At 43.9% G+C, this 70,854-nt stretch overlaps 4 protein-coding genes across 5 annotated transcripts; 3 read left to right on the top strand and 1 right to left on the bottom strand.

Annotated features, from left to right (window-relative positions):
- Positions 1–3,305: 3,305 nt before the first annotated feature.
- On the top strand, positions 3,306–3,740 carry LOC116914232 (uncharacterized protein C14orf119 homolog). The gene has a single exon (XM_032918426.1). It carries the CDS (start codon positions 3,312–3,314, stop codon positions 3,738–3,740), a length of 429 nt encoding a protein of 142 aa, XP_032774317.1. The 5' UTR covers positions 3,306–3,311.
- Positions 3,741–37,120: 33,380 nt separating this feature from the next.
- Positions 37,121–48,336, top strand: Ghitm (growth hormone inducible transmembrane protein). 2 transcript variants are annotated; one of them, XM_032918603.1, is made up of 9 exons: positions 37,121–37,321; positions 38,686–38,856; positions 39,174–39,273; positions 40,566–40,677; positions 41,405–41,546; positions 44,447–44,555; positions 46,205–46,393; positions 46,748–46,919; positions 48,056–48,336. In XM_032918603.1, the coding sequence occupies exons 2-9, from the start codon at positions 38,725–38,727 to the stop codon at positions 48,138–48,140; spliced, it is 1,041 nt and encodes a 346-aa protein (XP_032774494.1). In that variant the 5' UTR covers positions 37,121–37,321; positions 38,686–38,724; the 3' UTR covers positions 48,141–48,336. The 2 variants fall into 2 exon arrangements, with proteins under 2 accessions (XP_032774494.1, XP_032774496.1); XM_032918605.1 differs by having other exon boundaries at positions 37,203–37,552; positions 48,056–48,333.
- An 8,588-nt stretch (positions 48,337–56,924) lies between these two features.
- On the bottom strand, positions 56,925–57,373 carry LOC116914595 (cytochrome c, somatic-like). The gene has a single exon (XM_032918956.1). The coding sequence runs from the start codon at positions 57,265–57,267 to the stop codon at positions 56,950–56,952; it is 318 nt and encodes a 105-aa protein (XP_032774847.1). The 5' UTR covers positions 57,268–57,373; the 3' UTR covers positions 56,925–56,949.
- A 2,544-nt stretch (positions 57,374–59,917) lies between these two features.
- C13H10orf99 (chromosome 13 C10orf99 homolog) lies at positions 59,918–67,481 on the top strand. Its single transcript, XM_032919198.1, has 3 exons — positions 59,918–60,062; positions 62,483–62,563; positions 66,938–67,481. The coding sequence occupies exons 1-3, from the start codon at positions 59,993–59,995 to the stop codon at positions 67,018–67,020; spliced, it is 234 nt and encodes a 77-aa protein (XP_032775089.1). The 5' UTR covers positions 59,918–59,992; the 3' UTR covers positions 67,021–67,481.
- The last annotated feature ends 3,373 nt before the right edge of the window (positions 67,482–70,854 follow it).

Below are 70,854 nucleotides of genomic sequence, written 5' to 3'. Positions count from 1 at the left end.
AAAGAAGTAAGAGAGAGCAGTATAGTTGAAGTTGTAACTTCAGCTCAGGAGTTCGTGCTGCAGCCTCGGGAAGAGTTTCCTATGAAAGCTTTCCAGCCTGAGGCTGTGAATCGCTGGCCTCCTCCCTCTTCTGTAGAAGGCCGTTTGCTGCGAGCCTCTGGGTGCAGATGAAGTGTCATCATGGTACACTGTTCCCTGGAAACAGGGCAGGCTGAGTCCACCTGCAATTCCACATGGGCCGGACCTGGTTCCAGACACTCCCCAAAGTGTGGTTTATCTCTCCCTGTTACCAGCTTATGTTTTCCCTTCCCAAGGAGTGGAAGACACTATGCTATGTTCTGAATGTGTTCAAAGCAGTAAGAAAACCACGAGAAACTTCACAGGAGAGAGAAGCTGTGCAGGTAACTACAATAGACTATTCCCATACATTCCGTCTTAGCGAATGTCAAGGTTTCATTCTGATCTGAAGGGGATGGAAAGAAGCAAAGGGAAATTTTCTCTGTGTCCCCTATAACTGGACATGCAGCTGGAAAGGTGGCTCAGCGGTTAAGAGCACTGACTGCTCTCCCAGAGGTACTGAGTTCAACCGCCAGCAACCACACAGTGGCTCACAACCATCTGTAATGGGATAGGATGCCCACTTCTGGCCCACATGTATAAAGCACACATGCAGATAGAGTACTCATGTACATAAAGTAAATAAATCTTAAAAAAAATAACTGGACATCAATCTTCAGATTGTCCCTGCCAAGACATAGGAGCGTCTACACACAAATCAGCATCCGTCAATCTAACAATGCCCTGTTGGATCCTAACATCTTTGGCATCTCCTGATGGCCTTGTGCTGGACTTGTTAAATAATTAGCTACCTATAAAATGATTTTGTTTTAATGCGTTTGTTTTGTTTTTCATGGATTTTTGTGGGGTAGGGGCAGGATCAGTTTCAAAACAGTGAAGCAGAAAGTATGCTTTTTTCTTTTTATATTTATTGTTTTATTTTTTTAGTAAGGCTTTACCACATAGCAACTGTAGCTGATCTGGAATTTAATTGCTTCTGCTACACATCCTGCTGGTTTTCACAGTGTCTAGACTACCATATATTTGAAATAAAGGAGCATGTTACCTTTTAGATTGGCTTTTACCTAGCAATATGTATGTAAGAAATGAAGAAGAAGAGGAAGAGGAGGATAAAGAGGAAGAGGAAGATGCCCTACTCTAATGTAGAGCACATACAGTCAAACCCCATGGCTTTGGGTTTCATGTCCATAGCATCAACCAGCTGTAGACCACATATTACTAGGTGAATTAAGGTTGCCTCTGTACTGACCACATGCAGATGTTCTCCTTCATATTATTCACCGAACAATGCAATTAACAACTATTTCCACAGCACTTACATTGTGCTGGGTGTTATAAGTAATCTAAAGACCGTTGAGGTACAGGAAGAATATGCATGAGCTGCATACAAATACTATTGCTATGTTATGTTACGGGCTTGAGCACTAGCACACTTTGGATTTGTGTGGAATAGGAGGTTAGACATGGATATAACCAATCTGAACTTATGCTCAAACAACACAGTGCCCTCTACATGTGACCCGGACACCTGAAAGCAAAGCAGGCCCGCTTTTTTTCTCTCTAGTCTCTTATGATACAGCTGTCACCTTAATTGCTTGGTTTTTATTAATTAACTAATATATTCAACAGTTATAACCACATGCTAATAATCACTAGTAAGTGTCATTTTTATTACTGAAAACAGCTCTCCTTACTCCATGGAGAATAAAAGAGATGCTAACTTAAAAACCGAATGGAGAATGACAAAAAGAGACCAAAAGGATTTGCATAAAGATAAATAAAATTATTTCACTGCAAGAGAATGAGTGAGACTACAGATCACCATGTTGAGTAAAATAAACCAGATTTAAAACAGTCAATACCTCATGTTTTCTCTTACCTACAGAGTTTAAATATACATGTAAATAAGCAAAATACTAATACACAGGTGTGAAAGTGTTACAATAAAACTCATTGTTCAGCACCATGAATACACACTAATTCGCAGAAAGAACTATGCTGTCTGCTGAGGGAGAACAAACATCATGGGTCTCATCAGCACCAGACTTTGCATGCTTCGATCAATACCAACCTGTTTGGTGAGAGGTGCACATTGGAGAAATAGTGGCCTGACAGTGATTGGGATAAGCCTGCTTCCCAGGAGGAATCACATGCCTGGTATTGCAAACCTGGTCAGAATTCCATGACTGAGGAAATAACAGGCCTTCGTGGGGGAAACTATTGATCTTGTTGTCGTATGGTACACTATAGTAGACCAGGACTGCCTTAACCTCAGAGATCTGCCTCCTGACCACCAAAATTAAAGATGTGAGCTACGGACACTCCGCTTTGAGAAGGTGTTTATTGTAGATTATGGGTACAGCCAAAGGCATCTGGAAAAGCCAGAACAGGAGAGATAGTAATAGAGTAAATAAGGGCAGCAGACGAAACTGGGCCATGAGAAGAGAGAGAAATGGAGAGGGAAAGAAGAAGAGAAGAAAAAGAGAGACAAAAGTGACTGAGAGAAAGGACCCAGAGGAGGGGCAAAGGAGAAAGAAAAGCACGAGCTAAAAGAGAGCATAGCCAAAATGTCAGGGTGAAATAAGGATAAACCAAGGGAAAAGGAGCCTAAGGGCTGGAGACGTTTAGGAGGCAGGTGAGAAGAGCTGGGAGCCAGGGTGCCAGCACAGACACTAACAGAATTTGCCATGCTGACGAGCCTGGAAGCCAGCAGACACTTTGGTATGCTAATAGGCACCATAGTTAGACACTTGGTCTGAGCTTCTTTTGGACCCGACCTTGTCAAACTGCCTTCCATATACTTCCATTCGTGCCCATAGCTTAGTGTTGCTCCCAATTTTGGACAGGGAAACTTCTTTCTGCTATGGTTAAAGATTGATGTAGAGACTCATGACTGGTTGCAATGTAAAATATAAGAAAATATAGGGGGTTGGGGATTTAGCTCAGTGGTAGAGCGCTTACCTAGCAAGCGCAAGGCCCTGGGTTCGGTCCTCAGCTCCGGAAAAAAAAAAAAAGAATGAAAAAGAAAATATAGGTGTTCATCTGTGAATGAATCATCTATATTAACCTCACCCACCCAAAACTAGGGGCCAACACGCAACAGTGGGCAAAAGAATATAAGGACTGGGGCTGGGCTTAGGGATCTCAGGAAACATGGAAGAGACTCGGGGAGTTGGAGCAGGAACTGAAGGACTCTTGTGATCTCTGGGCGTCCTGCTAGTGGAAAGGGGAGGATGACACTGGAATTGTCTTCCACATCAGTGCCACTCTGCTTCCCTTCTGTGTTACCCTCAGTGCCTGATGACATTGCCAACTCTTCCCCTCCTCCAATGTCTTACATCACTTCCCAGGAGATGAAGTGTGTTCTTCAATGGTTTGCCAGTTGGTCAGGTCTCCAGTGGGAACGTTTTCTACAAGACCTGGTAGCTAAGGCAGTGCCCGGAAAGATGCAGCCACTGCTGGATGGTCTGGAGCAGCTCAGTGTATCTGTGACAAGTCAACCACCATGTATCTTTGAGTGTCAGCTACGTCTTTGGGATCAGTGGTTTCGAGGTTGGGCTGAGCAGGAGTGCAATGAATGTGTCAGACAGCTGGAGGTCAGGGAGTCAGATTTTGGGGTGAAGTTTTACCAAGCAGTGGCTGTTTCTGCTGGTAAGAACTGAAAGGCATTCAGATCAAGAAGGAAATGACATGTGATCATGCCAAGGCGATGACTGTAGTGATGATTCCCCTCAACTGTGTCACTTAAAGAGTCACCTGAACTGCCAGAGTAGTGGTCCGCCTTTTATTCCAGCACTCAGGAGGTAGCCTGGTCTACATAGCAAGTTCCAGGGTAGCCAGCACTACAAAGTGAGATCCTGACTTTAAAAGGATCTAAAGGGAGGTTGGGGATCTAGCTCAGTGGTAGAGTGCTTGCCTAGCATATGCAAGGCCCTGGGTTTGGTCCCCAGCTCCGGGAAAAAAAAGGATCTAAAGGATGAGGACTAAAGGATGTGGAGGAGAGCTGTGTAATCCTGAGATCACTGGGCTCTTTGCACTTAACTAACAATAGAAGCTCAAGACAGTGGACATTCTACTCCCTCACTCCTACTGCATCAAGGACCTGCCCTTGCTGCGGGATGCATTGATAGTTGATGGCTGCTAAAGCAGAAAGATCCACTCCCCTTTAGTGACATAACTTCTGGAAGGTAGCCCATTCTCCGGTGGACGGTCTCACATCCATGAAATACAGGCAGCAGTAATTGCCTGTATTTATCAGCATTTATCAATAGCAAAATAGAGGGCATGAAGTGGGTGGGAGACAGGACAGGGTGGGAGGCTCTAGGAGGAGTTGGAGGGATAAATGGGTATGATCAAAATACATTGTGTAATATATGGAATTGACAAAGGATTAGTACAATATGATTTTGTTTTTAAAAAGTTGGCCTGGAGCATAATTCAGTGGTGGAGATCTTGCTTAGTACCCAGCACAAAAGAAAAAGAAAAGAAAAGAAAAGAAAAGAAAAGAAAGGAAAAGAAAAGAAAAGAAAAACTACTTTGTGTTACTTGCACTTACTCCTTCACCAACACTCTTCCTAGCTTTATGTAGATCCATGCATTTTGGTTTTCTGGTTTTACCTATATCATTTTCCTTCTGTTTTAACACTTCTTTACTATTTCTTACAAAAAAAATCCCTCCAGTTTATTGGCCACAGGAAATATTTCTACTTGTCTGGAGAAAGTATTTTGCTATCTGTAGAAGTCTAGACGGGTGTGGGCTCTGGCCAGTGCTTCAAACATTATGTTCTGCTCTCTTCTTGCTTGCATGCTCTCTTAGCAATGTGCATTCTCTGCAGTCTGAACACAATACAGGCAGTGACGGTTTCTTGGGTCCTTTGACCTGTTTGGTACTCACACTTTCTGGATCTGTACTTCACCATCTCTCATTTTTGAAAAGCGGGTTTTCACCATGGAAGCTCCAACACCTCTTTTGCTGTCTGTCTTTCCTGATATTCCAGTTACACACACAGTATACCCTATTAAACTGTCCCCAGTCCTCTTATTTGTTTCAATTTTTAAATGTTTTTCTCATTGGTGGTGGTGGCACACACATTTAATCCCAGCACTAGGAGGTAGAAGCAGATAGCTCTCTAAGTTCAAGGCCAGACTGGTCTACAGAGAGAGTTCCAGTACAGCCAGGGATACGTGGAGAAACCCTATTTCAAAAAATAAAATAATTACACACACACACATACACACATACACACATATATGAATATATTTATAATGTATATGAACATATTTATACATATTTCATATGTATTTATACACATATACTACATATTTATACATATATATTGTTTTATATATTTATGTAATTATATTTACATGAAGTAAAAGTCTTTTCAATGTTAACCCAAACATAAAAGTTGCATTGAAAAGCCCTTGATGAAATGAAAAATAGCCGGGTATAGTGGCACACACCCCTAAATCCCAGAACTTGTAAGACTGAGACAGTAGGACAATGAGTACAAAGCCAGAACAATTAAATTCTCACTGCATTTCAGAACCAAAGACTGTGTAAGCCACAGAAGCACACAAAATCCAGAGGCATCCTCAGCCATCCTTCCTGCAGAAGGGCCTGATTTTATCCCCAGCTCACACTTCGCCTTCCTTACTAAGTGTTCTCTACTGTTGTGAGGAAACACCACAACCAGTAAGCAAGTTATGGAGAAAAGAGTGTGAGTTACATATCCACACTATGCGTCATCCAAGGAAGTCAGAGTCAGAACTCAAACAGGACTGGAACCTGGAGCCACAAGCTAGGGCAGAGGCTGAAATGGGAGTTTCTGGATATGTCACGTGATACGGACTCACATGGTGTTTTGCTAAGATAGACTCACATGGTGTTTTGCTGAGGCAAGGCACGTGGGAGATCACATGATGAATAACTAGGACTCATGGACAGTGACTACAGGCTTCCTTCCATAGCTAACTTGGTAATGCTCCTCTGTTGGTTTTAAGTCTCTGTCTTCACTGATCTTCGCTTTGTTGAGAGGAACAGCAAAGAACTTCTCCTGGTGTCCCAAGTTGGTCCCAATTGCTCCTGTTGACTTGTGCAGATTAAGTGGGAGGCCTAGCAATTTCTGCTAAACAATGCTACCACGGCTGCTGTTTCCTGTTTGCTATGCTGACACTACTGGACTGGACTGCTGGTATCCTGACAGAGATTGGAATCGCCCCAAGGAACTACTTCTAAACAGGTCCACATCTCCTTGTCCTATTTACCACCTTTTCTCCCCTACCTTTGGACTGTGGGCTACAAAGGGAGTCAAGGCATTTGAAGACCCTTATTAAAAGTAGATTTTAAAAAAAATCTAAGCCTTCAGGAGGCCATGGAGGAGTGCTGCTAACAGGGTTGGCCATCATGTCTTGCTCAGCTTGCTTTTTGATAGAACCCAGAACCACCACCCAGGGGTGGTACCACCCACGGTGGGCTGAACTCAGCCCCATCAATCCCTTATTAAGAAAATGCCTTACAGGAGTTCTCTGTGTAGTGCTGGTTATTCTGGAACTCAATCAGGAGACCAGGCTGGCCTTGAACTCAGAAATCCACCTGCTTCTGTCTCCCGAGTACTGGCATCAAAGGCATGTGCCACCACTGCTTGGACGAGACAATATTTTTTATAATGATTATATTTGAAGAAAATTGATTCCATGAGCAAAATGGTAGACACACTGAAATAGTAAGCCATATTATGCTTATTTATTATTTAAAACAGAATATTTACAACAAATAGGTAGTCATAACCTAAGAAGTGTGTTAGGCAAAATATTTTTAAATTCAAAAATTGAAAGTTGGATGGTGGTGCCACTTGGCTTTAATCCCAGCAGGTAGGAGGCAGAGGCATGTGGATCTCTGAGTTTGAGGCCATTCTGATTTACAGAGTGAGTTCCAGAAGAGGAACCTTGTTTAGAAAAAGGGAATGAAGACTGAGTTCTTATCTCAGTTTTACAGCTATCACTTAGCATACACAAGACCCTGTGTTGTATCCCAAGCATCAGATAAAAGATAAAAATGGATACTTCCATTCAGTAATATGTACATTTTCAGAAATGTAAATGAAGTTATCATTAATGTTCCAATATTTAAAGTCTCTCCCAAAGGCTGAAGAGATGGCTCAATGGTTAAGTGTACTAACTGCTCTCCCAGAGGTCCTGAGTTCAATTCCCAGCAACCACATGGTGACTCACAACCCTCTGTAATGGAATCAGATGCCCTCTTCTGGTGTGTCTGAAGACAGCTACAGTGTTCTCATAAACATAAAAGTAAATAAGAGTTTCCTATTTTAAAAAAGTGTCATATTCAAGAATCAAAGGAACACTAGGAAGCAAAGAGATATAAATTAAATCAAGAATGAGGCATACTTTTCTCCTCGTTCCATTCACAAAATGAGAATGCTGCGGAAAAGCAGGGACAGGAACCAGTGGGACACTCCAGTGTGAGAATACTTGGCCTTGGAGCTCAGATTCAGAGCTGAGCACAGTGATGACTCCTGGGAAAGTCACTTGACCAATTGTCTCTAAGCCTTGGTGGTCTTTGCTGAAAATGGGAAAAACAATAGCACCTCCTAATGATTGGATGCAAGAAATCCCTGAGAAGCTGACGCAAGTGGCCTACGTATAGTAGAAAGCACAGGCATTTCAGTGAGTGTCTCGCCCAGTGTCCATGTCAGAAACACCTGACGTCGCGTCTACCTGAGTGTATCCTGTAGGTAATAGGCACTGCTAAACCAGTGACTAAAGCTCACACTCCCTGTACTTCAGACCCTGCTTCGTTTCTCGGCCTCCAGTGCTTCTTTACTCTTCTAAGTGTCGACCTGGCTTTGAGCCTTTTCTTTCTAATTTCTACTTCCGCTTGTGCTTCTGCTCAATAGTCACCTGAGGCTTGGGTTTTGGAGCAGTTTGCGTTTCACACTGAACTGAGAACAGGACCCCCCGTTGAAAGAATCAGAGAAAGGACTGAAATAGCTAAAGGGGCTCGAGACCCCATATGAACAACAATGACAACCAACCAGAGCTTCCAGGGACTAAGCCACTACCCAAAGACTATACACGGACTGACCCTGGGCTCCAACCTCATAGGTAGCAATGAATAGCCTAGTAAGAGCACCAGTGGAAGGGGAAGCCCTTGGTCCTGCCAAGACTGATCCCCCAGTGAACAGGATTGTTGGGGAGGCGGTAATTGGAGAGGGGAACACCTATATAGAAGGGGAGAGGGAGGGGTTAGGGGGATGTTGGCCCGGAAACCGGGAAAGGGGACTAACAATTGAAATGTAAATAAGAAATACCCAAGTTAATAAAAATGGAGAAAAAAATTACAAAATAAATAAATAAATAAATAAAAGTATTACTATAAAAAAAAAGTTTTGTCAGCAGATGCCTGTACAACACTTTGCTTCCCGTCTGATTCTTCCCATGTGGAAAGATCCATCCCACTCCATCCTGCTCAGACACCTAAGATTTGACATTATAATCAATAAATTCTTTTAAAAGTCAATTGATAAGTGTGTATAACACCTGGGAGGAAAGGAATTGGAGGGGGGAAACATAATTTAGACCTTCAATCTTACATTAGATAATTTCATATAGTGGTGACAAAATATTTAACAGAAGTAACTTAAGGGAGGAAGGGCATACTTGGCTCATCATTTCAGGGGGTTCAGTCCTTGGTCATGTAGCTCTGTCAGTTCTGGGTCCATGGTAAGGCAGTGGCCATACATAGAACAGAACTATTCACTTCGCAGCATTCAGAAAGCAGAGATAGAAAACCAGTGACACAATACACAAAGATCTGCCACAGCGATGTACTTCCTCAGTGTGAGAACCACCTCCTAAACTTGCCACCTACTAAAAGTGTCGCCTGCTGTGACAAAGCATTGCACCTTAGCTTGGGGAGAACTCTAATATTCCAAGAAATACAATTCCCAGTGAGTCCGTGTTAATAAGTCTGGCCAGGCGATGTGTGTCTGTTATCCCAGCACTCTGGAGGGAGAGGACAACAAATTGGATGCCAGTGGGAAAAACTGAGCAAGTCCCAGGCAAGCCTGTGCTTCAAAGCAGGCCCTGTCTCAGAAAAAAAAGAAAATTACCGAGACAAAAAAGGGGAAAGAGATGGGGACAGGGGTGGAGGGCGTGGTGTGTGTGGGGAGAGAGAGAGAGAGAGAGAGAGAAAGAGAGAGAGAGAGAGAGAGAGAGAGAGAGAGAGAGAGATTTTCAAAGTATAAGGGTATGGATACAGCATGTAATGTTTTCCCAATACAACACTACAACACTATTATAGTGATAAACCAGAAGCAAACTAAATGTCCTATAATATAAAAATGTTTAATTGATGTACTGCATATCCATGTCATTGAATATTATTCAGTCATTTAAAAGAATAATTAAAAACGCAACATCACAATTCAAAAGATTGCTTATGAGCCAAATGAAAAGCCCAAGAATGAGGCAATATATTCCACATGATTGTAATTATGTAAAAATATAGATGCATAAATAAATACATGGGAGAACATTCAAAAAGGATAGTATCTACGTTAATAGCATTAGAGGTAGTTTTGTTGTCTAATTTCTGCAAAATCATCCACACTGCTTTATAAAGAAAAGAAACCCTTCATAAATTAGGGTTACAAGTCCACACTCTTCTGTCAGAGCATCCTGTGCTTCTAGCTCAAATGGTTCAGAATCCAGGTTCAGTTTCTCACACTCAGATGATATTCTAGAAGCAAATATTTTTCTCTAGGTAGAATAAAGGAAGCAATTTTGTTTCTGAAGGAAAAACTTGACCTCCACGTCAAGAAACGTTCTACATTGGCAATATCCTTGCTCCTTGGCGAGCAGGGCATGTGTGCTGAATTGCTTTTCCCCTCGTGGGGATAGATTTGAGCTGAGCTATCCTCTCTCCTTTCACCCTGCCCTCCATTCAGCTGACGATGAAGTATTTGTGAGTCTGGGTGCTAAGCTTCCTGCTTCTCCTGGTCGCATGAAATGAACCAACCTGTTCACTGTACACACGGAACAAATGTTCCGTGCCTTGGCCAAATGTTCCATCCAAAGAAGCTAAATTGAACTATAACACTGAAATGAAATGCTTGGAAGTGTTCTGGACCAGACAAGCAAACAGGCACTGGTGGTGGCATGAGGAGCAATATAGAGAATTAGTTCCGCTAATGTCTGAAGTATAAATACGACACCTACAGCCACAGCCTATGTGTATGAATTGAGAGAGGATGAGTTGAGAGACCATTATTTTATCCTAGCCCCCCATCCTTTTCCCATCTTCTTCAGATGCATTAAAAGGACTGTCTGTGCTCACAGTCTCTCTTCTTATCCCCACAGGAGAGCACTGCAGGACAGTCTGCAGCTCACAGACAGAACTAGTCACAAAATTACCAGAGCAGAAAGATTCACAGAAACTACCCACAGCCTGATGATTGAGTGTCCTCTCAAAATTGTTCATAATTTAAAAGCAACATGCTTGAGGGTTCAAACTTCTTGGAAGGGGGAAACAGCTAACCTTAACAGTACAGGGAGCTCACAGCTGCCATACTGCCCATCTTGGCCTCTCCTGTGTGGACTTTGATGAAACTCTGGGATCCGATGTGTATCCCATCCTCCATGAGATGCTTCCTACATTTTTTGGCCTCTAGTCCTTCACTGTGTGACTTGTTCTCTCCTTATCTAAATGTTGGCTTCCAGTCCCTTGCTAGAGCTTCTCTCATTTCCATGATTCTAACTCCCACCTAGGCATCCATAAGTTAACGATCTGTAACTCCATAGCATGCCTCTCTACTAGACCTCTCAATTGGTCAGTTTCTCAGGCAATCCCTCCTGGATACCTCCATGGTTGCCTCAAACTTGCATGTCTGCAAGTAAATTTATTTGACCTTCAAAAAGCCTTCATTCCAGCACTCCTTGTCCTCAAGACAGAAATCTAGATACCATCTTAGATCTCTCCCTCTCTTGAAGTGATCACCAAATTCTCGAGTCTATCCCTTAACTACTTCTCATATTGAACTCATGTCTTTGTTGTTCCAACAATTCCAAGCCCTGTAGTACCAAGGAAGAGTTCATGAACCCCAAAAGACCAACCAGGAGCCGATCTGATGCAGTCACACCTGGGTCTTTATTTACAAGCTCAAGGTCAGGCTTAACTCACCACCGACCCCCCAACAGTCATCAGGACAAGGTTTTATAGAAAATGGCAATGGAGGGGGTGAGTGATTTTAGCCTGGCAAGCATTTAATTGAGGGGAGGGGGCAGCTACTGTGGCCTTTAACATAAGAGGTTGGTGCTGGGAGCCAAACCACAAACTTAACTTCTGCTTTCCTCCTGATCGGTGGTTGTTAGGAAGCGAAGTGCCAGGGGTAGGCACTGATGGTGTTAGGAGGTGAAGTGCTAGGGGTGGGCCTGTAACCTGGAGGTGCAGATTTGTAGGGGAATAACCTGGAAACTGGTGCTAGACACTGGGTTTGTTAGGGGAATGACCTGGAGACACAGGTCTTGTTGAGGGATAGCCTGAAAACTGGAGCTAGGTACCGGTCAGTTAGTTTACTTGGGTTTAAACTTAGATCGGGTTCTCTAAGATGGAAACTGAACCCCAAAACTTGGAACCCTCAGCCAGTGAAATTTCCACTTCTGAAGTCTTTCTGCCACTTGCTTCCTTCCTTTCACTACTCATCCATATTAGCATCAGAATGACCCTATGAGTCCTCAAAATGATGGAGTGACTCTTCCTTACAAGAAAAATCACTAGGTAAGTGTAGTATACATGTCTTGAGCCTAGTATTTAGAAAGCTGAAGCAGAAGGATCATGCCTTAGCCTGGACTACATACTATATTGCTCCCGGGTGATGGTGATGGTGATGGTGATGGTGATGGTGATGGTGATGGTGATGGTGATGGTGATGGTGATGGTGATGGTGATGGTGATGGTGGTGCTGGTGCTAGTACTGGTGGTGGTGGTGGTGGTTGTGGTGGTGGTAATGTTTTGATTTGTTTGTTTATTTTTCTTATTTATTTGTAGGGAGTGAGTCATGGTCCATGTGTGTAGATCAGAGGACAACTTGTGGGAGTCAGGTCTCTCCTTCCACCAAGTGTATTCTAAGATGAAACTCGGGTCATTAGCATTCAGTCAAGTTCCTGGACCCCTGTAATCATTCTACTACTCTCATTATTCCATATTAAGACATGCTCCTTCCCCTACACCACACACACACACACACACACACACACACACACACACACACACACAGAGTGTGTCTACCAGATCAATTTCCTAATTTTGTCATTAAAAATCCAAGCCTTGTGATTTCCAAATCCAATGGGTTCACGTGTTACGATGTATGACTTTCAACATATGACATATCATAGACAATTCAAAGTACTCTACTCATTTTACCAAGAGCTTAATCAAACCTTCTGACTGGGCATGATAGTTCATACCTCTAATCTCAGCACTTTAAATGCAGAGGCTGACAGATTTCTGTGACCTCAAGGTCATCCTGGTCTACAAAGTGAGCTCCAAGCTAGCCGTAGCTACATAGCTAGATGCTGTCAAAACCTAAACAAAACAAAAACAAAGAATAAATAAGTAAAATAAATATAGTAAGTAAATAAATAAATAAACAAATATTTGGCAGGTTGCAACATCCTATAATGGTATATATACAAAACAGAATCTGGGGCTCTGAACACCCTCATCTCCAATTCTCACAATGGGTACCTTTCTGCATGCTCACAATGTACATAGTTCTGTTCTTCCTTGTCTCATTGAAATTCTGTTTGAATTCTGACGTACACAAAAATGTACATCGCAGTAAGAAAATTGCAAATGCATACATGAGATAGCCTTACCCAAATCCTTCAGCTATTCCCAGAGATCTGGCTTTTCTTTCCTCTGGGTTACCAGTGCCCATCCCGTTTTTCGTAAGATACTTGCTCCCTTGACTTATTCCCTCGCTCCTTATTAGCAGTTAGAAAAAGGGTGCATTAATATTCAGTAGTTAAAATGTGTCACCCTACATTTTACATAATTTCTAGTGTGGGAATACATTTTCTTGAAAATATTCCCAGAAGGTGAATGACTTTAATAACATGGTATCTTTGAGATGGCAAATAAAATGGCTTATACAATTCTGCCTTGACAAACAGTTGAAGCCGCTTTTCTCTACAGACAAATGTTAACCCTGCTCATTTGAGTTGACTGAGACTGGTTCATTTCTCTTTGTCTAAGTATTGACAATTCTTTGAGTCCTATTGACTTTGGGCTCCCATGTCCTCTCTTGAAAGCTTTATTAACTGATACTTTAGTAAAGAGCAAGATGAATACAGACAGATGAGCGTGACCAAAGGTTCTCAAGTAAAAGAAATGTGGAAGGGCTGCAGAGATGACTCACTGGTTCAAAGCACTGGCTGGCTATTCTTGCACAGGACCTGGATTTGGGTTTGAGTGTCCATGTGACCACTTACAACCATCTTTAACTCAAGTTCTGGGGTTTCTGACACCGTCACCTGCCCTCTGCAAACACTCATGTGCATGATGTACACATACACATACAGGCAAGCATTCATGCGTGCAAAACTAAGCCTTTAAAAAAGGAAATGAGGAGGCAGTAGTGTCGGTGCAGACCTTTATTCCCAACATTCTGGACACAGAGGCAGATGGAACTCTGAGTTCAGAGCCAGCCTGGTCTACAGAGTAAGTTCTAGGGCAGCCACGGCTACACAGAGAAACCATGTCTCAAAAAAAAAAAAAAGAATGAAAGAAAGAAAGAAAGGCGGAGTTTAAGGGAATCTATTTTGCTTTCTTTCTCTCTTTCTTACAGAGGCAGAGGTAAAGTTGGCTTCTTTATTTGTTTATTTTTAATAGCAACTTGAAGTATCAGAAGAGAAAACTTTCTCAAGCGAGAAAAAGAGCTACTAGAAGCCAGAGGAGCAGACAGCAATTATAGGCCCAGGAAGGACTGTAATCCAATAGAAAGCTTTTCTTCCCAGGGTGCTGGAGAGCACAGTGGAATACCCTGCAATTCAAAGCCAGGACCAGACACAAAATTGCTATGATAAAGTCCGACCAGTCACACACAAGGTTCATGATTGACTCTCCCCTAGAAACTGTTCACAATCAAGGACATAATTCTCTTCCTTAAAAGCACTATGTTGGAGGATTTGAGCCTCTCAAAATGGGAGCTACTTCCCAATGTAGAGAGGTAGAACATAAATACTTCTACACAAATAGATTGGAATCTAAATCTCGTTTTGTGGGATTCCATCACATTAAGTTTTTGGACATGGTCTCAGAATCCTTACTGAGCCAAGCCGGTGATGATATGGGTGTTGTCTCTCGGAGCTCCTGTTAAAATGTGTTTCATAAATTGTAAAACAAAGATATCTCATTAAATTAATGATAGTATTAAATGATTGAAACTATTGAGTACCTGGAACCCTGTACAGTACACCAGAAAACATACCCAGGATACACAGCGGGGGACAAAACCATCACAGGTTCAGATAGTTTTCCTCAGATCTAATTTTAAAGGCTTGAAGGTAAGCTCACTCCAAGGAGATATGTAATGAGCACAGGCTCGTGCATTTTTTTTTTTTTTGCTGATAAGCACAGACATGTGAACAGCTGGTAGCATCCTTTCTGTGTGTCCAGGATGCCAGCGATATAGCTGTAAGTTTCAGCTCCAAATTTCAACACCCGCCCTGGTTTCTCATGCGATGCTAGGTCATTGTCCTTGCACCTGGATAAATACCCTAGGTGATGTAATTCCATCTTTACTTATTGTCTTACTTAGAAGGACTCGAAGGAACTATATTATGCCTTCCAGAAAATGCATTCCGTATGACGGTCCCTCAAGAAATGAATACAGGGCGAAGTAATAAGACTATTGCTGGAATCGTGTCAGAAATATTTAATTGAAACAGTCTTCAGCCTGAGCATGCTGAGTGTGCACGCTGAAATTTGGTGAGCAAAGCTAGCAGTGCATTTTTTGTTGCCTTCTACTGAGACCCTGTGAGCCACTGGCAGTGACCCTGTGCGAGGGCCATTCTCGGGAAGTTTTTATTAAATCCCCATTTTTATCCAATCTCAAAACCCCAGAGACAGTCACAGAGAGAATGGCTTCTATTCAATTCTTGAATCTGACATTGCCACTTGTTTGTAAACTCAGTAAGTCCCCAAACGGAACCAGACACATCTTTTGTAAAGCCAGGTACAAAAAGAAAAATACTAAATTATCAAGAACTGCAAGACAGCAAAAATAGAATACTTCCCACGCACAGAATTGTAAGCAAGGGGTTCCTAGTTCCATGAACACTTTCCCTGCTCACACATATGTTACTCAGGTTCCCAATAAATCAGTGTCATATGTCATTTACTGGTTATAATATATTCGACATGATTCCCTGATCACTTCTTTCATGTAGACAATGCACATACATGAATGTATGCAAGCAAGTATGTGTCTCAAGAATTCTGGGGAATGGGTATACTTTTTTTCACTGCATTTTTATTTTTTTCAATTAGTTTATTTGTTTATTCACTTTACACCCTGATTGCAGCCCCATGGGCTAAGGTTAGTTGATTTCGTAGGTCTCCTTCTGCTGTCCTTGACCCTGCTGGCTCCTCCAATCCTTCCCCCAACTCTCTCACCAGTCTCCATCAGCTCCCCCTAAAGTTTGGCTGTGGTCTCTGCATCTGTTTCCATCAGCTGCTGGATGAAGCCTCTCAGAGGACAGTTATGCTCCTGTCAGCAAGCACAGCAGAGTATCAGTAATAGTGTCAGGAGCTGACTCTCTCGCATGGGATGGCTTTTAAGTTGGACCAGTCATTGGTGGTCCGTTCTCTCAATCTTTGTTCTATCTTTATCCCTGGGCATCTTGGAGGGAAGACAAAATGTGGGTTCATGGTTTTGTGCACGGGTTGATGTTCCCTTCCCTCTATTGGGAGCTCCACCCAGCTACATGGGGTGTTCACTAAAGTCCTCATATCACCATCTGATAAGAGTTTTAGGCTTACCCCCATAGACTCCTAGGTCTCTGATTTCTATTCTCTCCCATCCCCTCTCTCCTCTCCACCCAACCCCACACCTGATCCCTATCTCCATTCTGCTCCCTATGCCCTCAACCACACTCAGTTCCCTCCATCCCTCCACTTCCAATGTCTATATTATTTCTGCTTCTGGGTAAGATTCCAGCATTCCCCCTTCTTACTTAGCTTCCTTAGATCTGTTTAAGCATAGTTCTCCTGTACTTTATGGCTAATATCCACTCATAAGTGGATACATACCATGTGTATCTTTCTGCATCTGAGTTACCTCACTCAGAAGGATCTTCTCAAGTTTCATTCATTTGCCTGCAGATTTTATGATGTCCTTCTTTATAATATCTGAGTTGTATTTCACTGTATAACTGTACCACATCTTTTTTTTATCCATTCTTAGGTTGAGGGGCACTCATGTTTTCTCCAGTTTTTATTAAAAGGGAATAGAGAATAGTGACTTATTTGCTCTGTCTCATTGCGCTTGCTTATTTATTTATGTAGTGTGTGTGTGTGTGTGTGTGTGTGTGTGTGTGTGTGTGTGTTTGGGTATGTGCGATGTTGGAGTACCACTTCAGGTGTCAATACTGACACACCTACCCTATTTTTCCTTTGAGAGGATTTTCGACACCCTGAAACTATGCCATGTAGGCCAGGCTAGTAAACTCATTGACCTTCCAGGGATCCTCTGGTCTCCATTTTGCTATTAGTATAAGGATGTACCATCATGCCTGGCTGTTTTCATTTTTTAAAGATCTTTTACCCGTGTGTGTGTGTGTGTGTGTGTGTGTGTGTGTGTGTGTGTGTGTGTGTGTGTGTGTGTGTGTGTGTGTGTGTATGGAACATTGGGTCTCTTAGGGGGTTTCAAACTGCTGACTTGGGTGCTGGAAATGGAACTCAGGTTCTCTGATGGAGCAGCAAGAACTGAGCCATCTATTCCCCCCAGCCCATAGCCCTGACGTTTTGTTTGGGTTCTAGCCATCCAAACTCCAGGGCTCACAACTGTGAGGCAAGCACTTCACTGGCTACACCGTTTCCCTATCTCTCAGTGCTAATTTTGTTTAGGCCAGAACTCAAGATCCTTACCATCAATCCTTCTAGAAACTATTTGCTGAACATATAATACCGCCCAAAGCATAATAATGCCAAAAAACGTACACTAGAAATATAAAAATCATACGGAAAATATAAATGATACAATGCCAGCTATAATGACAGACAAGAAAATTAAAATACAAAATACTAAAATAGACATAGCTTCATATATTAATAATTAGCAATCTGTGATTATCACATGTGATTGGCACATTACTTCTTTCAACTGATCCTACAGCACAATAGATGCAGAATCACTATAAACAATATGAGGGTTTTATTTAACATTTGATTATCTTTAAAGAGGAATTACCAAAACCGCTGGAGATAGAATCCTGTTGGCAAGCTTGACTTTATTCTTGGGGTTGATTGGTTGATTGGATTTGTTAATGGTTTTGGTGTTGATTTGGTTTTTCAAGACAGGATTTCTCTGTGTACAGTATTTCTAGAACATTGATTGGAGATGTTCTCTATGGGAAAATAAACACAGTGAAGAAAAAGGCTTGAGAGAAGGAATGTGAAGCAAATGGACATTCACTTTTTTCCAGACAAGGTTAATATTCAGTCCACTGTGGTTTTAACACGCTCAGCTGCTGCCACCTATAGGAAGAAGAAGCAGAGCTTCTGCCTGTCACAAACAGCCTTCCGCTGCAACCGAGCGGGATCAAATGTCAGCAAAGAAATGAGTCAGCATTTTGGTGGGAAATTCTGGTCTTTGTTCAGTAAACAAAGGGACGAGAGCCTAATGAGCCTCGGCAATAAGCTGCAAGAGAATTACTGAAAGTGGAAAACATGATTTATTATCAAAGCCACTTCTGAGTCTTAGCCCATTACAAGAGAAAAACAAGAGAAGAAAGCTTGCCAGAGAGGGGTTGTCAGCAAGTCTTCTGTTGTTTTTGAGTTTTGTCATTAGCTGGTTTGTTTACATTTGTAAGTATTCGAAGAATAGCAGACATACAAGTACTTTAAAGGAAAATACTCCTTCCTCCAGAAGCAATAGAATACAGTGTTGGAGTTGTTACAGCGCCAAGTGGGCCTAAAGAGGCTTCTGAATGTATTGTCATAATGGCTAAAGGTTTTTGTAGGTGCAAATTGCACCCAATTTGACGCATCATGTATTTTAGTCCAGGAACAACTGGTGGGTACTTAGGGAGTCACAAGCAGATGAATTTAAGGACTTAAGGGCAGCACCTGTGCAAACCAGATCAAAGAAGGCGACTGTCAGCTCCCCACCCCACCCCCATCTCCACTATCTGTAAACCTCAGTTCTCTTTCTTGCTGTACTGTCACTTACCATCGTCTATAAATGTTGCCCAGCCATAAAACAGCAGAAGTGACTCAATATTCATCTGCCTGGAGTCCTGTCTGACTTGGGAACCATTCCTTGCTAATTAAACTCTTGAATTTAAGGTCAGTGGTTTTACTTTTAACAATAGTATGAAATTTGGGAGAGATTCTTGTGGCACTGGAAGAGACTGTGCTGTGAAGAGGCGGTCAGAGGTTATGTCCAGTGTGGCACATCAGAAGAAGCTACCCAGAGAAGTCACCTGGGAGCTTGACTTTGAAGGAGTCTGGCTCTGATAGTTGGTGACAAAATGGGAAAAATCGACAGTTTGTAAAGAAAAGCAAACCGTTCGAACTGCAGGTAAGGACAGATGTACTTGGGGAGTTGTCCCGAAGTCAGATTATAAAGAATCTTGGACGGCAGAGTGATACAAAAACACCCAACAGTGTTCCCTAAACACTGACCTATGTAGTTCCCGTAGTCTAACTCCTGACATGCTCAGAACAGCAATTAGAGAATCACACCGAGACTTACTGCTTCTGTTTTGTGGCTAAGAAACAGAAACACAGCAAAGTTTCATCTTTTCTCCAACATTTCATCGCATAGGTTTGAAGCTTGCTTCTACCCACTACTCTCTATTGCCTCCTGTTAGTATAAAGAGTTTGGATTTAAAGTATCTCCTCCATGAGAAAAAAAATTAAAACCCTCTCAAAAGGGGGGAGGGAGCAACATAGTGAAAATATAGGTGAGCTTCCCAGATACCAGCATGGCCAGGGTTATTGCAGTATGTTCTGAAATCTCTCGGTGTTTAAAGTAACACACATAGAGGCTGCAGCAGAGTGAACCGGAAACAAGCTACCCCAGCCCTGATCCCCACCCTTCCCTGCCCCTGGCATCCTCTTTCAGAAGTTCCAACCACAGTCTTATCTTCTCAACACACTCTGGCTGCACACTTTGCCCCAGGAGTCTGCAAACCATAGCGTTGTTTTGAACTCTACTCCTCCTTCCTCAGTAATTTTGAAAAACCCAATAAACTCCATCAAGGTTCCTGGGTTCGCTTGTTCTGTTTGCGAAGTGAGGAATGTTCACCCTGGCCCTTCCTTCCACTCTCTCCACCCTCTCCGTAACTTCAATTTCCTTCTACAGCACTGAGGCTGGTGAAAACAATCTCTGTGGCAACCGAAAGCGAGACTTCTTCTCTTCATACTCGGTTGATCTTAAAAGCTGAACTCCGATAAACAACATTTATGTTAACATGACACTAATTTTCACCATGAGGCTAAGTACAAAACAAGGATTATGTTTCCCTTTTTACCATTTGAGTGTCAGTTCCTGAACCATGAAGAGGAGGGCAATCCTTCCCTCTGAGTGAAATGGGTTCTGGTACACTCCAACAATTGGGTTTAAACGTCATGACATATTTTCTTTTCTTCAAATTTAAATCACAATGACCTTCCACGGCTTTCACTTTGGAAATGAGTTTTAATTGCCTTTTAGAGATGTCTGGACTGATGTTCTAAGACGGAATGTGTATGCCTCTGACCTGTCAGATGCCCTTTATCCTAGATGCTATTTGCACCACCTCTGTGAATTGACTCCCCCACCCCACCCCCTTGCATTTTGAGGCTAGGTGTGCCCTTTCCTCCCAAAACCTTTTTGTATATATCTATACTCGAGAAATCTAAAATCTAGAGTTTATTTCTACAGGTGATGCTAAATCCCCAATCTGAACCAAATCGCTTAGAAGAAATAGAACAATAGAAAAGACATCGGGACCTTCAGATCCCACTAAAGGCACAGGAGTGACTCTCCATTCCTCCAGCGTCCCCACTGCTTGAACCAAAGCCGCAGCCTGAACTGGAGCCTGTGAAACGCAATCTGTAGGGCCAGTTTTCTGTCATACAAAGGAAGGCACAGAATCCTTCCTAGAACTGGGCTATGACATGGAACATACATACACACACACACACACACACACTCCTTGACTTAAGGACAACCATTTCCAGACAATCTGGGATGGGTATGCAATGACTTCTCACATGATCGCATGGATGAGGGAAGGTAATACTTGCAGACTCTTGTGGGGCAGTGGACCGTGCCAGGAAACTTGGTAAGGTTGAGTGGATTGGAAATCCCAGAACCTCTGAGAGGACAATAGGAGCTTCACCTGCCTCTATCACATGATCACACACCCTACATAGGAATGTGACCTATGGTCACATAGATCTGAACAGAGTTCTCTGAGTTAATGAGGTATCTAGAAGCTCTGAGGGTTTAGGCAATAAGCTTCTCTTCTTGGTCATTACTTCCTGCAAAGGGTATTTAATCTCTGGTCCACCCTGAGGAGGTGGTATGCACCCATTTTCCATAATGAACAATCAATAAACAGTTTGGAAGCGAGGACTGTCATTTTCATCAAGAACAGCCATGGGGAGCATGGAGAAAGACTTTGTCTACAGAGCAACCCAGCCTAAGTCTCCTACAGAAGATCCCTCCGAGGTCCTGGACAAGATGCTAAGGAAAGAATAATCGCCTGTAAGACCCCCGGCCCTCGGTCAGTGGTACTTACTTCAAGACACCCACAAGTGAGACACCGAGATGCAGATCAACGCAAAAGCAAGAGGTTTATTTTCCCATGTGTCGGGGTAGAACTTCAATAAGTCCCTCAAGGCGAGTGACTAGAAGGCAACCCTGAATGGCTATTGTAAGCAGTTTTTATACTTTTTAGGGGCACAGATTATATCAGCAAGGTTACAGTTCAAACTTGTTTGTTGGCTAAGCATATTGACCTTTAAATCTATTGGCTAACAAGCATCAGCCAGTACATTCTGAAAATTTTCTACCCAAAAATGTTCCTGTGGGTGGAAAATGGAACTTGGCCTAGCCTTGCCCCAAGGCAGGTAGGTATAAGGCTGGCAAGACCGTAGGGTTCTTCATCCCCCTCCCCTTTTTCTTGTAAAAGCTCCAATCCTGGAGCTACACTCAGGGGTCGTTGGTGACTAACTCATATTCTTCAAGTCCTGTCCTCAGGGTCTCATATTGTTGGTGCAGGACCATCAGCTATATTGCACCTATTTTCTCTTTTATAAAGGCTATAAGCTTGTTCAATATGCAGGGCCCAAAGGTCACCAGTAGCAGGAGAACAATTAGGGGTCCTAACAAGTTGAAAATGAGGGTGGTTGACCAAGGGGAGGAGTTAAGCCAAGACTTGAACCAGCCCTGATTCTGTTCTCTTTCTCTCTTCCATTTGGGTAGCCCTTCTTTCACTTTAGCCATCATCACACCCCAATTTGTACAACCTGAGTCCCCAAGTTTTTCCCTTTAGCCATCCCATTGCTTCTTTGCCTTTCTCAGTGAATCTGATTATTATTGGATTACAGGTGGTGTTTGTGCAGGGGGTGTCCCAATACCCTTGGTCCCTCTGGTAGGGTCCCCGGACATGTAATTTCTTTTTCCCTTGATCAAGTCCCAAGAGGAGGAGGGGTTCCAGTAGGTGTCTCCTATAGTCTCCTATCCGCAGACTGTGCAACAAAACTGGTCTGGTCACCCCTCCCATCCCTTGCATGGGTGAACTTCTGCTAGGTTCCTTCCATCTCCAGGGCAAATGTAAGTGGGGGTCTCCCACAGGTGATTCCTCTGTGCAGAGAATACAAATCCTATCCACCCCAGAGCCCAGAGCCCTCTTTCTCAAATATGGGCAGTTTGCTTCTGCCAGCGCTCCCATCATGGGTGGGTGTCGGACCCTACTGGGTTCCCTCAGTGTTTACCCCCTGCTGAGCCTTACTGGTGCCAGTGAAAGCCTTTGTTCTTTAGAAGGTACTTCCTGGCCTTGCTGTTTGGTGGGGAAGTAACACCTGGGTGGCAACATCTTTGATGTCAGTTCTTTCCGTTTCTGTTTTCCTGCTGAGAAGGTAAACTCGTTTTTTTTTTTTTTTCATTGTGCTACCTGGAATTTTCTACTCAGTGGACTTGGGGTATATATTCTGTGAACCTCAGTAAAGCTTTGGCATTCTGGTAATACGAATGACCCGAGTATGTGTTTGTTCTTAAATCTCATAGGCCTATGCCCAGTTCTCGGTACTGTGGCAGCCCAGGACAAAATGTGTCCTTTTCCTGGGCAGTATTATCTGCAGATCAAATGGGCAATTTCTGCCCAGTGGCTACCTTTCCACTCGACTGGCGATAAAGATGCTCAGTATCTTCTTTGAACCAAAAAGTAGGAGCTGTCCAGAACAGGTATGTCTCACTGTCAAATGATTAAATAACATTAAATGCCACATCCTATGGATTTCTGACATTTTTGAAGAATATATATATATATATATATATATGAATATTTAAACCTTGACTACTCTCAGCTATTTCTAATAGAAATATCTCAAAACACCCTTTAACTCAGAGCCATGAGTTTGCTATCTGACCCATAGCAGTCACAGAATGACTGGGTCTAAGCTTTATATTCTTGAAAGAGTTGCATAGGCACAATGCCTATCTAAAAGTAACAATATTCATCCCAAATTTTGTATTAATGAAAGAAATTCATACCAATGAAAACCTTAAATCTCTATCAAAACAAATTCTGTACCAATATAAAATATAACTTCAACTTTGAATCAATGATAAAGATTTCTACCAATTAAAATTATGGCTATACAATCAATTCCACCTATTCCCTCCCTGTTCAAATTTAGAACCATTCCCAAATTCCCTTGAATGACAACTTTCCTATAATTTGTAAACTAACCATGACCAGACCCCCAAACCCAGGGAATTGGGTTGAAGACTCTCCTTAACTTCTTCTGGCTGGACAGGGGCAACGAAAAAAATTTTAAAGGAAAGGGGTAGGAAAATCAATTTGGTTAGACTTAGAAAGCTGACTTCAGCAACTATTATCCGGTCCCTGTACACTGAAGGCCAGTCTCAGGCAAGGCTCATGGTTGACTACAGTTCTGACTGAATCCCTCTGAAGGGTTGAATGAGGCTGGACAACCCGGAATCCATGACACAGGGAGTCCAAGCAGGTCAGTTCAGCATCCTTAAGTATGGATCTCACCAACGCTGTACACTCTGCAATAGACAAACCTCAAAACAGATTTAAGTACCCTCAAGATATCTGCATGGATTGTGCAGGGTGCCCAGACTAATTAAGGACGAGATCTGCTCTTTGTTTGAGGGCGTGAAAGACAGCTGTCTTTTTTTTTTTCCCTTTTTTTGAGTTAATTTTGATAATAACCAATCATGTCTTCATTCGTGTCATGTGAAGGACACACAAGGAATCTTTACCGGTCCTGTTTGATTCTCTTGAATCTTTCTAGTTTCCCAGAGGTCTCCCTCTGTCATGTCTGATCCATACCCTCTGGAAGCAGTCCAGAGCCTATTCTCCTCTCCTGTTAACACAAACGCAGAGCTTTTCTCCCAAAATAGCATGTCCTTGAGCCAGTAACTGGAAAAACCTTTAGCTTGACCTCTCTCCTAGAATAGTAATACTATAACCACAAAACTCAAAATCACACCCATTTTGGTAATTAAAACTATTCGAAGCAAAAACAGCAAACTAAGCAATTGTTGTGCAAACCTATTTCCAGGCTCTCTCTGTATTTAATTTTCAAGGCCTCTATTCTACTGTCTGGGATAAGCTCCACACCCTATCCCCTGCTTTCTGTCTAATTTTTTAAAGATCGAATGCCTCAGTATTTTAATATCTATAATTAAATTCCCTTCTGCTTACTGTATAAACCTATTTTCAGGCTTCTTCTAATCTGTCATGCCAGGAATATTTAACCCAGAATTCCCATGGAGCCCACATTCAAAGAATTTGAGTAATCCTGCAAGACTTTTTTAAATCTTCCCCAAAGTATATCTTCATTCAGTCTGGCCTATATCTGCTTGTTAGAGGCAGCAGTCGTCTCTCCGCCTTCCTCAAGTTCACAGCAGGGGTTCCAGCATCCCTGCTGAGGCTCCCCTGAGTTACTTTAAGGATCCAGGGCTGCAGCCACCATGTGGCTCACTCCTTTTACTGAGAAATCAAATTTCTCCTCTTCCTAGACTACTGTTTCACTGTGTGTGTGATCAATCCGAGAAAACCTAACTTAATAGCGAATTTTCGACTACCACGTGGACGCCATCTGTTGCATGTAGTTTTAGAAAAATGCTACCACCTTTCCTGGAGTTAGAAAGATTTTTATTTTATCTTATTTTTTTTGTGAGAAGTAAATAAACAGAGAGGAGGCATTGTACTAGCAGGTACGTTACAAAACTGGCTGAGTTTTTTTTAATCCCCAAGCAAAGGTGGGCAGAGGGAGAAGCCGGGTTGGGGATGGTTGCAATAGATCCTGGAGCTCAGCGGGATGGTGCAAAAAGGAGCTGGGAGGGGCTGGTGGTGCAGCAGCTCCCGGGAAAGGTGGTAGCAGGTTTCTAAAACTACATGCTACAGGTGTGGCCTTGTGGGAGAAAGTGTGTCACTATGGGTGCAAGTTTTGAGGTCATTTGTTGTAGAAATTACTTAAATCCCAGCCCGAGGTTTCTACCCCACCTTTGGTTATTGAGTTCCCGAATAAACACACACACACACACACACACACACACACACACACACACACACACACACACACAGCCTTTGTATTTTTAATAAGCCTTAATCAGCATAAGAGCTGGGCAGATACCCAGCCTTCATGTTATTAGGATCTAGTTTCCTATAGATAACCCCAATTATTACTACATACTATGTTTCATCTGGGCTGCTCTTTAACTCCAATTTGCCAGCCCACAGACATTTTTTTTTATATATGACTCAGTTAACCATGGCACTTTCCTTTTTCTCTCATGCGTCTTCTTCCTCCTCCTCCTCCTCCTTCCCCTTCCCCTCCCCCCCATCCCCCCTTCCCCTCCTCCCCATCCCCATCCCCCCCTCCTCCTCCTCCTCCCATCCCCCTCCTCCTCCTCTTGCCCCCTTCCCCTCCCCCCCCTTCCCCTTCCCATCCCCATCCCCTCCCTCCTCCTCCTCTCCTCCACAAGCCTGGGAAACCTAAACCCCACCTGTTGGTATTCTGTCTAAGCTCCGCCCCACAGCTATCTGGCCACAGCCAGGTATGCTTTGCCCCACAGTTGTCTTGCTACAGCCAGCTGTGCCTGACTATAAAGGGGGCTGCTTGCCCCCTCCTCTCCCTCTTGCTCTCTCTTGCTCTCTCCTCTGCTCTCTTGCCCTCTTCCCTGCCCCTTCTCTCCCCCTTCCCTCCACTTGCCCATGATTGGCCTCCTTTACTTCTCCTCGCTTCTGCTCTTCTCTCATTAAACATTTCCACTTTTCCTGCTACCAGACTGAAGCAACAATTTCCCCACAAACACCGGCAGATTGGTAGGTCTATTCCAGTTGGCAAGGAAGACCCGGATTTCCCAGATAAGGCCTGGCAAGCTTTTCTGAGATTATGGGGATCCCACTAGCTAATATATGTGATAGAACCTCGAGCATTGGGTGGAGTTTCCCTCGAAAACGGTTCCTTGCTCCCCTCCCACTCCCAGCTGCACAAAATCCCAGGCCTGGTAGGAACGCGTTCTGGCAGGTTCAGGACCTGTCGTTTATGGCCTCCGCGAGTCTAAGTGATGACTCAGACACCTGGCCTGGCAGAGTGCTACTGTTACCATTAATTCCTCCTGGTACACCGGTGAGAATTCTCCCAATAAGTAATTCGAGGTCTTTGAACGTACCCCCAAATTCACCATTAAGATGTCTTTTGGAGAATTTCAAAACTCTAAAACTAATGCCTCACCTGAGGACATCAAACTGATACATACACCCGTGCAATAATGTCTGGACCCAGTATTCATTAAGTAATGGTTCAAAATGGCCGCATAACAGCACGCGATTCCTCAACTTTATGGGATTTTCATACATACTGCCAGCAGTCTGGTAAATGGGGGAGGGGGGAAGTTCTTTATGCCCAAACATCCATAAACCTTTGGTCTAAACCCTTTCTGTGTTTTGCTTCCCGTGGCATCCCGCTGAGGTACACCGCCACCCGCAGGACATTGCCTTTGCTGCACACGCCAGGGCCTCGGTTGCTCATGCCTGCACACACGTGCTTGCACCTCTCCCTTGCTCTGCAGATTTTTCATTCCTACCCTGTCTTGACATATGATCCTTACTAATAATTTACTTCCTGGGAAATGCTGGCGAATTTGGGAGCAGGCGAGAATACACGCAGACGAACATACCCAATTGAATCTGAGGCGGTATCTGGCCAAGATCCCTGAGGGAATTATAATTCCACGTGTGGTAGTTTAGCCAGAGATAGATTTATAGCCTGTCTCCTGGCCGGTCTTTACAGGACAACCTTAAAACCAGCGAATTAAAAAAAAAAAATTGCAAGAGGTCATTTGGGAAAAACAGGAAAACACATCCCAACTTTTAGAATAACTTACAGAGGCTTTATTGCAATACACTTATCTAGACTCTAAAAACCCAGAAGGTAAGCAACTTCTGATGACCTATTTCTTTTCCCAGAGCTACCCTGACCTAAAAGACAAACTTAAAAAAACTAGAGAAGGGACCCAGAACTCCACAGGCAGAAGTTTTGCCACTGGCCTTTAAAGTGTACCATGGGAGAGATGAGAAGGTTCGCAGACTAAAGTACCATATGCTGACAATGGCTGTCTGACCAGCCTCAGCCACTGCCCGGAACTCCTGGCCTTCTAAGCCTAAGAGACCACCAAGCTCCTGCTACAGATGTGGTCAATAAGGTCATTGGATAAGGGCTTTTCCTAACTTCCACAAGCCAAGGGGCCTTGTTCTAGGTGCCATCAAGAGGGACACTGAGTTGTCCATTGCCCTCATGTTGTGCAGGACAGGGCGACATCACATCCAGTGGATCCACTAGGTTTGGCTATGGACATCTGAAGGGGCCTGAGCTCCCTGGACCTGACCACTGCCATCTCCAATAGGGAGCCCTAGGTAACCATCATGGTATGTGGGCAGCACACCTCCTTCCTCTTGGACACTTGTTACCCAGTCCTACCAGAGTTTTGGGGACCCACTTCTCTCTCCCAGTTCCCCATTTTCAGGGTAGGGAATAACCTTACCCTGACACCAAACCCCACTATTTAGCTGCATTTTAGCGGTGTTCCTCTCACCCATTCTTTTTTTTTTTTTTTTTTTTTTGATTTTTCTACGATGATTTTATTTTTTTTTCTTTATTACCTTGAGTATTTCTGTTTACATTTCGATTGTTACTCCCCTTCCCGGTTCCGGGCCAATACCCCTAATCCCTCCCCCTCCCCCTCTGGGTGTTCCCCTCCCCATCCTCCCCCCATTACCGCCCTCCCCCCAACAATCACGTTCACTGGGGGTTCAGTCTTGGCAGGACCCAGGGCATCCCCTTCCACTGGTGCTCTTCTTACTAGGCTATTCATTGCTACCTATGAGGTTGGAGCCCAGGGTCAGTCCATATATAGTCTTTGGGTAGTGGCTTAGTCCCTGGAAGCTCTGGTTGGTTGGCATTGTTGTTCATATGGGGTCTCCAGCCCCTTCAAGCTCTTCCAGTCCTTTCTCTGATTCCTTCAATGGGGGTCCTATTCTCAGTTCAGTGGTTTGCTGCTGGCATTTGCCTCTGTATTTGCTGTATTCTGGCTGTGTCTCTCAGGAGAGATCTACATCCGGCTCCTGTCTGCCTGCACTTCTTTGCTTCATCCATCTTGTCTAATTGGGTGGCTGTATATGTATGGGCCACATGTTCACCCATTCTTTCTTGCAGTGCCAACATGCCCTGTCTCCTTATTGGGAAAGCTAAGTTGGCAGCCTCTATTTTGCTCCACCCATTTGCCTAAACTCAAGTTCGCCTGCAGCTCTTCTGCTCCTTCTAGCCAGCCAACCCACCAACACAGACATGTTGCTTCCTTTACCAGCTTCTCAGGTAGACAACCCCCTCCCCCAAGTCCTGCAGGTCTCCCTCTATTGCTAAACAAACAGTCTTTTCTAAATAGGGTCTGGAAACTGTTTTCTCTATCTTTTTGTCATGGCAAACTGTTTTAAGACATCCAGGACACGTGCTGTAGGACAAAATCGTCCTTCTGCTCCACAAAAAGCTTATCTTAAAGAGTGCTCACGTTGTTAACTCATGTTGTTATCTCTTTTGTAAACTTATAAGCTACAGGAAACCCACTCAGACCTACCTCTCATGGACCAAATAGACTCCACCCAGATAAGTACATCTGCCTAAAGTTCCCACTTACTACCTATTCCAAAGGGTGGAGTTCCTCTGGGTTTCAAATGTACATCTAAGAAAAAAATTTTTTCTTTTCTCCCAAATGTGCTTAATCTTATTCTCTGCCTATAATAAATACATATGTGTGTGTTCCAGCATCTTGTCAAGTCCAGGCGTTTACTATACCCAGGACAGCTCCAGAAAAGCAACCTCCAGATGTTCAATCTCCTCTCACAGACACAGATGCTTCTATGGGACCTGTTTCTTCTGACCTATCCTCAGGTGTTCCACAGACCCTGAATAACAAGGAAACAGCCAACATCCCATACCCAGTTTTCTAGGGGTGCCCCAAACAATCAGGAAGTAGTCAAGATCATGACGACCCTATTCTTGCTCCACCACTGCCTCTAATTTTTTCTTTTTTTAATTAAACCAAAATGGGGGAATGTTGGTATTCTGTCTAAGCTCTAGCCCCACAGTTGCCTGGCAACAGCCAGCTGTGCCTGATACTATAAAATGGGCTGCTTGTCCCCTCCTCATTCTTTTTATTCTTCTCTTCTCTGCTTTCATGCCTTCTTTGTCCCTGTCCCTTCTCTCCCCATACCCTCTTTTTCCCCCCACGTGCCCATGGCCGGCCTTTGTTCTTCCCCTCTTCTACTCTTCTTCTTTCATTAAACCTCTCCATGTGGAACCATGGCTTGGTGTGCTCTGTCTAGGAAGCAAGCCGAGATTTAAACCACAACACCACCTATGTCTCTTCTGCCCAACTATTGTTGGCATCTTTATTTACCAATCAGAAAGAACTTGGGATGGGGTCACAGAGGCTGATATGTGGGCCAGGACAACGATTCTGGATGGCTGTATTTTACAACTCTAAGCATTCCCATGATTCAATAAAGCCAGCTAAAAGCTAAAACATTTTTATTATTTTTATCAAGATTGAGTGTTTGATGCTTGAAAATTAGATTTTAAAAAATGGTATGAAATGCGTGGTTTCTGATCCTAAGCATTTATGCTCCAAAAGAAAAGCAAAGCAACATGTAAACATGGACCCCAAATGAATATGATGTTGGGTCTCCTGCTTGACATTCTGAACTTCATCAGGGATGGATATAAAGTAATTAATTCACTCTGGGGGGGCAGGGAGGAACAATATAATCCATATTTATGGTGTAATGAGCTCAGAACCACCTGCTGTAAACCAGTAAAGGAGGCCCTATAAACCGCTAAAATGAGACACTAATCAATATGGTACGCCAGGAGTGGGGAGAGAGAAAATATAACATAAGCAGATTACAGAGAGGATGTGCAAAGGAAGGTGTCCTAAGCAACATGGCATTCGTGATGCATGAGGCCTGTTTGGTTCACCTCAAGAAAAGTGATTGAAGCTGAAAAAAATGAGGATCTAAAACTCCTAAAGATACTATTTATTAGTACTACTAACCAAATGGCAAGAGTTGCCAATCAGATCACTATACATTATTGTTTATAAACTGCACACAATATTTTAACCTTCGTGGGAACTCCATGAGATGTTCATTGCGACCATCCCTGTAGAAATAATGTATTCGTTTGCTTGGGATGGTATAACAGAATACAACAGTCTCGGTGCCTTAAACGACATAAATAGATCCTTGTTTATCTCTAGTTGGAACTCCAAAATCTTGTGTTGCAGGGAAGGTTGGGGGTCTGGGGCAGCTCTCTTCCTTACAGGTAACATCTTACTGTTCCCTGACCAGGAGAGAGAAAGCTCCCAGGTGTTTCCTCTTAAAAGGACAGCAGGGCCTTGTCAGAGCCAAAGAAATGTTCACTCCCCCAAATTCTGGCACCCTCCCTCCTACCAAAGGAGACATTTCCTTATCACTGTTGGAAGGGACAAACAGCTATCTGTTGTAGCACTAGACAGCACAGGTGGCCTCCAGGTGGCCTTAATATCACTGCTACGGGGGGCTCTTCTCACCCCACCTCCAACTTCTCACGGGCTTCCTTCCCCCAGCTTCTCATTCCCTTGTAACCTTGCCATTCCGGGCAGGTGTTCTTTTAACCCTCTCTTTTGTCTCCCTTTTTGGTATCCTTGGCTCTCTCTCTCTCTCTCTCTCTCTCTCTCTCTCTCTCTCTCTCTCTCTCTCTCCCCTATTGCTCTCCTGTACTCTCTCTTTTCTCATGGCCTAGTCCACTCTGCCAGCCTTTTCAGTGTACTATTTTCTCTCCCTGCTTTGGATGTTTCCAGATGCTTTTGGCTGCTCTCTCTCTCTCTCTCTCTCTCTCTCTCTCTCTCTCTCTCTCTCTCTCTCTCTCTCTCTCTCTCTCTCTCTCTCTCTCTCTCTCTCTCTCTCTCTCTCTCTCTCTCTCTCTCTCTCATACCTACAATAAAAACCTCCTTAACCATACCTTGGCACTGTCATTTCCTCACTTTATAAAACCATCAGCTGTAACCCTATTTCCAGCAGACACAAGTCCCTCCTCTGGTCTCCATTAGCACCGTGTATGCACACAGTGCACATATATACATGAAGGCAAAGCCCTCATATACATAAAATTTAAAAAAAAAGTTTAAGAACAGCCATGGTGTGTGCTTCAGATGTAACTGGGTTGATGGAATGTTTGCCTAGCCTGCAGGAGCAAATAGACTGGGTGTGGTGATGCAAAACTATAACCTCTGCACTGGAGAGCTGAAAGCTAGAAAATCAGGAGTTCAAAGTCATCCTCAGCCATGTCAGATCTTTTTTCAACAGAAAAAGAAAAAGAACAAAAGAAAGTAAGGAAGGAGGAAGAAAGGGAAAGAAAGGAAGGAGGAGGGGAGGGGAGAGAGGAAGGAGAGAGAGGAGAGGAGAGAGAGAGAGAGAGAGAGAGAGAGAGAGACTCACAGTCCTAGTGGTGGTGGAGGTGAGGGCAAACAATACGGCCTTTAACTGAGTACAAAGCTAAAGCCAATAGTAATCGGATGTGGCATTTATTTCTTCCTCAGTTGGCCTAGGAAGAAGAGCAGCACAGCTGTCATACCCAAGTCCACATCATAATGAGCCAAGATTCTATGCTCACCTCAACAAAAGCCACAATGGTCAAAGAGTCAAGCCACCTCTCCTTCTCTTCCCCTTCACACAAGGTGTACTGTCCTCCCCATAAAAGCTCTCTTTAGGGGAGAGGTCCCCAACTTTAAGCTCGAGAACCTAGAGTTTTCAAGTTCTTTAAAAACACACGCAATTAGCATTTCAAAGGGACAAACAGGCAGCTGTGTGTTCACAGGCTTCTGCTGTGTTTCTCCAACCACTAAGGAGTCCAGGCCCCCAGTCAGAACGGCTATCATTAAGGATTCTAAGGCAACATACCACAAGACACCACTGTGTCTATGTTTTCTGCAGCACTGTTCACAATGGCAAATTATGGAATCAGCTTACTTGTCTATCTACAGAGGAATGGTTAATGACTATGTGCTGCACACACAATGGAGTCGTATTCCACCCTAAAGAACCGAGTAGTAGCCTATAATAAAAATTAGGTTGCATTGTAGTATTAGAATTCATTACCCGAGTGTTCGCATCTGCCTTAGCACTAAGAACAGTAAACGCATTTGGTATTTATTTATGTCCCTGTCATCTGTACCTTGTTCTGTGCCCTTTCTGTAATTAATAGTATAATCACCCACCGGAACTCACTGCATTCGGAACACTGTGATTACTCAGTGTAACTCCCTCCATACACACCCACTTATCTAGTTTATTCAATTAGCTACTAGCAATGTATTTGTCATTAAACTCTCTGTCCCTCATTACCTCAATTCTAGTCTTCTTCACCTTTTGTTTGCATTATTAAAACAGTTTTTATTTTTTCCTTTTCTTCTTTCTTTTCTTCTTCTTTTCTTCTTTTCTTCTTCTTCTTCTCCTCCTCCTTCTTCTTTTTCTTCTTCTTCTTCTTCTTCTTCTTTCTTCTTCTTCTTCTTCCTTCTTCTTCTTCTTCCTTCTCTCTCTCTCTCTCTCTCTCCCCTCTCTTTCCTTTCTTTTGTCTGAACCCTGAACCTCTCCCATCATCCACAATGACAGAAGACACTGGTTGCCGTCTGAATCTTTGCTGTGCTATGGCCGCTCAGAGGAGACAAAACACAGTCCACAAAAGGGGCCTCTAGTTGTCATCTTGGTGGAAGCGAGGGATTAATTCCAAGGATCTCTGGTCCAGCCAGAACAAAAGGTTCCACGGGACTCTAGTTTGGCCAGAACGGCCCAAATGTTAAAGCTCTTCGAAGGGAAGTCTGTTCTGGGCAGGTAGCCGGGGTCTCTCTCGATACCTCAGCAGCACCAATGCCCTGGGCAGCAGTGGTGGGAGGCCAAAGCCAAGAACCACAGCTGGAGCCGCTAAGCAAGCGGGCGGCAGGAAGTAGCTATGATCAATAGTGAACAGCCCAGACCAGGAATCACAGTAGAGGCCCCAGGGGCAAGAGCCCCGCCTGCTGGGTGAATCCAAGGTCCAGCAATGAGTGCTGCAGGAGAGAAAACTCTTCAGCAGCATGTTAAAGCTCAATAAAACAGCCACTCTCAGTCGATTCTTAGTGAAATACCGCATGCACTTTACTCCATGTGGTAAATGATCTATTTGCATGAAGAAGGACTGCAGACGTTGTTCCTATGTGACTGATTGTCATAGCCCTCTCAGTGGGGTGTCATGATTAAGTGTTCCAGAACAAGTACAGCTTGTCAGGGAGCTGGCCCCACCAGGCCTGCTGTTCTCAATTCTGAGATTCCCCAGGGTTTGGACCTGCTCAACCTTACCAGATCCTCTGTCTGATGGTATGATCCACTTGCCCCACAGAAGCAAGTATTTCTTCATTATAATGAGAGCTGTTTGATTCACTGTTTGAAAATATCTAATATGACAATACAAGCCCAAAAAGTGAGAAAGGAAAATAGGGAATAACTAAAAAGCCCTGCTTTCTATACAAAAAATAAGGTTTAATCACTGTGCTATAAATCCCTTCTCTGCTGTAATAAAGGCAATAGGAAAAACTGAAGGAGCTAAACAAGAGATCCTGTTTGTGAACTCCTCAAATTGGGTGTCTGAAAATTAAATTGCCCATCCTCCATCTTGGTTCCGTCCGTAGAGTTAATCTCTTGAGTAACAATTTCTCTAGAGTTTTCCTGCCATTTGCACAGTGAAAAGCGAAGAAGTCTGATGTTGTCAAACTTTTTATTACCCATAAAACAGCAAAGCATTCTGTCTGTCAAGATTTATCTGGTTAGATGATCATAAATCACAATAAACAATTGCTTAAGAGATAGGAAAGGTTCATACATTTTACATGTTAATTGTCTTATTTAAAGTACCAGACCTCTAGGACTTTATTGATCCTCGTCCTGCTCATCTTCCTCCTCCTCCTCTCCTTCTTCTTAGTATTTATTACCACCTAACACTATGCTTGTATGTTTTCTGTATCCACGAGAGAGTGAGTGCCTAAAGGCAGGAGTATATTCCAGTTACTAATCATCCTTATTACAGTACTCGATTCAAAATGAGCACCCTGTAAATATTGGTTTAACGGGTAATACAGATAGTATAAGAGCTATTAATGAGTCTTTTCTGGCAGCATGAAAGCTTTATGACAGACAATTCAAATCTTTTTATCTCCTCCCCTTGTAAGACTTTTATGCAAACGTTTTCATCCAACTCCCACCCACATTCCCTGTAATATCTTCAGGCAAATGTCTTAGTGCCTCGGCCCTACACCGCTGGGTAGAACTTTTGTTTATGAGAAGGCCCTGCAGTATTCTAGCATTTGGGTGAGTTAAAGGGCTGCCGCCTTCCCGTTTTCCTCCATTTCTTTGCATGCATTCTTTTAAAACTAGCTAGTCATAAAGACTGTGAGGTGGGCCCCCAGCCAATGGGGAGAAGACAGAGTCATCCTTGGTAGTAGACTAAGAAAGAAGCGAGCTTCCTCTCCTGATACGCTCAATATCCTGGTTTAGGTTGTGGCACACTGTCTTTTTGGTTTTGGTTTTGGTTTTTAAAGAAACAAAAATAAATTGCTGCGTTGAACTACGTTCCTTGGTGCAACACAGGACGCATCCTTGGTAAGATTTTAGCAACAGTTGGGGGGAGGGGCACTCTTTCATGGACACCAAGGAATGGCTCTTGGGCTGGAGAGATGGCTCAAGCATTAAAGGCCAGGCTCCCAACCAAAAGTAAAAGAGATGCATCTCTTATTGCAATATATTACTGTCCACCGAAGCATTTCAGTAGCCTTCACAAAAACCCTTCATAAGAAAAGCGGTTTATACATGTTCTGTTGCTCAAGTGGAGCCTGAAGCTAGAAAACAAACAAAAAATGCAGGCGTTGTCCCTATGTGACTGATTGTCATAGCCCTCTCGGGGGTGTCAGGGTTAAGTGTTCCAGAACAAGTAGAGCTTGTCAGGGAACTGGCCCCACCAGGCCTGCTGTTCTCAATTCTGAGATTCCCCAGGATTTGGACCTGCTCGACCTTACCAGATCTGTCTGATGGTACGATCCACTTGCCCCACTGAAGCAAGCATATCTTCATTATCATGAGAGCTGTTTGATTCACTGTTTGAAAATATCTAATATGACAATATAAGCAGAAACAAAAAACTAGGAAATAAACCCAAAACCCTCTAGATCTCACCAACCATCAATCGTAGACTCAAGAAACAGGTTGGCTCTGATTTATAAAAAAAAAAAAAAAAAAAAGCCACATTTGGTAAGAATGTTTTTATGGCAATAGAAAGATGTGGTATTCAATTCTGACACTATCCCCCATCCCCTCACCCCTGCCTCAGACTGGGTCTCACTATGTTCTTCTGGACACTCTGAAGCTCGCCGCTCACTCTGTAGACCACTGGAGTTATTTTCTTGCTAAACCCCCCCAAAACAAGAAACTCAGCCAATGATTGCTTGCCTATCCATTTTACATCTAAAAGTTCATAAAGTTAAAAGGCTTAGTTTTCAGTACGTATTTAAAAAATATCATAAGTCATAAAACAAACTTTATTAAAACACTCAAGTTAATTTTGTGCATTAATATTATTTATGCATAGTTAATGTCGCTTAATAGCTAAACCAAAGTACTGAAAATGCTTAGGTGGACCCTTTCATTCCATAAATACAAAAGGTTTGTGAGAGATAGAGTTTTAAATTAGCTCAAAACTCAGCAGCAGGATCTGACTCAGGAAGACGGACGGTTAAAAATGTAGGACGACTGGTGCAGACTCACTGACCCTCCGGATGTCACCGGATGTGAATAAATGAGTAATGGGTTCTGTTCTGCCCCTGTGATGTTTGTTCAAGCCCCCATTGTGCCCTACAGATAATGTTCCAGCCATTGTGTCCTGCAGATAGTATTCCAGGAAACCGGGGCTGAAGCCTAACCAGATGTGTATCAGATGCAGATGTTTTGTCAACTCTGACAAACATTTACCCTAAAGGACAGGAATCAAGATCTGTTCTCAGGAGAATGAGGGCTTGGCCTTTCCCCTGATTTAAACCCTAGAATCTTAAGAACAATCCTGTGACTTTGAGAGTTTCCCCTTGTGACATTTTTGGTATTTCCTTTTGACGTCCCCTCATCTCCTGGGGCTTGTGACTTCTTCCTTTAAATAGCCCTTCTCCCAGCCACTCAGGGTCGACACCTCTGTCTCCTGCGAGGGATACGTGTCGGCCGGAGCCCTCCATAATAAACCTCGCCTCTGCGTATTGCATCAAGATTGGTCTCTCGTGTGTCTGGGGTCCGCAACTTCCCAAGACTTGAGTAAGGGTGTCCCTTCGGGGATCTTTCAGTTTGGTCCTGGCCTTATAATTAATTCAAAGTAAATTAATACAGGCAAAACTCACTAAACCAGTATCAAATCCCTTAACATTTGAATAATGAATCAAAAGGAGAGCGTGCCAAGCACATACCCCATAGCTCAAGACACCCAGCCTAGCCACAGTCCCAGCAGTGATAAAAAGGAAGCAATTAACGAACGTTTGACTAAATTATACCTCTAAGGGTTGATAAATTTCCTGCCAGTCACCGCGACTATACGATTAACCCAAACTAATTACTCTCGGCCTAAAACGCGTTTTAGGAACGACTCTTAAATAGAACTAAAATCCAACTTAAATGTGAAAAGTCATTGGTAGACCTAAATCCATAACAAAAGTAATTCTAGGCTGGTTTTGAGCTCACAGCGATCCACCTGCCTCCCAAAGGTTGGGATTTAAGGAGTGCACTGCCAACCAGTCCACCTCCCATTTTTTACACTTATTGGCTGCGAGTGCACACAACGCGGCTGCCCAAAGCTAAAACGCCAGAGTGGGCTGCGTTGCCCAGACCTAGAATGGACTCTGACTGTGACGTTTTTTTCGGAACACAAACTTCCATTGGTCCGGTCTCCAAGCCAAGACCCGCCTTCGTCACGGTGCCCTCCCTTCCGTTAGAAGCCTGCTCTTGATTGGCTGCTTGTACTATTTACCTTTTGTCCGGATATTGCGTGACGCAGTGAGTCCTGGGGTTGCGGAGGAGCGGCAGAGGGAGGTCGTACACTCTCGGTTTCGGTGGCCTGGAAGGGAGCCCCGTGGCAGAGGTGACCGGAGCTGAGGTACTGCCCCGAGAGTCCTGAGAATCCCAGTTCTCGTGATGGACGTCGGCACAGCGGGATCTGGGTTGGCTGCTACGGGCGGGAAGGCCGGGCTCGCCGGGCTCGCCCTTTCTACGTCTCCCTCGGCAGGGAGATGCTAAGTCAGCCGCTCGAGGACCCGCGTGGTCGCCCTAGCTAACCGGGAGAGGGTACCGTGGGGTGGTGCGTGGACGTGGAGGCTGCGGGCTAGCGGTGAGAGGGGAGGAAGGGCACACCCGAACACTCGAGCTCAAGAAAGCTTTAGGAAGGGTCGGCAGTAATTCGTACAGACCTAGCCCAGGGGCCCGTTTCAGAGGACCAGAACCCGCACATAAACACATGGCCGATAACCCTCTTGGCTGTTCCCCAACATAAGGCCACTCAGATTAGACTCTGTTCAGGTCAGTAAGCTGAAGCAATAGGTTGAGATGATGTAATGGCATGAAAGTACCAGAAGGGCTCGCGGGTTTTTCCGCAAGGTCAGATGCCTAGAGTTGTGTGCACTTCATAGTTCCGGAAGCTCTTAACTTTGGAGGTGCTAGTTAAAACTTCGTTACATTCCTGGAATTTTAGGGTAAATCTTGGGCAATTTCAAAGTCCCAAGCAAGGCACTGTCGTTAAAAAGCTGTTTTGGCCTAGTTTTCTTGTATTTACAAATGGGGAGAAGGCGGAAATACAAAGCACTTGCCTAAAATTCATCACAACTCATTGGCCAGAAATGTGACTTTATAGCATTACAGAGAGACGTTCACTTAACTATCTGGAGCTGAGACAATTCAATTTTAGAATGTTGGGGGCAAGGGTTACCCTATTAAGAATACAAGAAGGATTCTTAATGTTTTGATCGAATGTTATGTAGTGGAATAAATTAATTTGAAAGTGTCTGTCGTATCTTAAAGGGAAATAATATTTGACCTATTTAGTAGACGTATACATGCCTGGCTTTTGTCGATTTTCTTTTAGTCTTGTAAAGTGTGACCTTGAGTAGTTTGTTAATCTTTTCTCTGGGTGTTTTTCTTGTGCTGAAAAGTTACATAAATTCTTTTATTCATTGAATGATGGTGTAAATCTTGGGCAAAGCTGCAGTTATAAAATCTGTGATTGTGTCAACATAATGACATTAATTCTCTATTCCATATATCTGGTCAAACTTGGATTTATATCATTGGCTGCCCATTCCAAATTAGATTTCATGAGTTAGAAGGAACAGGGGGAGGATACAACATTAAAAATAGTGAAGCCACTGTTCTGATTATTTTTTTCTATTGAAATTTAGTTTCTTCTGATTTTGGCTATGTTTCCTTCTTAATTAACTTAATTTTTTCCCCTTCTACCTTTCTAACTAGCATTTCAGATCTGCTTAGTAAACCGGTGTATCACCCACCATGTTGGCTGCAAGGCTTGTGTGTCTCCGGACACTACCTTCCAGGGTTTTCCAACCCACTTTCATCACCAAGGCCTCTCCACTTGTGAAGAATTCCATCACGAAGAACCAATGGCTCCTAACACCCAGCAGGGTAAAGAATGCTTTCCCCCGCCCATCCAGGTTGTCTGTTAGAATTTGGTGGTGATGGTGGTAGTTGATTAGTGGGCTGTTCTGTGGGCTTCACACTGGTTGGGAGTAACTTACTCATTAGTTACTGTAACAGTGGTTTACTAAAGCAATAGTAAAGTTTCCAGTGAGCTTTATCCTTGCCAGTTTACATCCTTCCCAGTCACTCCTTATCACAAATGCCTTAAGAGGGGTCCCACGCCCTTCCCACATCTAAGATGGTAGGTAACTTTCTAATATACTGTTGTTGCTTTGGATGCTATGTCTTTTTGTCTATGTCAGGAATATGCTACCAAGACAAGAATTAGGACTCACCGTGGGAAAACTGGCCAAGAACTGAAAGAGGCAGCCTTGGAGCCATCACTGGAAAAAGTCTTTAAAAGTATGTGGGAGTTTAGTATTTAATGTGAGGCCTGTGTGTGTGTGTGTGTGTGTGTGTGTGTGTGTTAGTTCACAGGCAGCTTCCTGAAAAGCCATACTTCTATTTTGGGGGGCCTGTTAACCGAAAACAGATGGGCACTTTGCATTGGCTTTCATGGTTCCTAATTGTATTAAAGATTTACTGGTTTTAGAAAAACCAAACTCATTATCATCCTATTATTTAAAATGGTAGAGCCTATTCAGGAAGTTTATTTCAAGTTATGTAGAATCTTCATTCAAGCACGTGCTTGTGAATGTCAGTTTCTGTTCCTGTGTACGTCTGTGTGACTACCTGCTAGGTGGATGCCAGTGCCCACAGAGGCCAGAAGAAGATATCTGATCACCCGGACTAGAGTCATAGGTGACTGTACGCCACCTGAAGTAGATTCTGGGAACTGAACTCAGGTCCTCTGTAAGAGTAGCAAAGGGCTCTTAATCACAGAGCCATATCTGCAGCCCCTTGGAAGGCATTACCTTAATGAAGTCATTTGATTCGTAGTTTGGATTTTAACTTTGGAGATTCTGAAGCCAGACTGCCAAATTGCTAATCTTGCCTATACTTTCGACAGAAGCCTTGCTACTTGACAGTTTTAGAAGTGTCACCGAATTATATAGTTCAGGAAAGCCCTGATTAGTATCATGCAAGGCGTTTCTTTTTTATTAGAGGCTTGACCACAGAGAAAAAAAAAATCAGGATTTTCCAGTTACATTTTTAGTAAACAAGTTTCAGTTGAAGAGAGTAAGATGTGTTCTTTATGAGCACCTGCCTGAGTTGATAAATTTTCAGTATTTTAAAGCAAGAATGTCTGTCCCTTTTGGGGGTACATAAACATTAGTGGCATTTTTCTTTGTTCGTTCTCTGGGGTCACACAAAGCTTCACCTGGGTTACTGCCAATCATTCTTCCAGTGTGGAATGATTGATGCCATTTCTCATTTTCCTTTATCGCTTGAATATTTATCCATCTGTTCTTGATGTGTAAATCCAGCTGCCAGTCTGAAACTCGTGATCTTTTGCCTCAGTCTCTCAAGTGCTTTAATAGTTATGTTAATAGACTGCTCCTCTGTTCTTTGTAGTACTGTTGTACGTTTGTTTCAGGTGTGTCCTTCTGGTCTCCTAAGGTTGAGAACTATCTGTATCCCCAGCGTGGCTACCATGAAGAAATAATTATAATTTGATCCCCTCCTGAATATTTTGAATCGTTACCCCAGCACTTTAATTTAGTTGAAACGTATGTTTGTTGCCATGCTTGCAGTTGACCAGATGGGAAGGTGGTTTGTTGCGGGAGGAGCAGCTGTTGGTCTTGGAGCGCTGTGCTACTATGGCTTGGGAATGTCTAATGAGATTGGAGCTATCGAGAAGGCTGTGTAAGTAAAGTGTACCCAAACAACCAAAATCCTTCCTTCAAATAAAGGTTCCTGTTTTCTCCCCATTTAGTCTCTAGCCACTTTTGGAATGCCTTATCTGGTTTCCATGTGTGAATATACATGAATGTATAGAGTCACTTTTGTTCATTAGTCATAGACATATTCAAGCCTAAATAATAATCTTTGACCAAGGTTATATATTCAGACAAGAAGAAAATGTATTGGTTCTTTATGTGTATTGCTTTTGATGTGTTTTTTTTTTTTTTTAATTTATTCTATATGCATATACACCTGTGTGCCAGAAGAGGGCATCAGATCTCATTACAGATGCTTGTGAGCCACCACGTGGTAGCTGGGAATTGAACTCAGGACCTCTAGAAGAGCAGTCAGTGCTCTTAACCGCTGAGCCATCTCTCGAGTCCCCAGTTTTTATATGGAATGTATGGTGTGTGTCATTTAATCTTAAACAGCTCTAAGGTGTGCTTATTTTCATTATAGCCAAGCATGGTAGTGCACGCCTTTAATCCCAGCACTTGGGAGGTGGAGTCCAGGCAGGACTACATAGAGAAACCGTTAGGATCATCATTGTCGCCTATTAGTATTTCCACCATAAATAAGGTTGAGACTATTAAAGTAATTTATCCCAGAGTCTTTTGTATCTAATGAATGATTTAATCAGAATTTATACGCATACTTCTGTGAGCTAACCTTGTCACGTTTCTTACAGAATCTGGCCTCAGTATGTAAAGGATAGAATTCATTCTACTTACATGTACTTAGCAGGAAGTATTGGTTTAACAGCGTTGTCTGCCCTGGCATTAGCCAGATCATCTGCCCTCATGAACTTCATGATGACAGGCTCTTGGATGGTAAGTTAGCTATTTGATACTTTTTTGTGGGGAAGGTGATGCTGGATGTTTGGTTGCTTCTTTGCATGAAGATCAAAGGATTTCTTAAGTAGGGTCATTAATATATTTTCAACAGCACTATATTAATTTCTTGTAACAGCAGAAAGCTTGGGCTTTGGGGACGGGAATTTCACACTGACCTGCAAGGTGAATCTGCATTTACTTTTCAGCAAGTGGGTGCAAAATAGACTGTTGTTCTGTCTATTGATAAATAGGAAGAATGCCCCTAAGTTCAGTTTCCAACTCTTAATCCTTAATATTAAAACACGTACTTGAAAATGATACAGTGTTCTTCCATTTAATGGCCTCGCCCTTTCTCACAGTATATTTAGCAGTTTTTCTTCCCTGTATTAACCGAACCTCTGTAGCGCAGTACATTCTAGGCCAGCTCTTTACCATGGGCTAGCATTGTATGACTACAGATACGGATTGTGCTGCTCTATAGTAAAGACCTAGAGTGCACTGTATGGTATGTGCAGGAGGAAGTAGAAAATTGAAAATGAAGTAGAAAGTCAGCCTGAGAGACTCTCGGAGCATCGGGGCAGCTCCATGGAGGAGACTGAGTTCTTCAGGGTTGCTGCTGGCTCACATATTTGATTTCAGAAGAGGACAAGGTCAGTCGGCCTGACCAAGCAGCTGAGAAAAGGAGAAGAGCTAGGAAGACCTATTGGGAAAATGCTTCACAGTTCGTTCAAGTGAAATTTCAAGTGTTCTGGGGTCTAAAGGGTGAGAGGAGATGCTTAGAAAGGGTAGCTTTCATCTCCAAGCTGAAGCGAAATACATAAACAGAGAGCACTGTAGAGACCAGGGTGGCTAGAGAAAATGTGGTTCTGTTTGAATGTTAAGAACTAGTGTGGGAGGAAAACAAAGCAGATAGGTACACCATCTTGCCATGCCTCTGAGTGTCTGACGACTGATTAGAACACAGTGATGCATGGTACAGTGAATGAGACTGAGCAGGGAAAGAGATGGAAATCAGACACACCTGTTTCCTAACCCAGAACTGTAAGCTTGGAGTCCATATTTCCTGTGTCTTGAGCTCTTAGGACAAGAATCAATATGGTAATATAAGCATTTCGTAGTCTGAGGACTGTGCTCGTCAGTCCTGACTCTCCTGGCCTGGGCAGGACTCTCCTGGATTCGTGAAGGCAAAGAAGAAGTGAGGTGAGCTCTCACGGAAAGCCAGTTCAGATCAAGGCGGATGATGTAAAATGATGCACGATGTGTACAGCAGTAGTCTGAAGTATTAAAACATAAAAATTCAATACCAAAAACTACAGGAGAGCTCAATGGTGAGACCGCAGCCTCTGCAGTAAAATGCCACTAGGAATAGTTAGGAAAACACACAAGAAAACTAGGTAGACCGTATAGGAAGGAAGGGTAGGGCTCTCTGGAGCTGATACAGATAGGCAAGAAGGCACAGTTTCTCTTAAATAAGGAAAGGAAAGGAAGCATGGTGGAGGAGGAAGTTTGTTGTAGATATATGGGACAGCGTAGTCTGAGGCAAGAGCATCTGGGAAATATCCATATGTTAAGGTTCATGACCTTGAGCCATATGGGAAAAGGAGACCTGAGAAGGGAACCAGCCACAGCAGCCAGAGCTACAAAGAGCGGGTGTGTAACTAAAATGCCTGGAGCCCAGCCCCCTAGGCTGGAGGGTTCAGGGTAGGGGACGGAGTATGTCAGCTCGGAGGGCTGGCTCAGTAACAAGTGGGGGCTGAGGGATCAGGGAGAACCTGGTGGTCTGGTCCACTCTGATGCATTAAGTAGGCTTGAGACCTAATATCTTTCAAGCGCTTTTGGGACAGGACAGGTCTGCCACTGTTGCGCAAAGCGCCTACGAGAAAAGCTTCCGAGATAAGTAATTCAGTCAGGTAGGAAGGAAGGTATGTGGATGTATGTGTGTGTGTGATATGTACATATGTGCTATGGCTTGCATGTCGAGGTCAGAGCACAGCTTACGGAACTGGTTCTCTCCTTTGCACTTTTGTGGATTCTGAGGATGAACATAGGACCTAGGCTTTACATTTGGAGCTCAGCCAGTATTTTATCTGCTGACCCATCTCACTGGTCTGCCGGGATTTTTTTTGTTTGTCGGTTTGGTCTTTTGTTTTTGTTTTTTACTTGGTTGGTTTTTGAGACAAGGTCTTCCTATCAGCCCTGACTGTCAGTTTGCAGCAAGGCCGACATTGGTTTCCTTGAGAGTCCAGGCCTGTGCCTCCTGGAATATAGTATGTAGACCAGGCAGACCTTGAATCAGAGATCCATCTGCCTGTGCCTCCTGGAGTACAGTATGTAGACCAGGCAGACCTTGAATCAGAGGTCCATCTGCCTGTGCCTCCCAAGAGTTAGAATTGAAAGTGCGCCCCACTGTAAATTCTTAAAAGCACAGTGGATACAGTTAAGGAGCGTGAGACTCTGGAGAATTGACCCAATCGTGCCCCTTCAGTATCACTAAGATGTAGAATGTGGAAAGGTAAAAAAGCAAAGTACTAGGATCGTGGAAGGGAATATACAGTTGTGTAAACAACTGGGAATTTCCATGAACAAAGGGTGTGGGAGCAGTTTGTAGTCATTGTTTCTCCATTACAGAACAGTGAAGTAGAATCCAGTGTGCTTTTCACCATCAGTTTGTTTGGTTTTGGTTTTGGTTTTATTTTCCTGTCAGGTTGAAAATGATGTCTGTGGCAGTAGAGGGCGCTCTTGCTAATGTAGTCAGTGCTGAAAGGAACTAGAAACAAACCCAAGTATGCTAGATAAAGTCACAGGATTCAGTTTAGTATTCTTCAAAGTCATTAGCTGTACTCAGATGTGTGGGTCTCTCCTTTAAGGATCTGTTTCTCTTAATGTGTGTCTTCCAGACAATTGGTGCAACCTTCGCAGCCATGATTGGAGCTGGAATGCTGGTCCAGTCAATATCGTATGAGCAGAGCCCAGGCCCAAAGCATCTGGCATGGATGCTGCATTCTGGTATGTTCTGTTAGATCCTTATTAAGCTGTCTTGTATATCATTCAGTTTCCTCTTATTTGTTTGGCCTTTTTTTTTTTTTTTCTTTTTTCAGTTTTTGAGATGGGGTCTTGATAGGTATGCCACACTGGCCTGCATCTTCCTATCTTCCTGCATCAGACTCTTGACACATCTGACTTTTAAACAGTGGCCTTTTCGCGTGGCTCTTGAGTTTTAAATGACTTAGTAAACCTCATTTTTGGAAAACACCATTCCCTACAGTCCTTGTTGGTGCATTATCACTTTGCTGGTATTGAAGGTTGCTATGACGGTAGCTCTGAGGTTATGCTGTGAGATAAACTATGTATAAGCAGAGACCCAAGATGCCAGCAAGGTAGCTCAGCAGATAAAGGCATTTGCTACACAGGCCTGCCAACCTGTGTTCAAGCCCTGGGGTCCTCACATAAGCATAGATGAGAAGTAGCTCTAGAGAGTTGTCCTCTGACTTCCACGGCATGGCACGTGTTTCTCCATACACACTATGCACAGATGCTTATCCAGTAGTAATTTAACACACGAGCCAGTACTCACAGCTACTCACAAGGACATTAAAGACAGCCTCAGTAACACTGGAGCCTCTCTCAAGACAGGTGCAGGTGCAGTTCAGTGGCGTTAGGCTGGCTGCACACACCCATCACCTGACTCCCAGCATCGTGAAAACTAAAGGAACAACTTTCCATTATTCCTCTAGTGAGATAATTTTGTGGCATGGGATCTTCCAGTTGGGGAGGTTTTTGTTAATGTTTGGTAATTGGAAATAATATGCCATTGTGTTATTTTGCTGTTTTGTTTTGTTTTTTCAAGACAGGGCCTCACTGTGTAGCTCTGTCTGTTCTGGAACTCAGTATGTAGACAAACCAGACTGGCCTCCAGCTCCAAGTGATCTACCTGCCTCTGCCTTCCTAGTGCTGGGATTAAAGGCAGCTGCCACCGTGCCCACTACCCTGTTATCTGTAAGGAAGAGTTTTGTAAATCCTGACAACTGAGCCTTTTTTTGTTAAAGATTTGTTTATTTTAGTTATATGAATACACTCTTGCTGTCTTCAGACACAAGAAAAGGACATCAGATCCTTTACAGATGGTTGTGATCCACCATGTGGTTGCTGGGGATTAACCTCTGGAAGAGCAGTCAGTGCTCCTAACCAAGCCCCCTGAGCTTTCTTCTTAAAGGTGAAATGAGCTGTGTTCCTTATTAGGTGAGACAAATTCAGCGTCTCCCCGTCTACATTTTAGAGTTCCACCACACACTTCCCTTTCAGTTCTTCCTGAGCAGCAGTAGGTCTGACCTTCAGCTGTCTGCTTTGTGTGAGTTCTGTCTCAATAATTGTGAATCTAGTGGTGGTCTAAGACCGAAATAGTGGCCTATGTAGACTTTTACAAAGTTACTAAAATGCAGGCCACTGTTTATGTGTGAATTATGACCCGGTATTGGTGTGGTAGAGAATTTGTATAGCCACGTATGTTAATTGTACAGTTGAGATGGTAGCATAGAGCTGCCTAAATGAAACTTGTGTTTATCTTGCTTAGCAGAGGGGTCACCTTCACGGTGACACTTTCTCGTTGACGGTCATTTAGTAGGTTTTCTATTTATAAGACCTCGCTGTCTCCGCAGGTGTGATGGGTGCAGTCGTGGCTCCTCTGACAATCTTAGGGGGGCCTCTTCTCCTGAGAGCTGCATGGTACACCGCCGGTATTGTGGGAGGCCTCTCTACCGTGGCCATGTGTGCACCTAGTGAGAAGTTTCTGAACATGGGCGCACCCCTGGGAGTGGGCCTGGGTCTTGTCTTTGCATCTTCACTGGGTAAGCTGCTGTGCTTTAAAGGGTACAGGTACTCTAAAGCACTAAGATTTGGTTTTTAAAGCTATTTAAAAACTAAGAAATTTGATTGAGCTTTGTTTATTTGAATGCATCAAAAACCTTAGGCTTATAGTTAGCTATTCTTTTTATTAAATTACTCAGAAATGATCAAGTTGACTTAGAAATTGCTCTAATGTTGGCAAGTAACCCATTGAATAAATGACTATAAGAAATTGAGTAAGTACCTACTCAAATGTCAAGAAATACAAAGGTAGCCTTAAATAATAAAAACTATAAATCCAGTTGCAAGAGATCCTTTTTTATAAAAACTATATTCTTTTTTTTTCCTCATCTCAGGGTCTATGTTCCTTCCCCCTACCTCTGTGGCTGGTGCCACTCTGTACTCAGTGGCAATGTATGGTGGATTAGTTCTTTTCAGCATGTTCCTTCTGTACGATACTCAGAAAGTAGTCAAACGTGCAGAAATAACACCCACGTACGGAGCTCAGAAGTATGATCCCATCAATTCGTAAGTGATCCTTATTGTTATATGGTGTCCCATGGTGTTTTGTTCTGTATATATCAGTTTCACAGGGTGCCACCATAGCACAGTAGCATAAGACAGTGGCTTAGAATTTATCCTCTTCAGTTCCTGAGGCCAGAGTATTAAGTCAAGGTGTTAGGCAGGGCAGGGAACTTTGAAAGCTAAGAGAATCCATCCTCTGTCTCTCGGCTGCTTATCACTGCTGGTGATCCTTGGCTAGTGAGTAGATAGGCACCTCGATCTTCACTGCCACTCTCCCCGGGCTGTGTGTCCGACCTTTATTTTAATAAGGCCACTAGACGTATCCTACTCTAGTGTGACTTCATTCCATATTACATTGTAAGTATATCTTAGAAGACTGTACTTCCAAATACGCATATAGGACTAGTACTGGGCGTTCCAACAGGTCAAATTTGCTGCTTCTGTTGGAGTGGATTCTAGAAAACTTATTACACTGCAGCTGACTGCAGCATTTAGGTATCAGTTACAAGTGCCGCCTGCTGGGATGCATGCAATTAACTAGAATTTTAAGGAGGGAAAACAGCCCTGAAGATACTTCTCCTTGTGCTTGTGTGCTCAACTCATGTTGACATTCAATAATGTAAAATAGTGTTCATTCTCTTTTCGTGGATTCTGCTTAGAGTTTCAGAGTGTCTCTCACATTTTTAGTAATGTTTTCCTTTACCTAAAAATAAAATAATGTAATAGCTTTTTAAAATGTTGATATAACACTTGTAGTTTTGTAGCAGCTTTCTTAAAGGGGATGAAGTAGGTAAATTTATTCTATTTGAAAATGCCAGACTGTGTCTTGCAAGTTTTTTAAAGGTGTGTTTCTTTGATCTGTTTTGGTTATTCCATTGTCTGACACCCAGGTTTGATACTCATAGCAGGATGTCAGAGAACAGATAGTCCTTTAAAAATTGTATCCATATCTAAAAGGTGATGTGTTCTCCAAGAAGGAAAAGTGAATGTTGCCTAGTTTAGGACTTTTAAACAACATTAAATATTATATTTTTAATTTCCATTTAATAACCAACACTAGGAATAACGAGTGTTTTTCCTTTTCTGTACTAAGAACTAGATTGCCATTGGAATCACATCTGTCTGTCATTTTTTCCTAGGATGCTGACGATCTACATGGATACATTAAATATATTTATGCGAGTTGCAACTATGCTAGCAACTGGAAGCAACAGAAAGAAATGAATGACCGCTGTGGTGCCTCTGCTTGCTGGTGTCCAGCGTGGTTAGTAGGAGCTGATAGTCACTGCAGTCGCACCATCAGAATCCCTTGAGGTTTAGAGGATAACCTGTCACTATGTTTAAATGTTCAGTAATGTGACCCCTCAGGCCTGCTTCTTCTTTTAGAGAATAAATGCAATAGATGTCTTCCAAATAAGCACGTACACTTCATCTGTCATGCTTTAATGCAATAGATGTCTTCCAAATAAGCACGTACACTTCATCTGTCATGCCTTCCTACTTTAAAAATGCTTTGATGAGTGTGTGCGCAAAGATGTATTAGAAGGTTTCAAGTATTGTTTTATTTATTGAATAAGTAAAATGTAGCAAATGTGTGTATCTTCATATTGTGGGACCTTGCAGAATATTAAAATGATGTCATGAGTGACAAGTTTTGGTGTAGAGGTCAGAGATGAAAATCACCTGCAGTCATTTTGAATGCTTAGGACAGCACTGATTGGTGAGCCAATGAACAACATCGGAGATGTGATAACAAGGATACATGGTGTTAGCAAAGACACGGGTATTCTTCTGTGCTGTTAACGGCCTCGGTTGACTGGTCATTGTCAGGACACTCCAGAGAGTTAACCATACGGAGAATCCCAGCTGGAACTATGTGTATGTGAGTTTTACTATGAAGTCCTTTGAAACAGGCTGGTTGGTGGTGGTGCATGTGCCTTTAATCCCAGCATTTGGGAGGAAGAGGCAAGCAGATCTCTAAATTCAAGTCCGTCCTGGTCTACAAAGTGAATTCCAAGGGCCTATCTCTAAAACAGACAAACAACAAACCTACCAGCTCTGCCCAGTGTAACATACTCCGAAGCTCAGTACTCACTTGTTTTCAGATGTTTGCTATATCTGTAGTTGGACAGGGTGTTTTCCTCAGTGTCTCGTGGAAAGCATGCTTGCTTTTCTCAACACAGCTTTGACAGCTGTCAGAAAAGCCTCTTTGTGGCTTATGCTAAGATTAGGATTGCTTTTTCTTCTAAAACTGTTGGCTTCCTATGTTCCCTGTCAGATTATGCATGAACAAACAAAACAAACTTAAGTTGGCCTTGGGAAATATTTGAATGAAAAATGTAACGGGGAGTGCTTCCTTAGACTCCCTTAGCATTCTGTCCCTCGTCCAGGCCACCGCTCAGCTTCCCTGTGACATCAGATTTTGATACAGATCACTTGTTTGTGGCGAGGAGTTCTTCACTGAAGTTTGTATGTGTATTTACAGAGTAACTATTTTTGAGAAGTATTTATTACAGTAATCCATAAATAACTTTTAATCACTTTAAAGTACACTGAATGCTTATTTCTGAAATAAAATTTCTAGCCAAATGGTTATCGCTATACTTTTTTCTACATGATATGTTCAGTCCATCTCACCAGAGTCTTGAATAGAAAAGCAACTTGGGCTTTTACCATGCAGTACATTACTGCAGTCTGGTAAGACAGGAGAGCTGTGGCTAGATGGCCTGCGTTCATTTGGATCGTGACTGATTTCTTATATGACCCTAGGCAAATGACCTAACCTCCCATGCCCAGTTCCCTCAACTTTAAGATGGAGACAACATCCCCCTGTGGGGTTAGTGCAGCTATGATTGGGCATTGTGTGAATTTTAGCTGTTGCAGTAAAATCCAAATGCCTAATTTCTGTCTTTGTTCTAGTCTCCATAAAGTGTCACTGTCATGTTAAGTTGAACTCTTAAAGGACCTGTTGTTTTCAGTAGCAGGTTAAAACCCAAAGTTTAATCTTTGACTTCATATAGTTATGAAAAGAAAAAAGTAGGATTTCAACAGTAGTGTCAGGTAGAAATGAATAAGATGAAGGGTTCCTTTACATGTGTGGGTACACACATGCCATGGTGTCCTGCGGGCATATGAGGGTGGCTCCCTCCACCATCTTGGCTCTCACGGTTGTAGCTCAGGCCGTTGAGGAGCAGAGCACCTTTCACCCACTGGGCCATTCTGCCTGCCTCGGCTCTTGTTTTATTTTAATGCAGCGTTTTACAGTGTTTAGTGTCATTGCTGGAACAATAAAGACTGTAAAATGAGTCAAATAAAATGTGTGTGGTTGGGTAGTAGTTATGCAAGTGGAAAAACCTGATACCTTGGATCTTGATTATATATAATGGGTGAGTGGGTGACTTTATTTCCCTCACAAAATGGAGTTGACAGGCAAAATGATAGGTTTTTAGGCAAAACTGGAAATTTATCATTTGCAGTCTTCTCACAGGCCCTTAACGATTACATAGAAGGATTTTGTTGTTGTTTTTTTAATTCATTTTGGGATGTTCTGGAAACACGCAAATATCAAAGTGATATATACATTCAGTTTATTCAACCTTCCCATCCCCAGGATCCCCTGCCTACCTGTTCAGTTTGGGGATTCTTTTTTTGTTTAGTCTTGGAAAGTTTTATACATTTGTCATAATTAGTCATTCATTCTTCCCCTTAGTTCCCCACTCCTTTGTGTACTCTCACTTGGTCTCTTTTTTTAGTTATTAATAACCCAGAGTTCAATTGATGCTGCACATATGTATGTGGTACATGGCCACTCAGAGGCATGAGTAACACAGCAACAACCATGTCCCTGGTGGAGAGTGGACTCTCCCTTAGCTGTCATCAACTACCAACAATTTCTAGGATGGTGGGACCTCAGAGATCCTTTCATTTATACTGAAATTTTGACTGGCTGGGTCTTGGTGCAGGTAATCACATGCTGTGAGTTGATGTCTATACTAGTCATGTTGAGAAGTCAGACGGTTCACACTCTCCAACATGTCTTTGCACAGCCTGTGAAGTTCCCCGGGCCTTGGATGTTGGAGGTCGCTGTAGATGATTCATGCACAGCTGAGCACCCACTTAGTGACAGCTTTGGCAGTCAGAATCCGCATTACCCGGTACCCACTGTAAAAAGCCTATCTGACCAAAGTTGAAAGCAGCGGTAGTCTGTGGGTATTACACATTTGGGAGTTAGCTTGACATTTTAGGAAAAACAGCAGATTTTATCCCCTGTGGTGTATGATCTTCAAAGTTAAAGGCATCTACCTAGGTTTTTAGTACCAGGTATGAAATCCCTGTCATGGCATGGGCCTCATATTCTATCAGAAAGCCCTTGGTTACCTTCAAAACCTTCATGCCCATCTTCGCACCAATGGCCACATCTTGCCCACAAGTCAGTATTGTTGCATTCAGGGTCCAGCATCAAAAAGCAGCAGCCTGCACACCACTTTATAGCACTGTGTAAGTTAGCCAACATGTAGTGTATTCTGGCCATTTCGAGGTTGGTTTTTGTATGCCCCGAGCAATGGGGTTTTGCCATCTAGTTTTGGTGGGCAACGAAAAGCAATGTCAACAGCTTATTCAGGGTGCCTCCCAGGCATACCAGACCAACCACTCAGGGATCCTGTGCTTGTTACTGGGAGCAGCATTTTCTGCGCATTCTGTTCAAACTCCTTTCATATATATATATTCAGTTACAAACTTGTTGGTTTACATAAGGCTTCTTCATGTATCTTTAGTTTTTGGCTAGAACCCCCTCTACGCACTCCTTAAAGTGATCACCCTATGTTCACTTAGTCCCAAGAACTCTATCCTCCCTGTTTTCCTGTAACCTGAATTCTACTGTTCCCTCTATTGGGGCTTTTTTCTTTGGTTAGGAAATCCTGAGTTTCCATACAGCCCCGTATGTCTGCCATGCCACCTTCACTTTGAGGAGCCTTCTTGCCAACCTTTTTTCCTCCTTCCCTACCCCTTCCTTTCTTGAACCTTTCCACCCCCAGTATCCCCTGTCTGTCTGTATTTTACCCTCTCCTCCCTTAAGGCAGCCAGTCCCAATGGCTCATTTTCAGTTTCCTGGTTTCCACATGTACTCCAGGTTCAACATAAAAAATTCAAAGTTAGGATCCACATATGAGAGAAAAATATGGCTTTTGTCTTTCCATGTGGGACCACTTTATTAGGTTTTTCTAGTTCTTTTTACTTGCAAATTTCATAATTAGTTTTTCTATACTACTGAGTACTACTTTCCTTGTTCATCAGTTGATAGACATCTTGATGCTATTTTCTAGCTATTGTGAAGCAGGCCTCATTCAGAACTGCCAAAATCAAGATATAAATTGCAAATGCTTTCTTGGCTCTGGGTACAGGGAATCCTTGGATACTGTTGAGTGTAAACTAGTTAGAGCCAGTTTGGAAATTAACCTGGAGCTTTCTCAAAAGCTAGCAATGGGACCACAATGACCCAGTTGACTCCTGAGCATGTACCACCAAGCAGTACACCCTACTACAGAGAGACGACTTGGACATTAATGTAGAAGAGTGAGATAGCTCAGCAGGTGACATGCCACAGAGCCTGATGGCCTGTGCTGGATCTCAGGAGTTAACATGGTGGAGGGAGAAAACGGACCTCTGTATGTTATCCCTCTGACTTCTACATATGCTACCCATGTGTTATTTAAGGAGGTGAGGATTCAGAGAGAACATTACAGAAGCACACGGACAGGTCAACCTGGTTACATTCTGAAAGCACACTGAATAGGTTGATCTTGGCAATGCAGAATGATTGAGAGTGGATGATGAATGGAAGTTAAGAGCTTAACCGGTTAATGTGATCTGTTTCCAAGACTATGAAATTTGGTAGTCCTTGAAGGAAATCTTGGTACACACTGCAAAAAAGGAATGAATGGCCAGAGACATATCGCTCTGAACGCTTACAACTGTGCCAGTAACTAGGAGAGATCTACTGGTTTCAAAAGGAAGCACTTGGCATGTATCATCCAGGGCTTAAGGCAGAGACCCTTGCTAGAGGTTAGGAATGTTAAAAGGTCTTGAAAACACTGTGGGTCTTCACAGCTCCAGTCTCTCTTCAGATGTTAGCACACCCAAGTGACTCATAAATGACGCTCAGAGAGATTACTATATCTATTAGACACTCTTTAAGTAACAATGACTCAAGATCAGGAAAAAAAAAGGATTATCCAAAGTAATTTTAACATGTTCTGAGAAGAGTTGATACTTTCCTGAGAAAAAGAAAGTCTGGCCTCATCTCTACAGGCAGCAGGTGTGGTGAGGGTTGACCTACTTAGAGCACTGCAAGACCCTGACCAAATTCTGCCTGGTGGTTATGCAAACTGTAAAGTCTTCAGGACCCTACTTGTGCTGGCAGTCAATGCCACTGTGGGTGTCTAGAAATCTAAGTATAATTAATCAGCTGAATCATTTAAGTAGAATGATGCTTCCTAAAGCTGAAGTGAGGTGAGGGCTATCAAGATGACTTAGTGGTTAAAGGTAACTGGTGCCAAGCCTGATGACCTGAGTTTGTTCCTAGACCCTTGTGATAAAAGGTGAGAACCTCTCAAGGGTTGGGAATTTAGCTCAGTGGTAGAGCACTTGCCTAGCAAGCGCAAGGCCCTGGGTTCAGTCCCCAGCTCTGGAAAAAAAAAAGAAAGAAAGAAAAGAAAGGTGAGAACCTCTCATCTTCACCCAGGCATAGCTCATACGTGGGTGCATGCATGTATCTATGTGTATCCTGTATGTGCCTGGCACCCTTTGATGTCAGATTTCTTTGAACTGGAGTTAATGTGGAAGCCAACCCTCTTAACTGATAAACCATCTCTCCAGTCCATGGGAAAGAAACATGGGAAGTTCATACAGAGAGTGAGTGAGAACATTGAAACACTTGATAGAAAGCTCCTTGGGAAATAATCAGAAAGACCTTCAAACCCATGGCCCAGCATGCCTTCCCTGTAACCCTTACTCCTCCGAGTTGACTTTATCCTAAGATTGCCCGTCCCCAGTAGCTCTACACAAGTCTTCATTCTATCTTGGGACTTCTAGTGCTAGAAAAGCAAGGCGACACCTCTTCTGGAAAGGCTGCTGCTGAGTAGCAAGGAAGAGAGCAGATAGCAACTAGATCCATCCCAAGCCTTTCTGCTGTTCTTCAGCCCTAAGCAGAAACCGTTACCACTCCTGTTCTATCAATACCCTCCTTCCTGCCAAGGCTCACGTGGGCTCTACTTATCCTCATCTTCCTCCTTCAAAATCAACATGTGCAGGTATAGTCTGTCCTGTTATAACTTTGAAGGCCTGTGTGTGTGTGTGTGTGTGTGTGTGTGTGTGTGTGTGTGTGTGTATCCCTAGTGTAGCAAGAGGAGAAGGTTCCTATTAAAGAAGCATTGGATATCTTTTAACACAGGTAGTGTTTGGATAGTATTTGGAGATGGATTGGTATTAGAATAGAAAGAGCTAGTCATTCCATTTTGGGGTATACACCCTAAGAAAGTGAAATCAGCAGGCTGAAAGGTATTTGCACACTCATGGTCGTCCTAGCACTGTTGACAACAGCCAAGGTAGAGAATCAACCTGAGTGACCATCAGTGGCTGAGTGGAAAATGGACATCTGATGTATATGTCCAACACAATCCTCCTAAACCCTGAAAGGGCAAATCTGCTAAAAGCAACAGCCTGGGTATTGTGTTGAATGCAGGAGCAGAAACAAAAGCGGTATATGCTCATATGAACTTTAAATCCATTAAACTAAAAGCAGTGAATGGAGGTGGGCTGTTTACATCAAGAGCACAGAGACTGGTATCCTGGCAGTGCCCATGGAAGAGGAGAGAAAGAGGAGTAGGTCCCCCAGCAAACCTTTGTGGACTGGTTGAGAACACAATATTCAGGAACCTTATCCAGGAAGGAAACCCTAGACCAACTGCTGCCTCCATGGAAGAGACAAGGTAGTCCCATAACCAAGGCTGTGGGAGAATTATCTGGCAGCACACAGAAAGGAGTTACCAGTAGGAAGCTTCACTACGGCAGTGAGACCAGAGGCTAGTCCCTGTTCAAGAGCAAGGATTAAGGGAACATCCTCACGGCCCCCACTGCATACAACAGCCTTAACATCAGCAGCACAAGACCAAGTGGATAGAAGGAAGGAATGTCAGGAAGGCCCACTCAGGGTAGCTATGAAGTGTTAAAACGTTCTTGCTGGGCTTCCCCTGTGCATACAGCCCAGAACTCAGAACAACAGCTGGAGAACAATCAATAGCTTTGGAGTGTGGTAAACAAGTAGTTTCACTGGAGAGACCCTCATGGCTTTAAGGCCATGACTTCTTACATTCCCCCGGGGTCAAGAGGAGAGGGCTATGGCCTGGGACCTGCAGTCACCCTCCATTAGTTGCTTCTTGCCAAGCACACTGGAGGGAGAGTCATTTCTCATCAACCATGAGGTCTATAAAGAACAGGTAGGTACTGCCTGAGGTGTGGGACTCAGGCCAGAAAGTGAGCAAACAGGGTGGAGAAGCCTTGGGCAGCTTCTTCCTCACTGCTTCCTCATGACAGAGTTGATTTGAAATGTTTCTTGGTTTGAAATCCCCTTTGTTTTAGGTGTGTCTCCAAAAACTTTCTCCCCGGGATGGCTGCCAAGTTTTCAAAGTGTTTTTTTGGAAACCATTAAATTTGGGTTATTTCTTTTTTCCATACCAAAACCGCATATGCTTAAGACTTAACGGGTGTGCCCATTAAAATGCTTCTCATCTTCACCTCTTTCAGCTCAACATGAGATTCTGAATACTGTAAACAGCCAGAGGTGTTTCTCCCTTTTTTAAAAAGTAAGAGGTTGACAGTTATCTTTGAAATGCTTAATAAGAAAAATAAAGTAAGTGGAAATGCGAGAAGGGCTGTTGTCTCTGGGGATGAGGCTGTACTCTGGGTTTATCTTATGCACCCACCCTGAACTATTTTAATTTACACCAATACGTTTTTCTGGACATTTAAAAAGGAGGCAGAATCCCAACATAGGAATGCAGTCTTCCTCGGAACTTGTGACCCCGGCAGAACCTGCAAATACGAGAATTCTGGCTCGTGTGTGTGTTTCAGGAAAAGCCCTCAAGATAGCTGATTCCTCCCCCTTCACTGAACAATGTCCTTGTGTCTTTGTCCTGCAATGAGGAACAATACCCTAAGAGCCAAAAGCCCATTTCCAGTTCCATGGCAGAAGGTTGAGAAGTTCCAAGAGAATGAGAGGAGCCTGGCCTGGTGGGTCAGAAGGTCCAGGCAGCAAGCATCCCCCTACTTTCCACACCCACTAAGCAATCGGAGTTCAGGAACAACTCCAGAGCTGGGTACCCAGGAAAGAGGTGAGGCAGCCACTTTTGGAACACAGATGTGTCTTCTCTTGAGGTGGCATTAAAGGGGAAAGAACAATTAAGCTAGCAGACTGTAGGACGTGGCCTACAGACCTACAGAGCTACAGACCTACAGGCAAGGAACCTGAACTAGTTTCTTCGGGTAAACTAACTGTAAAGTTTTTTGTACCTATGAAAAGCATAGGTTATGGGTTAAATGTCCCCTGGCCATTGATTTCCATACTGAACAACTTTTGGCATGAACAAAAACTGCTTCTCTAGCAGGCCAGCAAACAGAGCCTCAAGGGAAGGGTACGTTCCATAGGCCAGTCTCCAGCAGCAAGAGATGTCTGACTTGTCTGCCAGGATCCTAGAGAGTTGGATAGAATGGGACATCCTTCTGTGAGACCTGCTAGGTTAGGAACCAGCCATCCATCCCTTGATTCCAAGAAGTGTATGCCTATCAAGGCAAAGGACAGTTGCCATCCCACCATAAGGGCAATCTTAAGTTCCATGTGTGTTCACACAGGCAGGATACATGAAAGCTCTAGAAACCTTTCTGATTTCAGGTGGGAGGGGGGGGGTCCTGCAGGCGGGCCCACCTTCCAACACTCCATATTTCTTTTTTTTTTTTTGTAATAAATAAGGCAGTGGAATTATTCATTAGTAGCCTTTTTAAGATAAGCTATTAGGTCCGCCCTTTCTCCCTTCTTCTTAATTCCAGCGAAGATCATTTTTGTTTCAGGGATGTACTTTTTGGGATTTTCCAAATACTCCATCAGGGTATCCTCTCCCCAAGTGATGCCTTTGTTCTTGTTGGCATCTGTGTAAGAGAATCCAGCAGCCTGGCCTGTCTTCCGCACAAACAGACCATGGAGGTTTGGTCCAGTCTTATGCTTGCCTCCTTTTTCCACAGTGTGGCACTGGGCACACTTTTGAACAAAAATCTTCTTGCCTTTTTCAACATCACCCATTTTAAATTCGGTCCGGGCTGATCAACACCACAAACGATCAGACTCTTGGGCAGACATCCCGCTGTCTAGCCCAAGGACACGCCGGCCCGCGCCTATGTACCGGTGTCAGTGCAACCCCATATTTCTTAAGCCAGAGTCCTCTGTTTCCTGGTGGAGACCCCTCCCACACATGTTCCTTGCGCTCTCTTGGCTGAAGAACATTTGCATGCGTCTCAGTCTTCCATTCCTTAGGTTCTGATATGGATGTATATAACAGACCCAGTTCTTCCTCTCTTAATTTACCTCCTCTTGCCAGAGCTTTTGTAATACCCAAATCTAACCTGTAAGTGCCATCTGCTCAACGACCAGTTAACTTCCTGGGATGCTGGAAGTTGTAGTTCTTGGAAAATAACAAAGCTTCATGAGAAAGTACAGTGGCTTATAAGTCAGTCTTTATGAAGCCCTGCAATTGTCTCGGGAGCCATGTATCTGAGAAATCCCAGGGAAAGGCCCAAAGTCCATCTCTTGGTCAGTATTTAGTATTCAACAGAGCTTGCTTTAAATTTGGATCAAAATGGTGGGACTGGTTTTTCTCCAGCAATCTCAGGATTAGCACCTTATCTTCAACCATCTCCAGGGTGACACCCTGACGTGGGCACAGGGGGCCAGGTGCCTTAGACTCTCAGCACAATCTAGGCATTACAGAGCTCTGTGTCACTCACAACTGCTCAGTGACGCCCATGAATCATAATGAAGCCACAGGCCCAGTGTCTGCCTTACATTCCTTTTGCTCCTCTGGGTTTAGGCCATTTATCTCCCAGACCTCTGCTGCTGGGAGGGAAGAGAAATCTGAGAGCCAACCATCAACATCCCCACACCAGGTGTTGGGAAAGCCTGGGAGAGAATATTCGTGAGCTTGGTCTGGAAGAAGCACTCAGGAGTTGAGGGTTTGAGGAGCTGAGGAAAGGCTCAGTAGAGTGTGTGGCAATTCCCCACATACTATCCTACACAGGCTGGAGATCGCCTGGCTGCTTACCCTCGAGACCAGAGCCTCGCACTTGCTAAGGCACTATGGTGGTTCGAATATGCTTAGCAGAGGGAGTGGCACTATTAAGAGGTGTGTGGGCTTGGGCTGGAAAGATGGCTCAGAGGTTAAGAGCACTGACTGTTCTTCCAGAGGTCTGGAGTTCAGTTCCCAGCAACCACATGGTGGCTCACAGCCATCTGTAGTGGGAACCGATGCCCTCTTCTGGTGTGTCCGAAGACAACAACCATGTACTCACATATATAAAATAAATACATCTTTTAAAGAGGAGTAGGGGTGGCTTCCCTGGGGAAGTGTGTCAGTGTGGACATGGACTTAAAGATCCTCATCCTAGCTCTCTGGAAGTCAATCTCCTAACAGCCTTCAGATGAAGATGTAGAACTCTCAGCTCCTCCTGCACCATGCCTGCCCTGACATTGCCATATTCCTGCCTTGATGATAATGGACTGAACCTCTGAACCTGTAAGCCAGCACCAATTAAATGTTGTCCTTATAAGAGTTGCCTTGGTCATGAGGTCTGTTCACAGCAGTAAAACCCTAAGACAGCCACCCATACAATATTGTGCTTGCTATGTCCCACAGGGAGCTGTCTTCCATTCACTCCTTGTGCTTAGACCATGTCTTAGAGACCACAGACCATTCCTAACAGAAAAAGAGCCCTGAGTGCCCAGCATCTGTTCACCCAGTCAGAAGACACCAGGCCTACCTTTTTCATCCTGGCCAATATAACTCCTCTGTGATCCAGGAAGTCCACCACAACCTGACTCACCATACTGGTCCACCGCCCTACTGAGCCCTATGTACTCCATCTCTGAGCAGCCTTCTCTCCTTCCTTCTCCAGCTGACTGTACATGATCTTTTACGGGCCTTTGGCATGGCACTGTGTTGTGTGGTACTCACCTCTCTGCACAGCAGTCTCTGGGATCAGGGACGGTAGCACATCCCCATTCAGGGCATGTCTAAGGAATGGGTGGTCTAGCTTCCTGCAGCTGTGAAACACTCCCTTACTCCTCCAGTGGGATTCTCCCCGATGCTGCTCAGGCTGGCACATAGCACTCTTTTTATTGCATCACTTTACCAGTTGTTCACCAAGGACTAACTTCAGTCCCCACACAATTTAACAGTGGCATAAGTACCCAGCTTGGTACAGATGACATCTGGAACGTGTGTCCTCAGGCAGCTCTGTGTTCACTTCATAGATGGACAGCAGACCCAGAGACATTTAACGATGACAAGTTCAAGATAACACTGCTGATAAATGTCAGAGAAAGGATTCAATTTGGCTCCCCCTGAGCCTTTGCCTTTGGTTTTATGACCCCTTTCCCAGCCGCGTTTACAAGAGAGCAGGAAGATCTGCATTCACTGGATTATTGCTCACTCTAAAAGTTAACGTTCAACCCTGGACAGTGGCTTTTCACGGCACAAGAGTTTCTTTATCTAACCACAGAGGCTAACACAGAACAGCTCTCAGGGCTAGACATTTAGAAGTACATGCAGCAAGTCACCTAATCCTCCTGACTTCTTGAAGAGCTGGTTTATTATCCTGTTGGGAGGGGCTCACTGTTCTTACGTGACTTCTAGGGCTGGGATGCCAATGGGGAAACGCCTCTTTCTGCCACTCTATAAATGTCTTCAGAGGCCAAAGGGAGGTCTTTTGTGCCACTGCTTCCTCCCTAGCCGTGAGACTCCAGCTACTTCACTATGCGACTTCTCACCCTCTCCGGTTTGTTCTTCATGCTGCTCCTCTGTCTCTGCATTCTCTCCTCAGAAGGTAACCTGCCCCTGGACTCTGGTCCCTGAGCGTTGATTCCATGGTCTGGGAAGGTTTTGAACAGAAACTAGTGGGGCGCAGGTCCCAGCAGACAGTCCTGAACAATGGAGAGAACTGTGCAGATATTTTGTTCACTACAGTGCCCAACAAGTAGCTTGAGATTTCAGCCTTTAGAGCTTCTGTGCCGTCTTACTCTTGTAAAGATGCTGCAGGCCTACTGTGTAAATGGAGTTTCGGCACCATATATATAAACAGAAGACATTGGCTTCCAAGGTACGGTTAAAGGGAAGGTGCTTGTTGTAGATACGAGGGAAGTGCAGCTGGAGGAATCTGGAAGAATCTGGAGCAGAGAGAGGATGTAGTACACTGAACATAGCCAGCAGACAGAACTTGATCGTGAGAGACAAAAGGAAGAGGAAGGATAAGAGAGGAGGAAGACGAAGAGAATTCTGGCAAAAGAAACCAAGAAAGAGAGGGCCAAGAGAGGAAGACAAAAGAGCATGCAAGGCTAGAATGTCATGGTTATATGGGAATGAAAAGCTGGGAAAGAGAATCCCACGGTTTTGGGGAAGTTGAGGATAGAGGGACAGGATGAGAAGAATTGAGAAAAGCCAGAAGTTATCCTGAGAAGTCTTAGAGGCCAGTATTTACTTTGGTGTGCTAACAGGCTCCACAGACAGCTATTCGTCTCTTCTGAGAGTAATAAGGAAATGGCTCCTTTGCTTGAGGGAAAACATGCACCAGAATTTGGGGGAGTGGAGTTTCCTTTGGACCTGACACCTATATGAAGTTGCATACTTACCACACAAGCAGAAATCCACCTAGCTAGCTACCCATCCAAGTCATTCTTGTCTGGAAAGTCAGGTGACTTCTACTGCCATTTGTGTTGCATTTAGGACAATGTAAATGAACAATGGGCTATCTAAACTTGAGTATTTCAAATCCTTCTGCACAGAAAGCTCCATGTGCCGAAGGATTGAGGTTGTGTACAGTAGGGGAATAGATGTGTGGGAACCTACATGGCCTTTTCATACTTGTAGCGAAGAATATTTATACCTGCTGCATTTAAGATTTATTTATGTAACTGTATGTGGATATGCTACGTGTGTATGGATGCCCTCAAGGGCCAGGTGGGTGCTGGGCTTCCTGCTGCGGAATTACAGGTTCTTGTGAGCCACTGGACATGAGTTCTTGGAACCATATTTGGGCTTTTTGGAAGAACGGCAAGCGCTCTTAAAGCCTGAGTCACCTCCCCATCCTCCTATTGCCTTTCTTCATTCTAAAAGCTGAGTGTTGAAGTCTTTTTCTCTTACCTAACCCTCTACTTGCATTCTTATATCAATACTTATGAAGATTTTAACAGTTAGTGGACATAAAAGATTTTTTTAAAAAAGAAAACACCCCTCGCCGTATTACTTAGACACCCAAAATACTGATGACTGACTTCAGCCCTGTACAGGATCCTTCCTGAGTAGTTGGGTTACAGGAAGCATTTGCTTTTGCTTTTGGTTGGTTGATTGGTTGTTGCTGCTCAAGTTTCTCAGTGAAAATGCACCTTCTACAAGGAAGACAATGGTCAGTTTCTTCAACATAGCCCACAGCGTTGCCATTTATCAGAGCCTTACTTTTGGACAATTTCAAGGCCACCAATGTGATTCTAATGGAAATCCAGGGAATGGTGTCTTTGACCTCAAACCCTCCCCCCATTTAGGATTGTATCCCACAGCTTCAGGGTATAACATTACTCACCAGATACGTGTGCGCATGACTCGACATGCTCTGAGTGTTCATTCATGAATTCATGCGCTCAGTTACACTATTAAATATACAGTCGAAAGCTTTGTGTATCTAAAATGGTTTCTGTGTTTGGGATGTTTTCCTTGGACTCCAGATCTGGACTGCCAGTCAGAATTAATGTCTAAGCACAAAGACATTTCTCCACAGAGCTAAGGTTTTTTCAAAGCATCGTGAGGAAGAAATATTCAGAGGGTAGAGTGACCTCCAAGACTAACTTTATCTCTGGAAAGCCACACAACATAGGCTACCTCTGCCTTCCCTCAACAATCTCCTCCTGGTTTTGTTGTTGGTGGTGGTGGTGGTGGTTGTTTTTCAACAAATATTCTTTTGTTGTTACGGTGGTGGTTTGTTTTAATTTTTTTAAGACAAGGGTTTCTCTGTGTAAGCCTGCCTGTCCTAGAACTCCCTCTGTAGACCAGGGTGGCCTCGAACTCACAGATCCACCAGACTCTGCTTCCTAAATGCTGGAACTAAAGACATGTGTCACCATTGCCCAGCTTTTAATAAATATTTTTAAACTCCGGATCTTGTGAGTAGAAGCTCTCCCAAGCCATCCTTAAACAGACTGGCCCAATGGTGTCCCTGGCCCACTAAACAGAGCTCTATATTCCCTTTGCTTCTAGGGAGAAAGCGTCCTACCAAGTTCCCGAAACTCAGGCCCTGCTGTCATCTATCTCCTAGATCCAAACAGATAACCTGGAAAGGTAAGTAACCTCATCCTGTCTGGGCTGGAAGTGGGAGGATTTCTAGGGTGGCCATGGAACCAGAGAGTTGACATCTGGTTTCAAGTGCTAGCATAAAGGGGCCACAATCAATCTCAGGCACATAGAGTTTAGAGACTCCTGAGGAGGCAATAATTTAATCATTTAAAGATGAACACTTTCTGTCAGGAAAAAGTATATAGGCAGAGGGGCCACGCCTGGTAGCACATAGTAATCCCAGAATTAGAGAGGCTAACACAGATGAGCATGACTCGAGACCAGATAGAGATACACAATGAATCCATGGCTCAAGGGCTGGAGATGTGGCCCAGTCGGTGGACGAGTGCTTGCCTAGAAAGCTCAGGGCCCTGTATTTAGTCTCCATTGGGAGAAAAATTTTAAAAAGGGGGGAGGGGCGGTGGAGGAAGAGAGAAGAGATGTGGTTTCCTGCACGGGAAACCTTATGGAAAGATTATGAGACCGAGTGCAGACAATCGAGAATAGAAAAGGGAACAGAGGAAACATGAAGCAAGCATGAAGGTCTGGTGTGTGCCAGCCGGAGGAGCACAGACAGAGGAGTTACGTGACAGAGGGGCCCGGAGCATCTGCAAACCGTAGCCCACCTATAAACCCGAAGCAGAACCTGCCAGAGGGTCTCCCGCCAGTGTGTGGAGCCTATGGATGCAGAGAACAACAGCTTGGTAGAAGACAAGACCGCACCCAAGGAAGTAGACAGGGGCTCCGAGGCTCAGTATTGACGCCAGGCTGGGATCATTCATGACCACCATGAGCCTGTAAGAGCCAAGCTGTCCCCTCCCAAACCAGGGGGACCAGAGAGTGAATAGCAGTGAGGTAGACAGGACCAAATCCCGAGCACACAGATCGCAGCATTAGAGTCCAGACCAGCAGCAGACTGAAGCTCTGGGTTGTTGTCCCCGGGTGGACACTGGACTTCTGTGGTTTTGTACAGAATGAGGTCAAGACCCTGGATAGCTGGCCTGAACCTCAACTTAGGACCCCTGTCTTAAGACCCAGGCTTGAAAGTCAAGGCTACAGTTCCCCTCCTTCCACACTGAAGCCATCACACCCTGTCAAGGGCTTTGGTAAATGAAATTGGGGGAACAAAATGAGGAAGACAGGATAGCTTCAGTACCCTGAAAGGCTGACAGCCTCTCTCTTCTCTCACACATATCTCGTGAATAACCAAGCGTGAGGCACCCGCCTTGGGAAGGTGGAGGATGAACACGGGCTGCCAGCAACTCTGCTCCCACAGCAGCTTGTGAAACAAAGTGCAAATGTAGGGGAGAGAGGTGGCAGCTCCCTCCTGAGGGCTTGCTGGAACCTGTCCTCACTTCTAGCCCCTCCCTGCACAGATGCACAAAGGCAGAGAAGAAACGAGAAACTGAAGGAAGGAGGGGTGCGAGCACACACACAACACATGCTTGCACAACAAGTGTGTGCATACAGACACATACACACCACATAACCACACAAAATTGCATACACAAACCTACATATATCACATTATAGACACACACAAATATCACACATTTAGGGTACAGACACACAAATACATATACCACCTATTACGTATATAGACAGAAACAGTATACATATAGACATATAGACATACAAATTCATGCATACACACATATATATCCATATATAACTGCATACAGATATGCACATCACGTGTACACAAACATACCTACATGACACACAGAGACTTAGCACATAAATTACACATGTACAGACAGGGATGGATAAACGCTCACATCGCACTCTACACTTAGCTCCTGGAAATGTGGAATGTGTCTAGGTACACTATGTCCAGCACAAGTGCAGCCTTTTGTTGAACAGATAATACTATAGGAGAATTACCTGAGTCAGGGATCCTATGTAGAAACTGGATTTCCTTTTGAGCGTATGTTTCAAGCATTCCACAGCAGAATTCACGAGCAGCTTAGAACATGAGGACTGAAGCAGGCACCTTTACTGGACCCTTACCATGTAAACACTAGGCTCTGGGGGGCCTTTGCACTGCAACTGGCCGCCTCATCTCTGGAGGGACATTTCCCACAGAATGCCAGGATGAAATGTCCTAGAAGGAAAGTGCCTTCAGGGTGGGGTCTGAGCTCCGCCCCGTGCTGGCTTTGTGTTTTTGCGCTTTTGAGCTTTCTCTTCTTCTGTAGAAAGTGTGTGGCGGCAGGATCCATCTTGCTGTTGTTGAGAAATCAGTAGGGTTACGTCCACAGAACACCCGGCATCAGGCCAAGTCCATGCCACCCTGTGGACCTGCCTTACTGTCACAGTGGAAGAGGCTGGCTTCCAGGGAAGCGGCACTCACTTGAGAACACATGTGTATTGTGTATCTTTGTGTATGGAGTTACGTAGCACGTAGGCGTTGTGTATGTGGTATTTGTATGTTTCTATGTACATGTGTGTGTTTGTGTGTATGTGGTGTGTGCGAGTGTGTGTGTAAGTGCATGCATTCATCTCTGTGTGTGTGTGTGTGTGTGTGTGTGTGTGTGTGACTGTGTGTGTTTCCATACCTCTCCCCCCTCTAGCTTCTCTTTTCTCTCCTAACTCTTCACTGCTGCTGATTTCACAACACTAACCCAGTGCACATGCTTGCCCGGGCTTGGTGCTTCCACCCAGCATCTTCCAGGACAGACCTGAGATCCAGAGAAAAGGAATGAGAAGATGAATCGGGGAATTGGGCAATCAGCCACGTAATTTCTTAGTGTCCCATGTTCCTGTCATGTAGTCTCCTGTACCGGGGTTCACAGGCAGGAGTGCCTGCTCTACTTTCTACGGGAAGAGAAATTAGGCACTCAGAGTGACTGCCTCACCCATCCTAAAACCTTTCCCAAGCTCTGCTTTGTGTCTACTTGATGGGCTAAGCCCATGGAATGACACAACGTACAAGGCTTGGGATTCTGTGTCGAAGTAACAAAACTTGAAAATTGATATGATAAATGAATAGTAGGCTGACTCAAGTGGCTGTGTTTAGCGGCTTCCTGGGAGAAGCAGGAGAGAGTTTTCTTAAAGTGGTTTTATAAACTGTAGGGAGCTCTGCATAGCAATACTGCTCAGACAGCGCTTTGGAAAGAAACACTCAATACGCTGACACAGTTGGCTGCCGAGGGCCTTAGACACTGGCCTAAGTCGGACTCATAGCTTCTTAGATCCCACCAGATCAAAGTTATGGCCTTTGCCAGGTCATCTTCCTTCCGTGTGTCACAAGATCACCAGGAGAAGCTCTTTTGAGGCCACATACAGAGACTCCTGATACCTCAGACAAGCCCAGGCCCTAAAGATTTGGACTACACTCTCTGTTTCCAAGCTCAACAAAATAAGTTAACCCAGGCCACACTTAGGGTGGAAGGCTGCCGAGCCTGTTCCCTTACCATGGCGCTGCCTCTGGCTTTACACGGGGCTTAACTAAAGTGCTAAAGGTTACCCATTGCAAACGAGGGGTGACTTGAGGGTTTCAGGATAGCAACACCAGAGTAGTATAACACAGACCCAGAAAAATAAACACTAGGAAGGAGGTGTTGGCCAGAGCTGGAAGCCTTATAGCCCAGGAGTCCAATCAGAGGAGACAGTCCCCTGTCTCCTGATCCTTGTAACTCTGTTCACTAGCCCCGTCTGCACCTAGCCTCACCCTGGCTAACACAAAGCACTAAGTACAGTTTGCAGTGAGTTTGCCTATCAGATAGAGCTGTCTCTCATCCTGGCCAACCCCATTTATTGGTTCGCTTATTTGCTTGTTTGTATGTTTGTGATAGGGTAATGGAGTCTAATTGGTGATGGCTACATGCGGTTGAGAATGAATAAGCATTGCTTTATATAAGTATTTACATCCACCAACACTTGCAGTATCCTGAAAATTAGATACTATTACTGTTGTTGATGTTGATGATGTTGTTGTTGTTGTTGTTGTTGTTAGGATGCAGGGGCCAAAGGACAGAGAAGTTAAGTTAAAGAAATCTGTTGAAGGTATAGTCAGTTGAAGGCTGGTGAACACTGTAGGCTTTGAATCCAAGCAGTTCAGCTCCAGATTCCGTGCCATTAATTTCCACATCACAATGCAGTTAGAAATAAACTTGAAGCACAGAGAAAAACCATCGTACACCATTACTTACAGTCCTTTCCATTCTCTCTCTCAAATAACATCGGCTCAGTGTCATTTTAATTGATGCCAGGAAATGCCCAATTAGGTTCTGGAGTAGGCAGTGAGATTCCCTTATTTGATTTCTTTAAAATTTTAGGTATAAGTATGACTCTTAATCGTGTGTTCCTCCTCTCTCCACCCGTGTTCTACCCTCTTCACTTTGCCTTCCTCTTCTTCGTGTCTGCTGTCACTCATTCCAGGAAACCACGCAAGACTCTGCAGACCATGCAGAAAGCTGGAATCCAGTTCATGGGTGGTGCCTGGGGCTCTCCCACAGATATAGGGCCTCCCGAAGCTGGCCTCCGCCGAGATGAAACGTTGATGTCCAGTTATGGAGACAACCTTCTGGCCCCTACCAACCTTCATGGCCAGAAAGCTGTGACACCAGAATGTTTCACTTCAGACAACTGGAAGGATTACAGAATTCCAAGCCCTCATTCCAAAGGTGCAACCAACCTTCAGAGTCACTATGATGCAGGGTCAGCCCACAAGTCTTCATGACTCCTACAGAGTAAAAGTCCAAGATTCCATCCCTGGGAGCTACAGATCCAGAGACTTCCAAGCTGACTGGAGTACAGAGTAGCAAGACTTCGTTGTGATCAGATGAGACTACAGCATCTTAGGAACCCTCGGACAGCCCCAAACCCATAGCATTTAATCAACGGGATATGAACCAACTCCTGTAACTTCCTAATGTAATCACCAGGAGAACACCAAAAATAATAAATCATAAATCAAAGTATACACTATGCCTGGAGCATCCTTGTTTGAGAAAGTTAGTAACATGGCCTGGGATACAATGTTACACTAAAAGGAAAGTGTCTGCAAAAACTTGGAGCCCACTCCTTCATCACAGAATAACTTGACCAGTAAGAAAAAATGACAGTACGTAGGTGTTTGGGTCCCACACAGCAGGACACAGAGTCCAGTCCTGACCAGGTTTTTCTGTATGACTTAGGCTTGACCGTTCAGTTTTCTATAAAATAGAAATGACAGGAAGAACCTACTTAGGAGCAAGCAGACAGGTATAGGGTCCCTGCAAAGTGCTAGGCTCAGAAAGGCCTAAGAAACGCCTCAACCTGAAGCAGTGTTTACATTCACAGTAAGCACAGGGCTCAAAGGAGACAGGTGGCTCGGCTCTAAGAGGTTTGACTCAGTAAAGCTCCCTCTAATCGGATCCTCCCAGCAAGGTGAGATGCACCCATTCCTGCATTACTCCCAGCCCTGAGTGAGAACACCAGGGCCATGAGGTACAAGGCTGAGAGGCAGAGTATCCTTTGAGACAGTCATTCCCAGTCAAATCAGAGCCCGTATCTTCTTGGGGACCAACTTTCCACCTACCTTTCAAAGCTGTTCACTCACTCATTCACTCACTCACTCCTCCCCTACCCATTCCCAGGGAAAACAGTGACCAGACTCTGCACTGGGCCCTAATTCTCAAAGAACAAGGTCCTCTGATATCTCAGAGGCTGACACTGCTGTGTTGTTAGCACGAGGTGAAGGACCGAAGGTGACATGTAAGAGCACCAGCTGAGACGTGGACTCAGTGAGAGTCCCAGCTAGAGAGGGATGTGCTGTGTATGGGAGAGGTGCTGTGTGTGCTGGGATGTGTGTCATCCACTTACACGGTACGTGTTGGTGTGGTACGTAGGTGTAGAGTGTGTCCAAGGTCCTGTATTGACTGGGTTGATATAGAGGCAGGAAGATTTGAGAATCAGAGCGCAGTTCATCAACTGTGTTGTGGCCCACAGGAGAGAGGGAAAATTGGGACTCGGAATGTCACCGTGTGCTTGTATTTGCCTTGAGAACAGGGAAGAATGAGAACAGGTAAGAGCAAGAGAGAATGCAAGTAGCAGCAGACAGCAGTCTAGTGGGAGAGGTACAGAGGGCGGTAAGAGACTTTGGAAACAGTAGTATGGTTTCTTGCTTCCCAGGCTTCCTGAGCAGTTGGGGATGTGTCCACAGTCCATTCATGGTTCTTTCCGACTTATCAGGAGGAGCCCCTGGTATAGGAAACTCCTAACTTATTGGCAATGAGAGGGAGGTAGCTTCTACCTCGCATCCTCATCTCTCTTCTATTCTCCCTTGAAAAACAGAAACACATGTATGAGAGACTTTATACATGTACTAGAGAAGGAAAGATAAGAGTCCAAGGACAGAGCCCATCCCATCCTAGAAATGGGCACAACAAAGGAAGAAAATGGTGGAAGCCCCAGTATCCCTGAGGGGAGGGGACAAAATAGTTAACATTAATAAAAAACAGATGGGACACATCTGGTCCTTGGAGAAGGGGAACAAATCCTAGGACAGGGGGTGGTAGTGACTCCAGTGTGCCAGCTCAAAGCTACTTCCTGGAAAATAGTACTGTGGAGGTCAGTCTTCCAGGGACACCAGGCCCAGGTCAGTTCACATCATAGGAGCTCAAAAAGGAGTGAAGATCTGGTACCCACTCCCCACCTCCAACCACCATCCCACACCTGTCCTTTCCCTAAGGAGTAAAAGAAATCCCAAGTCTGGTTTCCAGGAGCAATTTAGCTCTTCACCAAAGCCCATCATCCCAGGAGGTAGATGCTGATCCCCAGAAACACCAAGCATCTCCTTCCTCTTTCACTGACTTCCAGCATCAGCACCACGAGCTTTTAATGTTCCCAGCGGTGAAGAACGTTGCTCATGAAGGTAAATGGGAATTAATGAATGTTGTTGTTCATGCTTCAGGAGAAAACTCAAGCATATAGAAGTGACTGTGCAGAAATGAGACCACATGTCTTATACTGCCTTTGTTAGCTCTTTGAAGAACTTTGGTGTGCTTAGAAGATGGAGTAGGGTCATTAGAGAAACTATACCCTGTCTCAAACAAGCAAACAAAAAACAAAAACATCACATGTAGACGAGCAAATTCACATGAAGATGGTGTTTATGTTCATTGATGTTTTGTGTGTGTATGTATGTATGAGTGTATACAAATGGGTCTACAAATAGTAGTCGAACTCATGTTTGTGTTATAATAACTGTGTAAAAATGTATGAGGAAAAGGGACTGGCTTAGCAAACTCTTACACAGTGGTTCTTTATCTGTGGGTTGTGACTCCTTTAACAAACCTCTACCTCCAAGAAAATTATATTATAACTCATAACAGTAGCAAAATTAGAGTTATGAAGTAGCAATGAAATAATTTTATGATTGGAGGTCACCACAACATGAGGAACTGCACTAAGTGTCACAGCATTAGGAAGGTTGAGGACATCTGGAGTACACACCCATGCCAGGCAGACAGATGACATTCAAAGTCTTGTTTATTGACAAGTGGACCAGCTGCTATAATCCAATAGAGGCAGAGCTGTCAGAACCTGAATTAAAGATGACCTAATTAGGAAAGGCATACAGGAGGCCATGTAGGGAGGCCCAGGAAGATAAAAAAAAAAAAAAAAAAGCTAATGAGTCACCCTAAAAGGTGAGGGTCAGTGAAAGTGATGTACATGAAGCTGCCCAGGACCACAGGGTAAGGACCAAACCTTGAGTTCTCCTTCCAGAGACATTAAACCAAGCCCTCCAGGTAGCCCAGACTCGCTACACTGTAAAGTCAAGATTGTGGTGGTGGTGGTGGTGCATGCCTGGAAACCCAGCACTTGCAAGGCAGAGGCTGGCAGATTTCTGTGAGTTCAAGGCCAACCTTGTCTACAGAGTGAGTTCCAGGACAGCTAAGGCTACCCAGTAAAACCACCAAAAACCAAAACAAACAAAGAAACAAAACAATAACAACAAAAAGAAGACTATGGTGCATAATCAGAGCCACTGTTTTCATGTGTTCTGAGGACAGGGCCGTGTCTAGGGCAACCATCTGCCCATGCCAGTTACCTGAGACTTGCCTGATGTTAGTATTGAAAGTCTTGCGTTCCTGGAAACCCCTGAGTCATAGGCATACGCAGATGAATGGCTGCCCCTCCTCCAGAGCTTGTACATTTGTGGGCATGCCAGTCTCTCTAAGAAAAACAAAAAAGAGTCTAAGTATGAAATTGCAGCTATGGACTGAGGAGTGGGCAGTCTAAAGCGTCAGTAGCTATGTGACTATGTACCTAAACCGCACAGAGTTTCAATTTGAAAGCCAGCCCAAATCTGA

Source organism: Rattus rattus, chromosome 13 (assembly GCF_011064425.1).
Source record: "Rattus rattus isolate New Zealand chromosome 13, Rrattus_CSIRO_v1, whole genome shotgun sequence".
Lineage (NCBI taxonomy): Eukaryota > Metazoa > Chordata > Mammalia > Rodentia > Muridae > Rattus > Rattus rattus.
The sequence above is the reverse complement of the archived record's forward strand: the minus strand, read 5'-3'. Positions and strand labels throughout refer to the sequence as shown.

What these genes read in the sequence shown, in the direction of transcription:
- Ghitm (XM_032918603.1), top strand. Translation starts at nt 38,725, where the DNA reads ATGTTGGCTGCAAGGCTTGTGTGTCTCCGGACACTACCTTCCAGGGTT. An exon ending in ACTGGAAAAAGTCTTTAAAA is followed by an intron (nt 39,274 to 40,565) that starts GTATGTGGGAGT and finishes CCATGCTTGCAG; the next exon opens with TTGACCAGATGGGAAGGTGG. An exon ending in AAGTATGATCCCATCAATTC is followed by an intron (nt 46,920 to 48,055) that starts GTAAGTGATCCT and finishes ATTTTTTCCTAG; the next exon opens with GATGCTGACGATCTACATGG.
- LOC116914232 (XM_032918426.1), top strand. Translation starts at nt 3,312, where the DNA reads ATGACACTGGAATTGTCTTCCACATCAGTGCCACTCTGCTTCCCTTCT.
- LOC116914595 (XM_032918956.1), bottom strand. Translation starts at nt 57,267, where the DNA reads ATGGGTGATGTTGAAAAAGGCAAGAAGATTTTTGTTCAAAAGTGTGCC.
- C13H10orf99 (XM_032919198.1), top strand. Translation starts at nt 59,993, where the DNA reads ATGCGACTTCTCACCCTCTCCGGTTTGTTCTTCATGCTGCTCCTCTGT. An exon ending in CTGCATTCTCTCCTCAGAAG is followed by an intron (nt 60,063 to 62,482) that starts GTAACCTGCCCC and finishes CTTTGCTTCTAG; the next exon opens with GGAGAAAGCGTCCTACCAAG. An exon ending in CAAACAGATAACCTGGAAAG is followed by an intron (nt 62,564 to 66,937) that starts GTAAGTAACCTC and finishes CACTCATTCCAG; the next exon opens with GAAACCACGCAAGACTCTGC.